The 72,089-nt window shown below is 47.1% G+C and overlaps 2 protein-coding genes across 4 annotated transcripts; one reads left to right on the top strand and one right to left on the bottom strand.

Moving 5' to 3' along the window:
- Positions 1-13,210: 13,210 nt before the first annotated feature.
- shq1 (SHQ1, H/ACA ribonucleoprotein assembly factor) lies at positions 13,211-42,351 on the bottom strand. 3 transcript variants are annotated; one of them, XM_049022608.1, is made up of 12 exons: positions 42,215-42,351; positions 38,766-38,915; positions 38,363-38,432; positions 34,686-34,808; positions 34,387-34,547; positions 33,593-33,705; positions 33,344-33,447; positions 30,416-30,570; positions 29,161-29,214; positions 27,000-27,123; positions 20,761-20,881; positions 13,211-14,215 (listed from the first exon to the last, which is right to left on the bottom strand). In XM_049022608.1, the coding sequence occupies exons 2-12, from the start codon at positions 38,901-38,903 to the stop codon at positions 13,723-13,725; spliced, it is 1,656 nt and encodes a 551-aa protein (XP_048878565.1). In that variant the 5' UTR covers positions 38,904-38,915; positions 42,215-42,351; the 3' UTR covers positions 13,211-13,722. The 3 variants fall into 3 exon arrangements, with proteins under 3 accessions (XP_048878565.1, XP_048878564.1, XP_048878566.1); XM_049022607.1 differs by lacking the exon at positions 42,215-42,351 and adding an exon at positions 39,912-41,854; XM_049022609.1 differs by lacking the exons at positions 38,363-38,432; positions 38,766-38,915 and having other exon boundaries at positions 42,215-42,275.
- Positions 42,352-43,366: 1,015 nt separating this feature from the next.
- On the top strand, positions 43,367-53,896 carry gxylt2 (glucoside xylosyltransferase 2). Its single transcript, XM_049023823.1, has 7 exons — positions 43,367-43,788; positions 46,914-47,100; positions 48,992-49,123; positions 49,850-50,101; positions 50,221-50,344; positions 51,741-51,913; positions 52,072-53,896. The coding sequence occupies exons 1-7, from the start codon at positions 43,517-43,519 to the stop codon at positions 52,249-52,251; spliced, it is 1,320 nt and encodes a 439-aa protein (XP_048879780.1). The 5' UTR covers positions 43,367-43,516; the 3' UTR covers positions 52,252-53,896.
- Positions 53,897-72,089: the final 18,193 nt, after the last annotated feature.

Consider the following 72,089-nt stretch of genomic DNA (forward strand, 5'->3'; position numbering starts at 1 on the left):
ACAGTCAGAATCTCGCTGCTGTCCAGTCCAACATGAATCCAATGCAGCGGTTCTGGCATGTGCTGCGGTGTGTGTTTTACTCAGCTGGATGCTGGACCAGTTTCTGCCAGGTAATATTATCGCCATGACGACATCTATGCAGTTAATAAATATCCATGTACAAACCAGCCTGCAGGTGAGCAAAGACAGCTGGAATAAGGGTGCCATGAGTAAGCATATTGTTTCTCTTTCTCTCTTTAAAGGCAATGACACTCCTCACTTATATTTAATAGATCTTTGCTATCCCCATGGTATCTGAAATCCCCTTTAATTCTTTATCACTTGCTTTTTTCGCAGCTTGATGCTGGTGGCAGCGGTCAATCCCACTAATGATTTGTTACTTCTGTCACTTTCCCAACACTTAGCCAGATAAACACTCCAGTTATAGGCAGAAGAAAACAAAAAATCCAGAAAACCAACCTCACATTCAGGTGGAGCAGATGAGTAACTCAAATCTGTCAAGAAGTTTCCTGATGAGCTCCAGGGATCAATAAAATGTTGCCCCACCAGTGAAGACTAAACAGTGGACCACCTGGAGGACCTCCGAGGCTCTCTGTGAAAGGATGCTCCTCACACACTTCTGTCACGGAGAGATTATGGCCACGTTTTCCTTCCTTGGAGGCTGGCTCTCCTTTTCACGCAGCCTAGCCCTCCACCTCACAGATAAGCTCCTCCTGGTTGTTTGCTGATTACTTGTCTACTGAAGTGTGAGTGTTTGACTAGGGCAGATGTCTGCTTTGACAGTTAACATGGACCAGCAAGTTGCCTGGGGCAGTGGGTGGGGCTAATGCCTCGCTTGGATCAGCATCACAGCAGAAGGACACATGCTCAGTGTCGCTGCCCCCAAAGTGGGTGACGACTATTAAGCTAATTTGAACTCTATCTGTAACCATATACACCCATTATGTAGCATAATGCCACCTTCAAATATGATTTATCTCACATGTGCTATTTTTACATGCATAAATACCCTTTAATAAGCAGTCATCCGTTTTAAATTTCATGCTCACACATACAGAGTTACTTTATTAGCATCTCAATGGCGGTCTTCACTAGATCAATGGGATGTAGTTGGTGGGTGTAGGGGGTTGAACTGAGGTCAAGCCCCCAGGAGACTGTTGCTAAGAGAGAGTAAGTAGCCTGGGAGAGATCGACGGACACCACTTCCTGTCCCAGCAGGGAGGTACCTTACCTGTCCTTTCCTGTTTGGCCAGGCTGTTCACGATCCTCACACTCAGTGTGTGTGTGCACACGGCTTACACGTTGATGAGAGCATAGTAGTAAGCAGAGGAGAAGGTAGGAGATCAAACCTGTGAGTTTTAGTGCGTCCTTAGTGTGTTCTTAGCATGTTTTACTCGTCATGTGGGACAGCTTGCTAGGGCCACAGACTGGAGGGGAACCTGTGTGCTATATGATCAGGAGGCAGACTTCGCTGAAAATGACAAACCGCGAGCTACGGGGCCGCCACATGCTGAGGGGGCGGGGGGGATACTCTTGTTGCCTGGCGACTGACATAGCAGTACGTTCAGGTCTGAAATCATCATCCTGCACTCCGCCGAATACTTCGCCGCCACTTATGAAATATGATGCCATCTCGGATAATGTCACCTGTTGTCAGATAAAGTCTGCTTACCGTAATTCTCATTTTATGTGGCTCTCTTGCTCTTTACTGAGGCTCTGTAGATGCCTTGTCTCCAGCTGCATGTAACCCGGTGGGTTTCTGAGCCACTAATGAGCATAGATCATCGCTCAAGCTCACAGACGCGGCAGCGGACGAGCTGGAAACCCCAGTGACGCACTGGCGGGCACCCCTCTAAGTCCACTGTCCTTCTTTAGTATTAAAACAACTGGATGGGAGCATACGGCGTTCTCCAATGTTCATATATAGTAAATTCCCCAAGTGCAAACAATCTACTGGAATATAAATCAGTGCTTCTGGGAAGAAGCTTCAGCCAAGTATGGATAATGTTTATGGTGAGTTGAGACGGTCGTAGACCCTCGAATGTTGCCGCAGTGCAGTCAAAATAACTCATAACTGCGCCCATAGCCTCGCTGTAATTTACTTTCCCATCAGTCCTTTAACCTGATTTTTGCATTCAGCTGGAGTGAGAAGCATAATGTGGATAACTGTAATTATGGATCTCCTCATTACGCCGGTTCCTGCCAGGTAGGACTGTGGCTCAGCAGCGGACTGTAGGGACCTCTGTTATTGACGGAGGTGAGCGCTCCTTGGAGTCTGCTCCTCCCAGGGGAGACGGCCCCATCCCATGCCCACACCTTGCCTGAACCGGACATATGTCACTCGACTCAACTGAGCAACCAGAAACGATGTCCTCGGCGGAAGATGGAGCGAATGTCCTCGGCACAGTCCTCGCACTGGATTACGGTCACCCTCAGGCTCCATTACACAGCGATTTAGGTGGTCCGGGGAACGTGTAACGAGCATGACAGGCGAAGTGCCACAACGGATGGCGGAGCGAGACAGAGATAAGGTCCTGAGGGTGAGAAAAACCAGTGTGCTGACTTCTTACAGATTCGGAAATACTGAAAAGTACAGGAAACATGCTTAGGAGGCACAATCCATGTGGACACATTCATCTACAGGCTGACCTTCTATCAGTCTATTGGAGCCAGACCAGATGGGGGAGGAGTCTAGTACCAGAAGACGGTGCTTCTATGCCCTTCTGACCCAGGGGGACATGTGAGATACGCAGATAGGATTTCATTAGCGAACAGGAGACAGGAGATGTCTTGTGGAAGAAGCAGGGCAGAGGCCGCTGGCCCTTTAAGGCTTTGTCACAGCGTCACATGCTCTTTAACTGTGAGGAAACAAAGGTACTGCGATGCCTTTGAAAATCTGCATCGGCATTATTGTTGCTGCCTACAGACGCACGCTGACGAGCGATCACCCAGGAAACCCTGGCGGCGGGTGGCGGTCGGGGATGCTGACGACTGAGCGTGACAGGAGAATGCGGTGATGGGGAGTGGAAAACGCCAGCCAGTCAGTCAGAATGCCTCAGCTGATAATGACCAAGACTCCTGGGAGATGTGGCCCCAGGAGAGTCAGCCGCACTGGACACTGCGCATATCGGGAAGGTCGGGGTTCAAAGCCTGTTGCTGGCAGGGTAATACTCCCACCACTGGGCCATTGAGCAGGGTCCTTAACCCAAACTGCTGCAGGGATACTGGCTGAAGTTGGTCTCTCATCCTCAATTTTAAGTCACTTTAGGTAAAAGCAGATGCTAAATAAATAGTAAATGTAGCTATATTCTTGAATCTGTGCTGGCAGTGAAGTTCATTTCAAAGTACAGCACTCAGGGTTATGCCTACGTGCATTGAATATATAACACAAATAATCATGAAATTGTTTAATGTAGATAAACTTTTAAGTATTGTTGTTTAGGTCTTGTATTGCACAGATGTCCTTGTGCTCCCCAGGATTCCAAGATCTCTGACGGCTGGTGATCCAGTTACACCCTGGGTGCCAGCAAACTGTCCATTGCCAGTCCCCTGTACTCCCCCAGTCCCATGTCTCCCATCCTCCGTCAGTTTCCTGTCCTCCGACAGTCTCCCGTTCTCTGCCAGTTCCCTGTACTCCCCCAGTCTTCCTCTCCACTGCCAGTCCCCTGTCCTCTGTCAGTCCCCCGTCCTCCACCGGTTTCCGTCCGGCCCCCATCTTCCGTCAGTCCCCCATCCACTGCCAGTCCCCCATCAGTCTCTTGTCCTCTGTCAGTCTCCTGTCCTCTGTCAGTCTCCTGTCCTCTGTCAGTCCCCTGTCCTCTGTCAGTCCCCCGTCCTCCACCGGTTTCCGTCCGGCCCCCATCTTCCGTCAGTCCCCCATCCACTGCCAGTCCCCCATCAGTCTCTTGTCCTCTGTCAGTCTCCTGTCCTCTGTCAGTCTCCTGTCCTCTGTCAGTCCCCCATCCTCTGCCTGTCTCCCATCTTCAGCCAGTCCCCTGTCCAATGTGTCTCCCATCCTCCATCAGTCCTCGATCCTCTGCCAGTCCCCTGTCAGTCTCCTGTCCTCCATTAGTCCCCCATCCATTGCCAGTCCCCTGTCCACTGTCAGTCTCCCGTCCTCCATCAGTCCCCCATCCTCTGCCAGTCCCCTGTCCACTGTCAGTCTCCCATCCTCCATTAGTCCCCCATCCATTGCCAGTCCCCTGTCTACTGTCAGTCTCCCGTCCTCCATCAGTCCCCCATCCATTGCCAGTCCCCTGTCTACTGTCAGTCTCCTGTCCTCCATCAGTCCCCCATCCATTGCCAGTCCCCTGTCCACTGTCAATCTCCTGTCCTCTGTCAGTTCCCCATCCACTGCCAGTCCCCTGTCCACTGTCAATCTCCTGTCCTCTGTCCATTCCCCATCCACTGCCAGTCCCCTATGTAATGCCTCCCTCAGGCTCAGCTACAGGAGACCTGCCTGTAAACAAACACACTTCAGCAAACCCCATATCCAAGGCCCACCGTGAACAAACAAACGTTCCCCCCACCCCACATGCTCGTCATTGCAGAGGCAGGCCTGTCAATCACCCTGGCTGTACGTAATTCCCTCCAGTCTTATTTATAGACCTGTCAGAGACAAAAGATGACTGGCTAGGGGATAGCAGAGCATGCTAAGCACACCTTCAACACATGATGCTTGTGGAGAGGTGATAAGTATAAGGGGTAAGAGTGCTAAACACGCGTCGGCCTGTCCGGCTTCCGCACCGTGTTGTGCTTAATAACATCCATTGGGACCTAGATGACAAGGCCAGCCTATAATAAAGCACCAGATATTGATGGGATACACACAGGTAACCGACCGCTAGCTTTGTGGGATGCTTGGGATGAGTCCAGTGAAACAAATCCAGAGGTAGCAACACGAAGTAGCAGGGAATCACTTACACACCATTACCCTGGTAACATGATTCAAGGGTACACATGTTACTCAGTGGACCTGCGTTCCACAGATAGCCTGTACTGCTTCCATATAAATCCATTGAATAGGAAATTCTCAGTTGGAACTTAGCTGTCCTTGGAAGGCTTCCCTTTCCAAAAAGCGAACGTGACTTACTCTCAAAGGGGGTAAAACACAGTCAAAAACTGTCACCTCATGACAATTAAGACACTGACGAGAGAGGAGCCCAGCGCCTGCACTGCTCTCCTCCTGCTCCTGTTATAAATAGACTGGAGTCGAGCAGACGGGCACTAACTCTGCTGGTGTAACCTATGCTATTCTCAGTGTTCGCCACGCAAACAGCTATGCCCTTCCCAGGTCGCGGGCCGGATTGGGGACACGCAGGTAGATGTGGCTAACAGTGCGAGTCTCTTAGCAGAAAAATACGCGCTCAGGGCATCAAATCGGGTGCAACCATCCTTACAGAAGCATAAAAAAGAAAAGTACGAGTTTCCCCTCATGTTGGTGTGTTCAAACAGGAAGTTTGGACCTCTCCAGTCTGTTTGCTGTCAGCAAATGCCATGTAATGCCTTCCCACTGTAATTGGCTGGATCTCAGCATCATGTGAATGCCAGCTTCCTGCTCTCATTGGCTGGATCTTGGGGTCATGTATGTGCTAGTTTTCCATTTTCATTGGTTGAAACTTGAGGTCATGTGAATGCCAGCTTCATGATGGTGCTTTGGCTGCATTTTCAGCGTGCCACACCGACACCCGCTGATGCTTTACCCACCTCCCTCTTGCTGATACCTGGCATCTGGGCAGCTCAGTCATTCCACTATCCCGCTCCAGTCATCCGGAAAATTCCGGAAAAAGGTTCCTGTTGGAGGGATGTCCTGATGTAACCTGCGCACAGGTATGCAGATGCAACCTGCTCTGTCAAGTTAACCATATGCTTCACACAGCAGGGATATTGTGTTTATCAGATTATCCCAGTCTGAGTTTAGCTAGCACAGGAAAACGTGTGTGTGTGTCTGTGTGCATGTGTGTGAAAGAGGTGGGGGGCAGGGCTGGCGCGGTTTGGGGCCCTTCACTCCGTCCCGAGACAAATAAATCCGTGGGTTACCTTAACACTAACCAGATGTGCGGAGCTGCCCAAGCTGAAGCGGAGCCTGCAGAGGAGGGCCAGAGAAGCTCAGTGTGTGCCTCATTGATTTCATGTCAGACGAGGCTGGGTGTTTGGTAAGAGTTTCACACACTGCAATGGGATGCATTAGTGCGGAATGTGGTTCTTTAACCCCAGTGCAAATCCCTCTAATGCTGAGATTAGCCCAATTACACCCAGGCTGCATGGGGGCTTTAGCGCTCAAAGAGATCTTCTAGCGGGTGTGAGTGTCTGCAGCACAATCATTGGTCACTAAGTGGCCGTAACGGCAAACGGGGCAGAGGGAGCAGGCACACAGTCCCTGTTAGCTACCACGGAGCCTCCTGTGCACAGTGAGCAATAAGCTGGCAGGAGCAAGGAGGACAGAGGGCACAAAATCGCCACCGTACCCAGAGAATAAAGCCAAGGCTTAGTGGCATGGAGATGCAGTCGCTGTGTGAGGAACAGACATTACTTAGCGAGTTATGACAGCCCATCCATCAGTATGTGTTGCTGCTGCTGCTGTTGGTCTTTTCATTAAAATACTGCTTTTCTTTTAAATTAATAAAACAATTTTATGAAGAGTCTGCCAGAGATTACAAGTATCTTTTGCAGCGAGACTATGGTGTGAGAAGACAGTGACTGATTTTGCCGTCAGAAATGCTTTTGTGTGATTTCATGCTGTCTTTGGAATCTCTTTGTGCCATTTTCTACCCATTCAGCAATCATCCAGCTGTTTCTGTGGTGCAGAGTCACAGGAGACCCAGAGCACATGGAGTGGCCACTGACTCTGGGAAGCCAGTCCATCACAGGGCAAACGCAAACCTACAGCACACGCTACCGCCAAATCAGGGACGCCAAGATGCCTAGCAGTATGGACTCCTGGAGGAAACCTGTGCACCATGGGGAAAACATTGTCTTGTGATCAACCAATCACTTTAGCACAAATTTCCTGGTCTGGTTACATGCTAAACTCCAACGATGCCCCACGTGAACTTAGAAGCACAGTAAATCGATGTGGGGTGTTGGACCAAACTGAGAGCTTAAGCGCTTAAACACGTCACATTCTTCAGGCCTGATTGATGTAAACAGACCTTTTATTTACCAGGGTTTGTGTGTAAATTCAAAGCAGCACCACATGGGTCCATAAACATATTACATTGTTGATAGGTGTCATATCATTGTGCCTGGGGACTCTGCCAAGAAATGTAATATACTAGGGTAGATAATCAGTGATTCATATAAATTCAGTACCTCTAAATCCAAAGCCAGCTGCTCTTGGTAGCAACCTAGTTTGATACAAAACCAAGGGAATGATCCTTGAAAACCCTTTAAATATACAATAGAGGGAAAATGGAGCCCCGATTCGTTCAGAGGGTTAAACACAAGCTGACACTGAGGAGACTCTCAGCTCTCAATAAGAAAATCTTCACCTGCTTGAGGGACCGTTTCTGTGTTTGTTTTTTTTTCCCTCCCCAGCAGCTAAAAGGATTTTTCTCTGCGGGGTCCTGAAAAGCTGAGCCGTGCGCTGCAATCCTGTGGAAAAGAGCTTTGGGAGGGGATGGTGGAGACACTGGCTCATTTAATAATCAACAGGCATTATCATCGTCTACCTAAAGGTCAAGTTTGCCAGGAGGCCCCAGTGGGGTCACTGAGAGGTCGCTTTGGATCCTGTGACATTGAAAAGGGAAAAACGACAGGGCAACACGGAGCAGGAATATTCCGGAAGACAAACTGTGAGCCACTTTCACAAAGAATTAGCGAGTGTTGTCAATAAAGTGTGCTGTCACAATCATATCATATGCTATGGAACAATGGCCATCCAGTATCTCTCTACTTGCCCGGAAGCTTGATCGCTGAGGTTTGGGTGTAAACCTCAAATCATGGAGATCTCTTGGGAGATCCAAGCCACACGTGCTGAAATGGACAGGTGCCTTCATGAGGATCAGGAACCTGCATGGAATTAGTCATCATCAGCTGCTTCAATAGCAGAAGCCAAGAGATTGATGTCTGTAATCATCTTTTCAAACAGCTGGGAGGGTAATTGTGGGCTGTGCTGTGGTACATTCAGACGCTGCACGTTTGCTGTCGCTCCGCGTACAGCCGCCTGTGGAAAGACACAAGCTGAAGTGCCGGATTCCAGGCCTCTTTTGCGTCTGCCTGGTCACGCGGCGACTTTGCGATGATTCACGTCCTGGATTTCTCATTCCAGCCTGGCAGGAAAGAGGAGGGTCGAGGTGACTGGAGAACGTCTCGAGGCATCCTGCGGCGCGTGGGGAAGTGTGAGCCTGTCGCCGCATACTCAGAATTTGGTGGGAAAAGGCAGCAGGCGATGTGGCTGCGGCCAGCGTGTTAGTCACCGTGCGACGGAGATGTACTGTCAGGCTGCAGCAGAATAGACGTGTATGGGATGTCAACACCAGTGACAATGTTCGTGACATTGGATTCGGGTGGCAGCTAAACGCAGGTGACTCACGCGGTTCTTTCAGCCAGGATCTCGCCCATGCTGAGAAGAGTTGCCTGTCCTAAACAGCCCCCACGGCTCTCGCGTCAAATCGTTCTCGTAATTGAGCGAAATCAAACCCATCCGATGGCTTCGCTCTCCTCCCAGTGCCGAGCACGCAGCAGTAATCCTGGGCAGCGTGCGCCCAGGAGAGCGTGCCGACGGGCGGCTCTGCGCGAGGCAGATGGAGAGCGAGCCCAGCACAATGGTCGCTTTCTTCATCTGAAGAGTCAGTCAAATTATGTTAACCGGAGCCTTCATTTAAAACACATGTATGCAGTGTGCAGCGGGCTGTGCGGAGAAAACAACATTCCAGCCCGTGGAGGGAAACTGCAGACCCAAAGTCATTCTCGGCACGATTTACTTGCTGGATTAACCCTTCGCTAGGGCGCTGTCCGTCAGTCTGCTGTCATAATCACAGAGCAAAAGCACAGCTGGCCATTCCTGTCAAGCGATGCTTGGACATGTTCCAGGAGTTATCCCAGGAGACGAAAGGCAAAGGGCAACCTTGGTGTGAAGCTGTTCCCCTGCAGGGGGTGGTCATACACACACACACACACACACACACACACACACACACACACACACACACACATTGCATCACCAATCACCTGAGAGGCACAACACGTGGGGCACCTGCAAACTCCATATGATTGAATCCCTGACAAGCATCACCACTGCCCCACAAACCATGACACCCGTCATTTTGCCGGCAGAGCGCACCAGCATCTGGAGATTGGATAAGAGAACTGATGTAAAAAAAAAAAAAGGGAGAAAGAGAAGAGGGAAGAGCTCCCCCGCCCAGTAGTGGAAGCAGAGAATTTGCGAGATGACCGTAACCACCCCACCCCCCCCCAGCGCTGTGCAGCACAGTGACCAGCAGGGCGGCACCAGGCAGCCAATCTATTTGCACATACATTTGAGGAACTGGTCCCCAGAGAGACTGATTCAACCCTTCTGGAGGGCTATTAATCTTCTCAGAGTCTGGAATGCCTTTCAGGGACGATGGTCGAGACTGAGCTTTTTTCTTTTTTTTGGTTTTTCCTTACTAGTACTGGAACACAGTTCCTTCCCTGGCTCTGGACCCCCAGTGAAAGCAGTGAGGATACACTGCAAAAAAGACACATGTCACCACATAAGGCAGCTGCCCAGATTCTGCAGACAGAGTTTCATTTGTATAAATGTAATCATAACCAATGAATGATGGCTTTTTTATTAACGAAATAGCTTCAATAAAACAGTGTGGCTTAGCTTACATGATGAAGCGCGTGACGCCTGGTCTCAGAACTGGAAACGAAGCTGCTGTCATTGGTGAGGGGCCTCAGTGACAGACCATAGTATGGTACCCAGATAACAATTTTTAATTCTAGGAACATTTACCAAACATTACAATTACGGTATAGAAAGATTCCAAGTGGCCAGTTTTCCTGATGTTTCCAGAATGTCATCCCACTACTACAACTGCTACTACAACTAGACTAATAATATATAAACTAATAAAGGGCATGGCAGGACAGAGCAGCTGACAACACAGTCACTTCACACCTCAAAGGCCTAGGGTTCGAGGCCGCATACACATATACACTATATGGCCAAAAGTATGCAAACACCCTTATTAATTAGTGCCTAATTAAGCCACGCCCATCACTGACGGGGATGTGTAGCCGAGTACAGAGACACACGCCTCCCCCAAGAAGGATTATCAGCAGGACGGGTGGCCGTTGTGCAGGAGAAGGTTGGTGACTTTTCGTTACATTTCTGCCCTGCAGGAGTGAAGTGAAAGCGGAGGTGTGAATATCTGGGAGAGCTTTTGGCCACACAGGCTGACAGAAAGGAACCTGATCACTTAGCAGCCAACGTGAATGGGAGCAGATCCCACCAGCAAGGTTCCGGCATCTTCTGTGAAGCCCTCCCAGAGAAGCAGAGGCTATTACAGCAACAATGGGCCACCCAACTTCATATTAATACCCTTCAATCCAGAGTGAGATGCTGGACAAGCCAATGTCTGGCTAGTTTTGGCCATATAGGGCAGCACTATTATAAAATAACATTTAATCACAAAACAATATTTGTCAACATTAATTACATTAAAAGGGTGTTCTGGTAATAATGTTCCAACTTTGAGAATATTCTTACATAAAGCTGGCAAAAGTTCCCTTCAAGCTGGGTATGTATCAATAGTACTGAGGACACAAACACCTGCCAATGAGAACCTGAAACATCACAGACACCAGCCAATGAGAACCTGGAACATCATAGACACTAGCCAATCAGAAAGTGGAACATTAGACACTTGCGACTGATTGGACACAGACTCAGGCTCAGAAACCTGCCAATCAGAAGCCCATAGGGCACAGGCACTTGTGAATCAGTGGGGAAATTCCTCTGGTGCAGAAGCTCCATTCAAAGAATGGGCCATGTCCCCTCTGTAGGACATTACAGTCTGCAGATCACAACCACAGACACAGTGACTCCTCTCCTTCCATTTCCCAGGGTCCACATCCCTCCCCACTTTAAGATAAACTCTGTAAAGGACAATCAGACACCAGAGTCCAGTTAGAACTCTTATCCAGATGCATGAAACATATTTCAAAAGATACTGTGACTGTGCACTGGGAACTACAGTAGTGTCATAAACGATTATCCAGCCCGAATCCACTTCAGCCCTCATGCGATTCCAGACACCGGAAATCCATAGCAAATCCGAAACACTTCCGTAACAGACGGGCTCTTTCTGGCAGATTTCCTGACAGCAAAACATAACGGCTGCTTTCGGAGGAGAAATGAGAAGCGGATGCGGTGCGGCTTAATCAGTGCATACGCCCAGAAACAAAGGAGACCGGGGGCCACAAACCCAGTGTGGCTGTCTGTGGCCACACTGGGTCTCACGCCAGTCCAGAACCTACTGGGTTAGCTTGGTGAATCTGCATTGTGGGGGCAGGCTGCTCATCGTGGAGGAGGAAGCCGACTTTACAGTCTGTCATCAAGGGTATGCATCAGATTTTTGTTCAAAGGCTGACGTCCAGAGCAATTTCCAGTTCTTTAGCATTTTAACGTACACTGATCATTTCAACTCTGTCACGGGGGGGGGAGGGGGGGGGGGTGGGTGGATTATGACAAGTTATGTGTGTGTGAAATTTGGTGGTTCTACATTGTATTTTCTGCTTCGAATCACATTAAGTCTTTTAATGTTCATAAGGTGCATTACTGTCCGGAATAAATTCTGGTTCGGTCTGCATTCGGACCAAAGTCCAGGCTTTGAACCTCTGCTATATGCCAGTGTTCCTAACTTCCAGATGGTCCACATTTTGCTCCCTCCCAGCTCCCTGCCAGACAATCTGCATTTTTGCTCTTACTGGGAAATGGTAGGGAGCAGAATCGTGGACAGTATGGCGGTCCCTGAGGACCAGTCTGAGAAACACTGCTTTACAGAACTGGGAGCGTGAGGCATCCAAACGGGCTCGCCTGACCCTGAGATGTAACGGACACCTCTGATGCTACGCAGCTCCTTCCTGGGAGACACACAGCTTCGTCTCTCAGGTTTCAGAAAACAGAAACGGACAGTGCAGCAATACCAGCATTACACTCTCAGCTAAAACACGCCGGCATACAGAAAGTGGGCAATTAGCACATAGCTGCAATGGAGGTCCCTAGTTACTGGGAACAGACACACAAAAAGGCAGTCTTACTGCATGCTATAAATAAACCATCCAAGCGGCAGTATATTATAAGGACTGCCAGTAGCATGGCGAGTTCTAGTTGAATGGTGGCTAATGGCAGCCCCACGGCACACCGATAACCAGAGACTAACTGAAGGTCATCTCTGGGGGACTTGGTGCAGGGCGGTGACACTGTTCCTGTTCACGCCATCCCCCAGCCAGAAACTGTGGTGCCAGGCCAGGCTGGTACCCACCCACCCCAGGCACCTAGACCCCTTACACAGATTTTACTCGCTGCTTTCTGATTAGAAAGGACCCGCAGAAAGAAAATGTAGTGGACACTCTTCGAGGGACAAGCCTCTACAGGGGGCATCGAGTGGCCCAACAAGCTAAGTCTCTGTCCCTGTCATTGTTTGTTCAAGCCCCAAACACCCTAGAGAAGTGGGCCCTTGAACAAGGCCCTTAACTCCCATCTTCCGGGGCACTGTACGCCAGCTGACCCTGCGCTGTGACCCCCCCCCAGCTTGCTCTCACCTGTATGTATCTATATGTCTCATGGAGAGCAAGATAGGGTCGGCGATGCAACGCATTCCAATGTACCTGTACTCATACTAGCGCAAGTGGCAAATAAGAGACTTCATATCAGTTTATTATAGCGAGCCTTGAGGGTAGAACGGAGCGTTGGCTTCGGATGCTTCCGGATCATCTGCCTGCCTTCGGTCATCTGACTGTGAGGAAATGTGAAAATAAAAATGTGGGATCTAGAGCGATGACCACAAACCGACACGCTGACATGAAAGCGGCACGACGATCATTCGGCTGAGGTATGAAACCAGCCACCAGTGGTTTTCGGGGGGGGGGGGGGGGGGGGGGCAGTCACGTGATCCACCAGATAAACGCTTTCAGCATGATCACACAGGCGGTGAGGCTACTTATTAAACTGTTTTCTGTTAAGTTTCAGTTCTTCTCAGGGTAAAAGATGCTTAATCGCAACAGGAATCCGGTTTTAATTTTGATCCAATCAACAGAACAATATAAAAATGCACATGAGATGTACAAAAGTTCAGGAAAAATATTCAGCTGAAACGCGCAACCAACATGGAACAAGAATAAGCACAACTGGAGAAACAATGATCAGGCTTTCAGCTGATATTAATTTCCGACAGCTATCATAAGATGCAGAAATAGATGGAGATTCCAAAACACTGATTACAACAAAAAAACACTTTAGTGGAAATTAATTTGAATTCCTGTGAAACATGAATATTCCAAGAAGGCTAGTCAAACATGCTGAGGCTCGGTTCAAGTCTCAGGCTTCTCAGTTTAAATATTTTCCTTCGATAAAACTCAAAGACTATGGCAAAGACTCCATTTGCTACTCTATGGAAACGGGAGGTAGCAGGATTTACAGCAAAAGTAGAGCGGGTGACAAGCTTCGTGAGGGTCACAGTCACTCCATATCGGTGGCACCTGTATGACAGGCGTTTACAGGCCGCTGGGCCCCTACCCGATGCTGTCATCCTCTAAGGCAGTGGACACAATCAGCAGCGGATTTTTGCGCGGACCCACTTCCAGCAGGGTCCTCTGAGGGGTGCCCACGTCGTCTGCCGCGCTCCCCTCACAGTCACCGGGCTCCGAGACCCTTAATCCCACCTCCACGGTTTCAACCAGCTCCTGGATGAGTTTCTGGCTGGGGGCCACGGGTCCCTCCTCTTTCAGGCAGAGATGGTTGCTCTTTGGTGACAGGGAGGTGCTGTCACTGCTGAGCTGTCCCTCAACGTGTGACCGGGAAGAACTTCCCTCTATTCCCAGGCCCTCTTTCTCATCTTCCTCCTCCTCCTCTGTCTCATCGTCTTCCTCCCCGTCATCGCCCTCCTCCTCCTGACTTTCTCCCTCCATCGCCACCTTCTCCAGAAGATCAAGCTCCAGCTCCATGTCCTCCTTCGTCAGTGACGCCTTGAGCAGTGGCTCTGCCAGGGCCACAACCTTCTTGGACCTGCCGGGAGATGAAGGAACATGTGAGCGCGGCTGGACAGCCAGACCCTTAGCAGATGTTGGATTCGGCTGTCACATTCAGGCCTTCTGATCTTGTACTTGCTATTTTCCAGAAAACAGCCATCACTAAAGAGTTCATCGTGCAATTGTGTGCTCCGTGATGGTTACACTGAAAGCTATGAGGACGGGCCCCCATGATGGCAGACATCAGGCATCCTGTGTCAGGTCAGAGGGAGCTCCTTGTCCTCATCTTCTCAAACTCATGCGTGTCCCCAGTGACCCAAGCCTCGAGCAAGCTGACAGGGTACACCAGCCCGAACACACAGAATGAGCCTTTTCTGAGTAGGCTGGGGAGTTGTGGACCTGTCATGTCAGTGTAGGCGCCAGCGGCCACGTTCAGAGCTCATTACCTACTTTAGACACCAAAGGAGGAGCCTGAAGGAGAACTCATTTCAATCTGTGACAAGGCATGCCGCTGTGGCAGCCTCCATACTAATCACATGCCAAATCTCATGGACAGGCGAAAATGGCACATTATTAACTCTTCGGCGAGACAGCGAACCGTCCCGAAGAGTGAAATGACCCCAGCTGAACACTTAAGAGTCTACTGAATGCCACGCGGTGCATTATAGCTTCTTGGAGGAGGGGGCTTTTACGTGTGCCCTCGCTGCAGGCTGTCTTTAGGCCTGGTAGGAGAAGGCCACAGCTGATCGCTGCACATAATTAGCGGGCGAGCTCTGGCCGGTATTTTTATTGGGCCTTGGGGAGTTCGAGTCACTCGCTCAGCTGGATGGTCTCCTCAGTCTGTCTGCAGAGGAACACAAATTCTGGATGCGGTTTGATCTCGGTATATCCCCCTAGGGGTTACACCTTCCCAATGGGCCAATTCACGAGCCCCTCCATTCCTGACGCACTGTCGCAGAGAGGGCGAATAGAGTGTGGTGGAATCACCCTACATAACCCCCCCCCCTCCCCCACCTCAAAAAGGAGGACGGGACGCCACCAGCAGATTGCTTGGTTCTCAACAGAGATGCAAATTCACAGACATCAGCGAAGCCCTCCGCTGTTTTCGGCAGACCCCACATGGCTCTTGGCATTCCCACACTCCAAACAAAGCGAAACGTGGGGGCGGGAGATAAATCTGTGAGACGGGCGTGATCACTATGTGCCTTTGGGGGGGGGGGGGTCTTTGTGCCCCACATCCTCACGGGAGGGCTCTCCTTGCTGAGAGGAAGTCTCAAATCACTTTCCCACCAGGATATTAAGGCCCTGAGTACAGCACAAAAGCTGCTCATTACCCAGGTTCCTTAAGTGGCCACTCCTAGGGGCCACCCCCCCCCCCCCCCACACACCCAATCTTGTTTTGCCACCTTCCCACACAATGACAGTAAGAAAAGCCATGTACTGTTTCCTTAGCTATACTCGCTAACCAGTGGTACCAGAGGCGAACAGCACAGATTGCCTCCAGGGAATCCGCCATTTCCCCCCCGGGGCTGGGGACCAGCATTCCAAAGACTCCCAGAATTCACCTCTCATGTCTGGAAGGGGTCCTTGAGCGCATGCATTCCTCAGCTCCCTCCACAGTAGGAGAGTCACTTATTTTTGATTGGATTGGGGAGGGATTAGAACATGATGTAAGCCAATCAGGCCTTAGAGCTGTGCCCCGCCTTTTTAAAAAAATTTTTAAATGGGAGGGACTTGAGAAAGTCAAAGAATCCCTGGTAACAGAAGCATGCGTGCATGTGGGCTGCATGACCCTGTCTTCCAAAGCCACTGGACACTCAGCCGATAAACTCTGCCTCACTGTTTTACACCCTCCAGCCTCCACCCAGGGGCTCACAATTAAACAAACCAGCACAGGTTGGGATGTAAACAATTACAGCCAATTGTTCAATTGGTGCTTAAGGGTTTCACTTGGTCACGACACCATATTTCCATGTGCAGGACCAACTCTGGCTAGCGGCAGGTCGTCTGGCCCCAAAGGGAAGGCCGGCAATGTGGAAATCATTTCAGATGGTGCGCTCTGCCCACGAGCTCCTGGAACGACTAGCTGGCCGGCGGACAGCCAGCATTTGGCAGTGTCCGCTTTCTAGAGGCGTGGATGGAGGCAATGAGGTCACTCGCCTCCTGCAGGGTGGAGGAGGTGGTGCGGGGGACATGGCAACCATCACAGGCCTTGCTCAGCGAGGGGACCCACACAACCCCGGCAAGATAGGACTGCTGTTCTGGGGGAGGATAAGAACGTGGAGTCTTTCACAGCAATCAAAAGGATGTGGTGAGGACAGCTGTCAGATACCGATAAATACCACCTGTACACGGGCGGATGCTTCCTAGTGCCAGTCGGTCTCCCTGACGCTCCTGCTTGGCAGACGCCAATGAGAGTGTAGCAGGGAAAGCCCACCACATGTTACAGCACATCACACCATCACGGGTACCTTCAGCAATGCTTCCGCCGCATCTCCCAGCAGCACAGTTACTCCCAAGTCTGATCTTTCTGTCTTGACGTAAATTGATCTCCTGTTTACACTTATAGAAAAGTGCATGGAAGCAGTGCCTCTACAAGCCATGTCTTAGGAGCAGCTTATGCATGAGCCCTGGCCCTAGGTGAGGGGATGACGCATATAGTGCACCCCCCCCCCAAGCCAGGGCCCCCTGCCCAATGCCAATGATGAGAAATTTCTAAATAGCAGGCACTGGAAATTCTGCTGTCAGCGTGACATGCTGACTGGATACCAAAGGGCTTCTGCGGAAGTTCAGCGGATTGCATTAGCGTAGCGGGAGAGTACCCTAGCCTGGCACCGACCCAGGGAGTACCCCGGCCCTGTGCGGCCTGGGGTAGGGGGGTACTGGAATAAGTAATTATATTCAGGAATACAGCCTTACAGTCATACAGATGAGAATCACTGTGACGTATCTGACTAAGGGGACAACCAAGACTATTCTATATATTATTTTTTGAAAAGTCTTGCTTGTGACAGAAATGTCATGGAACGATGATGATGATGAAGAAAAATGAATTTCTGTACATACTGTTCATTATATAATCAACTTCAAGGTTCATTGAAAGGCTCAGAAAGTGTCCGGCACAGCAGATTCAGTGGCTAAAATCATCCCACACGCTTGTCAACTGCTCTGCGGAAAACTCCACATGGTCTCCATGGACATCTCAAGCTGCACTTGAAGGACACTCCCTAGCATCAAGCTTCATCAGACGGGTCAGCTTGGGACCCTGGGGGCATGTGAATGGCCGCACTGTGGCGTGTGCAGAAGCATCTGGGTGGACCTTGCACCCCCCCCCCCCCCCAAAAGGTGACGATAGGTCATCCTTATTACTGCCAATGCTTTTCACCTTTTAACTGCGTGCTCCATGTGAAATATCGCTAGGGGAACAGTGTGAGTGGCGGGGCGTGTGTTGGCGCCTCCCAATGGCCACTGGGAGAAGAGCGGACCTCATTAGCGGCAGGCATCCAGGCGCCATCTGTGACAGCTGCTGTGAAATGCTGCAGTTTTTCTATGAGGCTACTGGCTAATATTGGAAAGGGTAGGATGCACTCCCCACGCCCTAGAATCATTGCTTACGGTAGGTGATGTGTTTCAGTCCCACCCTCCAATTATCTTTAAATATCATGTCATTTTAATAAATTATTTCTATTGCTCATGCTGGAAGGGTAGTTATACTTAACTAACCAGCTCCTGCCAGCTGTAGTTAATTTCACCTCTCTGACAAGCGGGTGTTTATTTTCGCACATGGCTTCTCAGGTTTAACTGTTTATGGGACAGGCTGCAGGATGCTTTACCGCAGCTCACTCGCTTAGCAGGGAAACCCTGAGCTTTAAAAGCAGGTGGCTGATGGAGGTTCTAAAGGCCCATGTAATGGAGTCGGTACGCACCTGACGAAGTTACCGTGCTCTCTAATTGGTGTGGTTCGCGAGGTGGCAGTAATTTTTGCAGGGTGGTGGAGATGAGAAGCAGCTTGATTTGACGTCGCTGGAATGCTGCAGTCAGCCAGGAAGGAGGGGCGGAGAGTTTTGGGTGCTTTGTGAGGGGTTGGCCTGCCTAACGCAGTTAAAAACAGATAAAGGTGAACAGCTCAAGGCACGGAGCTGGTGGGTTCCTGTCCACGCTGCATGTGAGCAAATAAATGCGGCTGGGCAGTGGGGAGACCCGCATTTTCGGCACCACCTGTCAGCGCGGCAGAGCGGGCAAGCAGACAGAGACACGGTGCGTGACAGACGGACGTGGGCCGGCTCACTGCTCCCGCCGCCGCCGCTGCTCCCGCGGGACGCTGCCCGCCCCTGCTCCCCCGCTCGCTCTATCCTCTCCACACTGCCAGACACGCATTTCCTGCGGCATCCCCAGGGATTAAATCACGACGTGCTCTTAACGTTGGCGTAAATCTGAGAGGGCTGTCTCAGCGGACAACAGGACGCCTTATCGGAGGTAAACGGCAGGGAGGGGGCTGGGGGAGGGGAGGGGAGGGGGCATAAATCACGGGCTGTACGAGCCCGTTAAGCGCCCAGCACCCTTCCAGCTTGCAGCAAGTCACGCAGGATGAAATATATGCACTGGCCAGGCCGTCAAAAGGCATCTACCGGTAAGCCGGAGACAGAAACACGAAGCCAAACCTGCGGGGTAACTAAAGATGACGACATCACGCTCATTTGCCTACAGGGGGGATGGTGGAACAGAACCAAGTGGCCTCAATGAAGTTAACCAGGGAGACATGGCTTGCATTTTTTGGGAGAAAATTACATCAGTCAGAAGCGAGCAGGTTTGCTCTCTTAACGATGTAACAGCAGAGGGGCTGTCAGAGAGGCTGAGATGGGTACGCTATTGCAGGACAATATTCAATTAACCAGAATTTACATATTAGTACCAGACGTACAGAATACAGAGCAGGTCCTTTTCAGTATAACAGTACATGACATGTACTGACATGGTGGCAGCACTGTGCCGTCACAGGATCTGAACCCCGCACTGCTGGCTGTGCAGTTTGCATGTCCTCCTCGTGTCTTATGGGTTTCCACCGGCACTTCAGCAAAATTTCCCTGGCAAACCAGCATCCGTAAATGGCCCATAATACAACTGTGTGTATATATCACCCTGTACAGACGGTAGTTGTTTGCAGGATGAATGGATTATCAAACACTGGGTCAGTTAACAAAAGCATCAGAGCAAACAAGTTAACAAGGTTAGTAAAGTTAACTTCACCTACTACTTAAGAAAACCGATACTGAACAACTAGTGTTGCAGCTTTCTGCATTTGTGCTGATTTACTGTGGTCACGCCCTACTGTGGAAGTCAGTGCAAACTGGAAAGGGATCTCTCTCTCTCTCTCTCACACACAAAGTGAGCACACATGCACAGACACACGTGTCCCTGCACACATGTGCACACACACACACACACACACACACACGCGCACACAAACGAACACAAACATGCACACATAAAAACACAAACACGCACACAAACACACACACACACACACACACACACACACACACACACACACACACACACACACACACACACACACACACACACACACACACACACACACACACACACACACACACACGCGCGCGCGCGCGCGCACACGCACGCACGCAAAGAGACTCCAGCAGAGAGCGGACTCTGACAATCAGGGAGGTCAGATGGGAGCTCAGTCATCCTCAAAGGCCCTTCTGCCACCCCACCTCCCGGCCTGCACCCGTTTCTGATTTAGCCCACTTGCCACGGCAGCGGGAATCGGATCTGTGAGCTGCGGCCCGTGTTGAGCCAGACCTCTGAACGCTACAGCACACTGCAATTTCCCACAGTAACGTCATTGCGCCATCTATACTGCGATAACAATACATCGCGGAGATACAGAATGCAATACGGCATGGCATTAACTGAGATGCAACACTGCCTGCTACTCTGAGCCCCTGTAGTATCACGTCCGGTATGCATACACTGCAATATGACACCAAGCTGCACCTCGGCAGCGCTGCTGACACCCCCAAACTACAGCCCATGTCGCAGATTTTCACTAATGCATTATTAATTGGGTGCCAGGCCACTTTGTTTCCAGAACATTCTGGAATCTGCTGGCTTGTAAAAATCATCACGGGCCTTTCATCGTGTCCACGGTGGCACGCACTTCTCAGCCGGATCTCTTATGGGGGAACATGCTGCTGGGCAGAACCCCAGGCGATGAGAAACTGTGCTGCATTTCTGAATTATGCATACAAGGGGGCCTTTTTAAACATGTGAGTTGTTAAGAAGTGGAGGCAGGGGAGAGGCAGAGGTGAGGCAGAGGTGAGGCAGGGCTGCGAGGGCCATTAAGGTGAAGCTTACCATTGGCTCATGGCTCAGGACCCAGCTAGAGCTGCAGTCAGTGACAGAGAGACCCCCCCCATGCTAACATATTATGTCTTCACCGAGGAACCACATCTCCTAAACCCTGTCAGGCAAAGATCATATGATCCCTAATAATTCTCTTTTTACTAGGCATCCAGCAGGGGGCAGCATCTCTGAGGGGAATATGGTCTCACAACTTACTTGACCTTCTGGATCCACACACAGTAGTCCGTGATGTAGAGGTCATTGAGAATGTAGGCGGGGTCATTTTCCCTGAAGATCTTGTGGACGTCCAACAGGCACTTAAGCACATAGGCCTTCCCTGGACAAAGAAGGAAGCAGGGAAGGAAAACAGTCACTCTGGTGGGTAACTGCAATCAGGCATTAAGGATGAACTGATCAGCAGCTCAACCCTTCTAACGGTGAGGTTTATGCTGCTTTGGAGAGTAATCTTAAAGCTGGTGATGCATTTACAACCAGAAACCCAAGTGCCATGTACACAAGAGTGTGAATAACGACTTTGGGGAAGTGATGACAAGGTGAGGCAGAGTGAGAACCAACCAAAATCTACAGCCTTCCAAGGCTGGAGACGCTGGAATCAAACCAGGCGAAAGCGAAAGACAAACCCACACCGATTGGCTACAAGAAAAATGAGACGGCCTTCTTGGGCAGGAATAAAAGAAAACCATAGTGGTCTAGACACAAAGTACATTTGGATCGCTTTAGGTCTTTCTTTTAATCTTTATCTTGAAGCCAATATTTAAGCCAAAACACAATACTATCCTTCTTCAGGAGGACAGTGTGATGAACTCGCTGCTGACTCTCGGGAACAGGCTGAGGCTCGATTTGTCAACTGAATATTCATGACACCGGATTTTAAAAGTGCTTCGAACTTACAGAACACATCAAACAAACAGATGAATGCCAACAAGGCAAGACTGGCCAGTAGGCATCGACTTTGATCTGTGCTTATTCATGTCTCCTTATCGCGCGGAAAATCCTGCGAAATTCGAGTTTCTCCCAGCAGTGCCGTTTTCAAATGTGTGGGCGAAAGCCGCCAAACTGCGGCGATGAGGACAGTTTTATCACGCTAAGTGCCACCCAGGGACCACTGTGCCATGAAAAGAGAAGCATGTACATGAGCAATAAATATCATAATCAGGCTTCAAAACAAAAAGAATAAATCTGGGAGGTCTAGACGATCATTCACAGTAGACTTAAAGCATGATTATCAATAGATAAGCTGAAGGGAAATGGGGCTACTGATGTAAAAGTAACCTGCTGAAACATTCTTAGGGAAAGGACCAGAGGGGAGATTTCAGGTCCAGAGTACAAATCCAGACCAAGATTTTGTTTCAACCAACTAGTTAAGTATAAAGAGTCACAGTCACAGAGTACTCAACTGGTTGGCTGAAACAAAATCTTGGTCTGGATTTGTACTCTGGACCTGAAATCTCCACTTCTGGAAAGGACTCAAGCCTGGTTTGGTCACTGACCACAAAAAGCAAATATTGCTGTAATGAACTGTTTATCAAACCAGCCCTTTCATTAACAACCTGTGGTTTACCACAGTCTCACCTGTCATGCTGATGATGTTACAGGGCCACTGAGATAAACCAATAAGCTCATTCATCCATCCATCCATCCATCCATCCATCCATTTTCCAACCCGCTTATCCTACTGGGTCGTGGGGGGTCTGGAGCCTATCCCAGAAGCAATGGGCAGGAGGTAGGGAACAACCCAGGATGGGGGGCCAGCCCATCGCAGGGCACATTCACACACCATTCACTCACACATGCACACCTATGGGCAATTTAGCAACTCCAATTAGCCTCAGTATGTCTTTGGATAGGGGAGGGAAACCGGAGTACCCGGAGGAAACCCCACGATGACATGGGGAGAACATGCAAACTCTGCACACATGTAACCCAGGCGGAGACTCGAACCCGGGTCCCAGAGGTGTGAGGCAACAGTGCTAACCACTGCACCACCATGCCGCCACCCAATAAGTTCATGCCAACTCTAAATCCCAACACCATCTTAGATCTAGGGGACCACTAAGATGAGTATCATAATCCAGGGGGTCCGACACGGCCCAGTGAACCAGCTCCCGCAGTCAGACACTCTCATAATCAACATGTTCAGAAAACACACAGAAAATTCAAGAGCTCATGGATGACATTTGAAATGAAATGAAACCATTTTTAACCACTCTCATTTTTTTAAAGCTGACAAGTGTGATCTCAGAGTCGATCCTGCAGTGCTGGTGTGTCGAAACAGTGTCACACAAGGTGCTGAGCGCGATGCCATCCAGGAGTGTGTCATTTAAGCCAAAATAATCAGGAGAGGTGTGCGACTGTGGCAGCTCACTGTGTCACATCCTTCTGCGGAAGTCGTGGAGTGAGCTAAAAAAAAATGCAAGCTTGCAGTTTAGGTCGAACCCTCGGCGAGTGTCAATAAATTTTTTATTATTTTTTTTTATTTTTATTAAATTGACGCGCAAAATTCCCATTGAGACTTGGATTTACAAGAATGGGCAACGGGACAGGGAATTTCAGCACACCGCTGAGGCTGTGTCCAGGACACTGTGGTTTACGACACCCTGGCCACGCTTACGTCTCCACACCAAAACCACGGCGGCAAGCTGAGGCCCTCAGCACAGTGGAACAGTGCCTACGGACTTCGCTGGCGTCTGTCCCGCCAGAGACATTCCAGGCCACACAGACTGGATGGGGTGCCTGTGCTGGAGGAAAGCCCTGAGCAAACATTTGGTTCCCATTGGAAGCGGAGCTTTTACAGCCCACGGAAACTGGAAACCCCAGGAGCCCCCAGCCTGGTCCCACTCCCATCATCACCTTTACCCTTCCTCCCCCGAGCGGTGCAAGCTTTCGGGGGAGTCCCAAGTTGCCGGTGACCATACTGTGATAAGCACGGCCTCTTCGCCGCGTATCCGGGGCTGTGATGAGGTCAGCGCTACCTGCAGAGATCGATCGAGGGGAAGAGCAGCGAACCCTAGAGGGCATGCTGACGCATACGCCGATGTTGAGGCTGCACAACAGGTCACATGATGCTACGATAAATTAAATCAGGAGCGATGAAAAAATTGTGTGAACTATTAAGGCATAAATGACGCTGCGTCATCCAAAGAGTAGTTGGTGATTAAGAGTCGATAGTGAGTAGAAAGTAGCCAGGGGCTTCAAACAGGGAGAATGCACCCAGATTTAAGGAGGCCAAGTCTGCACCAGATTTAAGAACGAACGGCTGTGAAGCGCATGCTATGCATTCAGAGATTTTATGACTAATAGACTGATCTACTCTCGGATATCTTGACCAGGTAAGTGAAAGGAGTTGAATCCCAACAAGGTGAACAACAAACGATCATAATCTGAATGCCAAAAATTTACCCCCTGATAACATTTCCGCCAAGGTTTTTACGAAAGGCAAGGCTTTCAGGGACACAAAGCACACTAATGCATCATTAAGCACGGTCTGTCATTTCTGCACCACTGCTTTCACGCTCTTAAGACAAAGAGCGAGCACTCCAGCAACATAAACCCTGGAAATGCAACCTGATCCATTTACGTTCAAGAAATTCTCAGGAATAACCAGCTGTTAGTGACACCACTGAGCAAAACAAAAGAGACTCGCATCTGTTCACGCTGTGATCTCATTGAGGGTTTCCCCATTCGCACTAGTCAGCAAATCTTCAAGTGTTCGATATCGACATCAACCGCGGGCACACGTATGCAAACTGCCAGTGATCCACCGCGTGGCAGAGGAAACGTTACTTGCCAACTCGCAGAGAAATGAGGTCGCGTTTGGCGTTTGTTCACCCCGCAGTAAACGCAGCACAGGCACAGAGATGTCGCTGACATCCGCTCCGGCTCCTGCCCGTGTTTATCCTACTGTGCTCTTTTTGAATTACGTTTGGAATTAAGCATTCTGACATCGCTTCATTTTTGGGAAAATTTCAAGAATTTTCCTAGTTATATATTTTTTTTTTGGATTCCAGAAGAGTCTTTTCTCTATAGAAAGAATAAATATTGCACGGTTACTAGGTAACCGTTCCTTTTGTTATAAGTCAATTAAAAGCTTCCTAACCTTGCAAACTAAGAACTAATACTTTGCAGGTACATCGAATCTGGTAAAAACCTTAGCAGCACATATGTACCATTTAGATCCATATTATATAGTAACACAAATCAAACCTACATGAAAAATCAATAAGGTCCTGAGAAGAAGGTTAAACCAGCCCTGCACAGCCGAGAAACTTCTACCTGACCCTGGATGACCTCAGATGCTCCTCATGGAATGAAGACCACTGGGGTCAGAGGCATAAAGCATAGACACCAGCTGGTTCCTAGAGAGCCTCCTGGTATAATCGTCTCAGGCTTAGTGCCTAATAAGACACAGAGATGCTAATCTAGGCCTTAAGAGGCTTTTCATTTACTGCCATTCAAACATGTTACATTGCTGCCAGGAGGATAATCTTACAGCACACATCCTGAGCATATTTACACTGCGAAGCCTCCAACTGCGAGGTTTTGACATTAAGATAACATACCGCTCACATATATCAAAGTAAACAGTCCTTCTCGCAATCCTGCCTTCCTGTTCTGAATGCTACTGGAAAGCCCTCAGTTCACTGTCATGCTGCACGTGGTGCAGACCTCTCTCTGATCTGCGGGGGGTGGATGGGAAACCTGCAACAGACTGTGCATTCAGATGTGACCGCGGCATTTGGAAGAGCAACTTTTGCACAAACTCCACCGTTTGGTTTTTATTGACGATTGAGGCTAATTAAAAATGTCAGTACCTGTGCAGTGCCAGTACTTGTCGCCTAGAGTATGTAGAACATGTACTGGATTGAGCCAGTTGTGATGGTCTGTCATGACACTGAAATGCACCTGAGATTCCTGCCTAAGTTCAGACTGCATTTATAACGGAGGGAGGGGGGCAGTCTGCCTTCTAGCTGGTCCTAGCTTTGTCCGGCTAGGTATCAGAGTCTGTTTTTCCCCAGAAGTTTTACAACCTCTGGCTGCCTGCGCTGAGAGCCCCCTTGATTGTGTGAATCCCCCCCCCCCCCCCCAGCCACCGGGGTCCCAAATCACACACCCTGCAGCTCCAAAGGCTTCCCGTCACGCTCCTTTGCTGTTTCTGATAATGAGCATGTCGCTAATTAAATAACAGGCAAGAGCACATTAACACCTCAGGAAAGGGAAACAGGAAACATGCGAATATTTCCAGTTCTGGCCCTTCCGCAGTTTGACAAGTGCTGCCGATCAACTGGAACATGCCGGTGAGACCTACGTCTTTCAGCCCTTCCTGGTACAGGTTAAATAAAAGGTAACCTAACAGGGAGCGAGTGCCTGCAGACAGAATACGTCTTGGCACAACATTTTCCTTATTCCAGGCAAGCAAAGAATGAAATGGATTTAAGCATTTTAGTTCTTTGAAGAGCCATTCGAAGAGCACATTTCCAACCAACCCCATTCCCTCACTCTGCTCTCGCTGGGGGAACGAAAAAGCTGGCGGGGTGATGCAGGTGGACCTTCCCGGCAATCATCACGGATTTATTTTACTTACGTCTCCTAGAAGGTTACGTCACTCACACTGACATGTGCGGAGTGCAAGCACCAGGTGCAATTCCATGACCACAGCAAGATGGCGGTACTGAGCAGCAGGTTTATATTTAAAAAAATAAAACAAAAAACAGAAAAATGGCAGTTACGTGCCTGCAATATAAAATATGCTCGCATTCAAAATGCACGGAGATGGTTATATCACTGAGGAGCAGGAGGGAGAGGGCCGCCGCATTTAATAAGGTGATAAATGGCCATGGCAAGAACCGCAAAAACATACAAACAAACACAAAAATGAGGCATTTCAGGTTCTGTGAGCCAGAACAGCCTCAAGCTACTAGTATGACTTTCACAAATTTTCCAGCAGAGCATTAATACCTGGCAAGTGAGTGCGATACATCAAGCTCATACTTTTTCCATTTATTTGACTTTTGATTTATTATTTCTGGGGAAACCAAACCAAGTTAAACAAGCGAACCGGGACTTGGCGAGTTAACCCCAAGACTTACGAAGCGTCTTAACACTGACGCATCCTCTTTTCTTGGGTCCCATGTTCTATAGCTTACACATGGAGACTTGAGGCCCGGCAGACCTCACACTCTCTTCCGCATCAGCTGACGGCACGACCTCCAAAAGAGAGAGAGCGCTACTCTCTACGAGAGGTGACAGGATCCAATGGAGAAGACACAGAGAGAATGACAGGACGTCAAACAGCTCAGAAAGATATCCACCTGGGTTTCCCTACCTACAGAATTCCACAAAATCACACTGCGACAGGCCTCAACCCATGACCCCCCCCCCCCCCCCCACTACCCTCGGAAATACAAAAGCAACAGTGGTGAAGACGGCCCACCAACCTGACTGGAATATTGAGGCGGCATCATGGATGACTGTGGTGATGAGGTCAAAGTGTCTGAACAGCGGGTAACACAGGCATCTTCGTCCGAAAGACACCAAGACTTCCTGCAGAGTGCTGTAGGTCTGAAAAACATTTAAGGACAGTATATACACACAAACACACCCAGAAACACACTGGCTACAGGACACAGAACCCACACTGAACTGACCCCTCAAACCTATTTAACTGCACAACGATGAAGGTGAAAACGGCCTGCAGTGGGACTCGAGTTCTGAGGAGAACGGAGCCAAACTGCAGGCTCGCTGCTGAAGCTGACCTTCTCAGCCAGCTGGTCCCCCTCTGCCAAAGCACATGCCGGCAAAGCGGCCGCCTAATTGCAGTCATTTATAAGCGAATTACTTCTAACGATTTCCTTTTTATGGAGGGAAAATTCTGATGGAAACCTTAAACACCCCTGGAACCATGTATTTAATAGTCTGTGGTCGTTAAATCACCACATTTGTTCTAGGGCGATTCCCACCTTCAAGCGCCTCAATACCCCCCCCCCCCATTCCACCAACATCAGGAGACAAAGGGATATCCTGGGAAAGTTTGAGAACTTTCTGGTTAAATTCCACCAGCTTAGTAATTGGCAATGAGGCCTCTATGGTCTTTTAGTGTGTACAGTATCCTAAACTCTGACAGGATGGTGACTCCCCCGCTGTAGAGAGGGGCTTATTATGGTCTGTGCCAGTAGCACCATCATTACAGTTCGGCCGCTGCCTCTTATATTGGTAGGAGCGACTACAATGATAGGGGCGGGGGGCAGTGCGTTACGAGTGCAATACATCTAATAAGACATCGCAAGACGCTCTGCGAGGAGGAGATGGGCTGGGAACGCTCTCCCGTTTCTAGGTGTAAGGTGAGACGCCCAGAGCTCCCCACAGCCCCTCTGGGGTCAAAGCTGAACTGAACCCAACCCCCACCTCCCCATCTGCCAGCCAGGTGAAGACCCACACCTGTGCCGCCTTTGAGGAAGCTTGTCTTATTACTATTCAACTGCTGGGGACGGCTTTGTGATTCTTACTGTGCTGGCCTACAGGGGAAGCTAGGCCATTAGACAGCATCAAACCACAATGGGAGTTCAGTGGATGAGAGAATGACATGCAAGAATTCAATGGCTGAAGAATGTGTGGAAATGTGGCAGCAATAAAACAGGTGATTTGGTTTCATATGTCCCAAAAAAAAAAAAAAGAGCCCAGTAGTGTCTCTAAGGTTAGGAGCGACTGCAGAGAGGACGGTGCAATTAGGGCACGCTGAGCTGGTGGTAGGGGGCGGTCCCTGACAGGGTTGGGGGGGAATTAGGACTGAACACTAGGCATCCTTGAGAGAGCAGAACTACCGCTCTACATGTTCATAAAAAAAATAAATAACACATCCGAAACGTTCAAACCCCAGGGGGCTCATTTACTGCTTCACAGCAGTAATGATATCTTGTCTCCCATGCCCGTGCGTCGCATAGTCTGTAGCTTTTACACGCTAAGAGCCTCCAACTGCGCTCTGAATGGTAAGAGACTTCAGACAGCAGCGAAACACGCTTGGCTGGGATGGGGGGAGAATCTCAGGCCAAAGGGCACACTAGTGAATGGCTGTAGCTCAAAGGGAAAGCGATCACTTGAGATCAACACTGGAGATCAATACATCTAACACCGGAGATCAACACCTGAGATCAACACCGAAGAGCCGGAGTGAATGGTAAGATACTTGAGACAGCAGCTAGCGACTGGCTGTAGCTCAAAGGGAAAGCGATCACTTGAGAGCAACACCGGAGAGCAACACCGGAGAGCAACACCAGAGGAGCTGTGACCGACATCAGATTCAACATTGCCTGTCCTTGTATTTAAGATGCCCTCAAAGCAAATGGCACCCTCTGCCTTGCACAGAAGATGGATTAACTCAGGGTACTAAAGAGCATTTAGGCTAAACAACTGCTTGAAGCCTTGGATGCAGAGAGTAGGGCTCTTGCACTAAACGGAGTCACCGTATTACAGGAACATTCAGCCCAGTCATACTGTTGTACCTGCAGTCAATGCATCAAGGCCACCTCTCAACAAAACACTCCTTTCCCCCAGACCTCCGCCCCCACCAGGTGGGGGAGGGGGGGGGCTCATGTTACATACCTCAAGCCAGCAGAGGGTCCCGCTGACCTTCCTGATGTTCCAAGCTGATTCCACCTGTGAAAACACACAATCACTGGGGTCGATAATGTTGGCGTTCTTTTTAAAGTATGACAAAGTGCAGCCCATTTAACAAAACTTGAAGGGTCACATGAAATCGATTCAGACAGAGAGCAAAGAGTAGTGTCCTGAATACCACAGGCAGAGGTGGGTAATTTAGATCCAGAGTGTAAAAGTCAAGACCAAGATTTTGTTTCAATCAAACAGCTGGGTCACAGTCACAGAGTACTCAGCTGGTTGGTTGAAACAATATCTTGGTTTTGGATTTCTACTCTCTGACTACCAACTTCTGACTACAACACCTGTGGTTGGGGGGAGGGAGGTCAGAGTCACAGAACTATCATGGAAACACAACAGAATTACGACAGACCGTCTTTAGTGCTTGTAATTACATCTGCGATGCCCTCATCAAAAGCCAATCACATAATGTTTTTAAATATGATGGAATTTCTTTCAAGTAATGGGTATGAGACCGGCAATCTCAGGCTGCTTTGATCACCAGTGAGTGGAGTGGAGATCCCCGCAGAGTCTGGCCCTCATAACCACTCTGTGATGTCAGCAGTCACACTCACTCACACAGCAGCTGCAGTACTGTGACATGAGCAACTCTGGTCCTGCATGTCTACTAGAGCCCCTTTCCCCTGCCCCAAGGTTCCTGGATCCCGGTCTGATGTTGAAATATCGATATCACATGAGTGAGGACAAGGAAACGCTGATTTGGTTAATCCACTGACATATAAAAGGCAGAGTAAATAACATGAAATCAGAAATGTCATATCAAAAGGAGCAGGTTAGGCCTCTGTTCCCATGACTGGAAGGTCACTGGTTCAAATCCCACGACCTGCAGAATGATGCTGTTGTTGGGCCCGTAAATAAGGCCCTTAACCCCAATAGCTCCAAGAGTGCTGGACACAAGATGACCCTGCCCTGAGACACCCCCTACCTCCACCCCCAAATTTATTCCCACCTGTCTGTCTACCTCATGGAGATCAAGATATGCGAAAAGACTCTCCCCACGTGCAGGAATAAACCAGTACTATTACATCCTCTGGAAGTCAAAAAGCTCAGCTCATCTCTTTAGCTTCAGGTAACCAAGAGCCAATAATTAATTAATATATAAACAGCAACATACTGTATGCAGGTTTCATAATGGACACGAAGGGAAGTGTGCAGATGGGATTCATTCTAGAAGACTCACGCAGTGCTCTCCCTCAGTGATGCGCGTGTCATACGCATATGCCAGGATGATGTCCACCAGGCCCAGCCAAACATGCTGCAGCGTCTTCTTGTCCAGCAGGTATGAGCGGTTGGTGAACCTCCTCAGTTGGTCCTGCTCCTCATCCGTGAAGATCCCTGGAGTGAGAGGCGCGCCACGTCAGGTTACGGCAATGAGGTCTTCGACAAGCCGACGCTAATCGCTGCCGCCAAGGCCGGGGAGATTCTGCGCTAATTAATTTCACGATTTAATTATGAATCCGATAAGTGAGCGGTGTTTAATTGGGATCACGGCGCTCTGTGGGGTGGGGGGGGGGGGACGCAGCGCAAGGGTTTCATGAGCTATTAGAGAGAGCAGCTAAAACACTGCTGCAAGTCCAAGGCATCTGGACGGAAACTCAATCCATCAGAGTGACAAATTACGTGAGCGACAGGATGTCTCTGATCTTCAGAAGCAGCCACAATGCTAAAGTCGAGAACAATCGAAAGGACAGACAGATGCAGCCGCATTTATTTGTGGGTGGGCGTGGGGAGGGGAGAGGAAGCACCCCCACACTTAAATCCATGGCCTACACCTTATTATGTGAATTTCATCCAATTAAAAAGCTCTGGTCTGGAGTGACTCAATCAGCGTTTTTTTGGCAGAATAACCAACAAGAAACCGCTGCGAATCAAATAACGGGCACAGATGTGCAGCAAGAGCAGAGAAGCAAACAAGTTGGCAATTATTTCATTCCCAGTGGTGGGCTGACGCTGGTTATCTGGTCCCGGGCAGAAGGGTTACCAGCCCCTGGGGTGACAGTATGCTCCAGGGGAGGGACCGGACAGGTCGGAGCAAGACAGACACACCTGACTGGGCTGAAGGAAGGGCGCCCCCTGAGGGCAGCACCCAGTAACATCCCTGTGTGCGCATGTGACCTATTTACAACAGGAATGGTGATGGGAGCTGGGTCACTGTTACGCTGTTACACCTGACAGTGTCAGAGGCTCCAGGACCAGCAGGAGGGAGGCTGAGCACAACGATCCTCCTCAGCTCTTGCTGTCCCTCCTTGCCAGGGGGAGGCAACTCTTCACCACTGATGTTGGATGGACACCCCCGATGTACATGACCACGTGCTGGGGGAGATGCCCCCCCCCCCCAATGTGCATGAACAGGTGCTGGGGGAGACACACCACTAGCAACCTTGTGCGTCTCGGGAGACGGCCCCGACGTGCACGGCTCTGCGCCCCCGAGGTTCATGGTGGAAAACGCAGCAGGCAGTAGCTTGAGAAAGACCCTCTTTTGTGGGCGGCGGGGGGTTGCCTGTTTAACAGCATGTGCTGTGAATGAGGGAGGCTGGGGGGGGCAGCAGCAAAGCTTCAGGGGGGATTTCTGAGTGAGCAGTGATACCTTAATAAATCAGATTTGCATTGATTGTAACACGAAAAGCGACAGAATCTTGAACCTATCAGACAAAGGGATTCCTTTCACTGCCAGGGCCTTGTGGGCTCGCGGGCTGGGAGGTGGGGGTAGGAAGCTGTATCATTTACTGAGCAGGGGCTGGCCCCTACCTTCCTCCCCCCTTCATGTACACTTCTGACCTTTGACCTCTCCAGCAAGGCCCCTAAGGATTAATGATCATCTTTTCCTTTGCTCACAACTGAGCAGGATATCTCTCTCTCTCTCTCTCTCTCTACTTGAAGATGAACGTTGCCTCTTATACGAGAGGAAAAACTACACTTTGATTCCCCGGCACTCGACCTGCACGTGTGTTCCCTCCTCCCGCCGGCTACCGGTCATCTGCTCAGAATCCCGTCCCTGATGAAAGCCTCCCACCGTCTGATTGCGAGCCTGACGCCCGACCTCCGTCTCGCGCAGGAGCTCCACGTCACACAGAGATCCTCCCTTCGGACATCAAACACCCACGCGGTCATGGGTCACACCCGTGATGTTTCATCTGCGGCCGAGCAGCTACACGAAAAAATTAGCAGCCCTTTTGATCCAAAATGGCAGCCCGCAGATGGTGTCCCGTGACGCCATGCTGTGGCTCCGGGGCATCCGGAGGGACATGGGGTCGACCTTCTCTGTCACTGTGATGCAGGACACCAGCAGTACCGCCAAGAGGGAGTGAAGCCTGGGAGAAAGGCAGGCGCCGTGCAGAAGTTTCAGCTGTTAACTTGAGAAGCACGACCATCTGTCAGCTCAGCCACTGGGACGGCAAGTTCATGCCATCCACCCTGAGGGGATCTTTTTTGTCTGGGGGGGGGGGGTTGGGGGTGAAATAATAATCAAGGAACCCCCTTATGTGGTTGATCTTAGCCCAGAGTACCAGTGGGATTATCACATGACCACAGGGCTTCTCTAGGACAAGGCCGGGTAAACCCTCATTGGGGAGATGAAAAACAAACAGAAAAACCGCACCGTTAACAACATTGATTTCAGATACTATCATTAGATGAAGACACAGAAAGATAGAGGGAGGCCTGGAATAAGCAGCGAGAGAGGAAATTCAGCGACCTAATGGTGGAAAAACAAGTTTTAATATCATAACATAAACGTGAAGACTGGGGCGATATTTTAATAAGCTCACCCTAGCTGAACTCTTGAAAATAAACCAGAACAATGTTTTTAGCAATAACCTGCCACCTGCTGGTCCAAAGCTGCCACTACATGACATGAAAAAGAAATTACTTCATGTAACACAATTTGCAGCAATAAATGTTTGTGCCACAAATGCTGCTGGTTTAAGGGTCCACGCCTCTGGAATAAACAGAAAATTTGGAAGACAGAAGACCTGCACTATGATCGTTATTATTAATAACTATTACAATAACAACATGTCTTAGGATTAGGAATGAAAGCATCATCTTTGCAGTAGCAAGAAGAGATTTACCACAGTAGCCAGCGGGGACGGACATGAGGTACACTCACCTGCTTGGCTGTGCTCCGCCTGCGCTCCACCTTGGCCACACTTGCTCCACCATGGGCAAAACTTAACCAGCTTCCCGATTTCCTCATTTTCAAATAGGTCGACGCTGAGGACAGGCAGTGCGAGGATGACAAAAGGAACAAGAGTGACGTTTAGCCACAGGTCTTCTAGCCAGCCTGCGATACTGACACGGGCGAGCAGGCAGCGATGCGTCTCCCAGAGCCGGGTAACTGACTGCCGGTCGGACTCACAGGTAATGGTCCGGGCAGAAAAAGGTGTCTTCAGCAGCGAGCCGATTCTCCCGCCTCTCCGTGGCCGTGCTGGCATCCGGGTTCTTCACGTCGACGATGTCGCCGAGCTCCTCCTAGATGGGTGGGAGGGGGGACAGTGGCCTAAGGAAGCTGCAAATGTTCGGGGGTGGGGCACGTCAGCCTGGAACCATCTCCTCCCCACCAGCTGAGCGGTGAGACCCAAAAACAAGATGGTCATAGCAAATTAAAAAAAAAAATGCAAGGTCAGTCCAAACCACCTCGATATTAGGAAGCACATAACATGCACCATGCATGTGAAGCTAAACTGTGTTTGTGCAACGCTGAAAACTGAAGATCTGCAATGTCCTCGTTGTTAACCCTAACCCTCTAACTCCTGAGAGACACGATAAGTAACATGAAGGAATTTAGCGCAAGACAATAATGACTTCTGCAAAAATGCAGAGCGTGTGTCCTTATAATAAAGTTAGATTCCACTGCAATAAACCTGTCTACAGTGTTTACCTCGTCTTAACATCTGCAGCCAATGCAGACACACTTCACACTTTAAACAATCTATTTGCTTAGCGAAAGCCAAGCTGAAAAGCAAATCGACACAGCTTACAAATTTACGCATTAGTCATTCGCACAGCTGGATAATCAGCGACGCGTGTCAGGTTAAACAGCGTACTGAAGGAGTCTATCGGCCACTCAGCTCCCAGGATTTGTGTAAATCTCACCTCAATTGCCTAAGGGGGTTTAAGAACAAGCGCTGAGCCTGGAGCTCCAGGGATTACCTGCAGCCTGGTAAACACTCCGGACCTTTGGTTTCCAAATCCGTATTTCTGGAGGGATCCGAGTTCCTCTTCCGAGCTCTCCACATACACCTCCTGCTCCATCTGCCAGTCAAAGTCTTCATCCTCTTCTTCTTCACCGCCTGCAGCACCTTCACAGGTATCTGAAAAGCATTTCTGCCCATAAAAAATGGATTCTTTGCCCAAATATGTCCTGAAACCTTGCAACAACACAGGACCTCAAGGTGGGCTCATACATTGCTGAATAGACATAAATGCCCACAGCAAGAAATTTTAGGTACCCATCTCTTCCACGAGGGGCTTGGCTGATCTGGAGCCTTTGGGAGCCAGAAGACTAGTCAACATGTCCAGGCCCTCGAAGTGCTCTCCTGGTGACTCCTTGGGGACACGAAGGGTGAAGAGGCCTGAGGAGTAGATGGCATGGAAAATGAAGAGCCAACAGGAGCAGCGGACCGATGGAGCACCACCGGGAGCAGTGGACAGACGGAGCACCGGACCAATGTAGGAGCAGTGGACCAATGGAGGAGCAGCGGACCCATGGAGCGCCGGTGGGAGCAGCGGATCGAAGAAGCACCAGCAGGAGCAGCAGACCCACAGAGGAGCAGTTGACCCACAGAGTGCCGGCAGGAGCAGCAGATACACAGAGGAGTAGTGGACCTACAGAGCGCTGGCAGGAGCAGCAGATTCACAGAGGAGTAGTGGACCTACAGAGCGCTGGCAGGAGCAGCAGATACACAGAGGAGTAGTGGACCTATGGAGGGACCTACAGAGCGCTGGCAGGAGCAGTGGACCTACGGAATGTCGAATGGGGCGGCGGACTTTGAGATTTATGACATCACCATATCACCAACATTCTGAGGGAAGAGTCATTGTTGCAGGGTCCACAAATCCAAACTATGATGCCATTTGATACACCAACACACTGGATGGTTGCTACACTCCAATTAAGGCAGCCTACCAGTTTTTATAATGCCTTTCAACTAGAAAACAAAGATCCCCAGCTGAACACACTGACTTCTCTCTCTCAGAGAGGGAGGATAAATTTTGTGCTGGCTAAGCAGTTAGCCAGTCTCAGGACACATTCTGAAAGCCCATAGCTTCTACTTAAATCTTGGCCAAAAGAAAAACAGAGAGGACAGTTCAAATGACCACCACTTGGTGGCACATACCCTCACTGTCATGGAAGATGGGTAATGGAACATATGAAAGTGATCTCGGGCAGCTTGAATCTGCTTTAACCTTCATACTAATGCCAGTTACATATACTCCGCTCCACTGCAACAAACCAGCGTGTCACATGCAGACAAACAGAAAACACTCCAAAACCATCAAGTCTGTCCATGGTATCAGCTTTTGCAGAGATTATCACCAGCAACAGTGAATCTGCCTACAGAACAGTGATGCTAGGAAAACCTCTACTGCCAGAACGTCAGCAAGGATAAGGAATCGGTCATGGAAGTCGAAGGCTGAACATATTACAACTAACAACATTGGGAGAAGCTCTGAAAGGAGCCAACGGCTAAGTTGTTGATGATGAACCATGATGAATGGACACATCAGACATGATGAAGAGGCTCCACTAACATCTGAGGAAGGTCAAGATGTCGCCAGCAGCCCTTGTCAACTCCTATGGAAGCACGATGGCATCCCTCCTCACTGGATGCTTCACACTGTTGTGGTCACCGACCTGAGCTGGGGATGCTAAAAATGTCATGGAAACGCGAACCTCCGCTTCAGGACACGTTCACCACACATAACCTCAAACACAAAAGCCAAATCACAATTCAGGAAGCAACACGTTAACTGGTCGGACTAATTTAAAATGCATGGCGGTGCTCAATGCAAGAATGTACTCCGGATTTCGTTATAATAATAGCAGTGAACTCCCTTTTATAATTATACTGAAGGTGAGGAATTAACTACAATTGAAAATTTGCAAATAATGGGTGAATAAAACAGCAGAAAATGGCTGCGTGTCTGAATTTAATTGTAAGAGAAACATACATACATATTAGCTCTGGCAGAACTGCTAACCGTCCACCTTATGTGTCACGTAATGCAAGGCGAATGCCCCTCCAGTCTATTGTTAATGGGTCCCCATCATGACGGTGGTTAGTTAAAGTAGAGTAGAGCTGAATTCACTGCCTGTGGCGCAGGAGTTCTGGAGGTAAGTTGGCAGTTAGAGTCTCTGTAAAGACTGTACTGCTACATTTATTATATATATACATATATTTTATAAACATAAAAATGTGTTCTCATCCCATTTCTGAGTCTTTCCCTTCATTATGATATATTCACCTGCACACTTTTATCTGAGACAGTGATAAACTAGCCACATTTTAAGCATCTTGCAAATGTTAGGTTCTAGGCTAGATGCTTATCGCTGAAATGAGTCAGGGCATTTATTCAGCTGAAGGGGAGACCTGTGGAGGTTAAGAGGGACCCGAGGACACATCTTCCCCCAGGAAACTGGCATGCACATCAGTCCAGTCCAGCCCAGTCCAGTCTTGGGGTATCGCTGCTCCTCTTCCCGCTCTCTTGCGAAATCATATCCCGGTGAATGGATTTCGTGATGTGAATCTGACTCCATAGCAGCTTACTGGAAAATGCTTTAAAAGTGAGGACTACTCAAAAGCGATTACGATCCTTCTAGCCTGCAACGACTCCAGAAGACAACAGGCTCACTCCCTCATGCATTTTAATAACCTCATGAAATTTTCATGGGCCTGCTGGGGTGTTTACCTTAAAAAAGCGTTTTGCCACTGACTGCCATGAGTGTAAGAGGGTTGGCCGGCCCCACAGGCTGCGTCTAAATGATTTCTAATTACATGCGTAAACGGGGACAGCCATTACTTGAGGTACAGCTAAATTATTTAAATCTGGCATGTCAGAGTATGTTGTATTAGCAAGGCGAGAGGGAGCTGCTCGACGCAATTTAGCAGCGTCTCCATAATCCGAGCATAATGGATGTCATTAATAAGCAACAGTGCGCAACTGAGATTTCATAAACAAGGAAAGCATGCTCCCTTCCTTTTTCAGGCTAATTACAGATATTCGTCGCATTTGTATACAATCATATCATCAGAATTCCGAAAACGTCGAGAACAAAATGTTTTTCCTCCGCAGTGGAAATGCAGACACATTCACGAGAAACAAGCTGCTCTACTGAGAAAGGAGATTTATTCTGACACTCACCAATTAATAGCACTAAATGGGAGACGCATCCGTGTGTAATTTAGTCTGACAAGGTTTTTAGTGAGTGTGAAATATACACCAGGGACCCGGGACCGCAAACGTCGGCTCGTCACCTAACCTGGACACGCAGCCAATCAGCGTAGAGGAACGGGAAGCCATCGCTGCGGTGTCGGGCGACAGGCCGCACCACGCATTTAGGGATTATTTGCGTTTACCAGGTACCCCTAGAAGATCCAAAAGCCCGACCGTCTGCTGGCGGAGCTGCACGTCTTTGGGGAAGCGCATGATTTATTATAATATTACAGAATTTTTTCCTCAAAAACAAAAAACTCCAAGAGACACAGTATAGATTGGAGCATTTGCTCTTTTCTCTCCTGGACCTTTTGTTCTCCTACCATTTAGCAAACGGTACCAAAGCATCAGATCCTTTAACGGTGGAAAAAGGAATGGCTTCTACCTGCAGGCTGTGCAAGAGCCACACACACACAGCCAGAAAAAGAGAGACACACACACAGACTCTGCCCATTTATCTCCAAACGACCATCTGCATTCATTCCGATCTGTCCATTTGCTGGATACCTTGTTGCACTATTATCACACATTCTGATGGACATTTTACACCATGCTGCACTCTCTCCCCTCAAACATTGCTCTGCATTGCTGGTTCAGGCCAAGTGTGGCAAGGCGATCGCAGGGAAAAGCCCATGTTTTCAAACTGCACGCGGTTAAACAGCAACGCCGAAACTGAACTGACATTCCTCACCTTTATCAATATCAAATGAGGCCTTTTCTCTTCCATCCTCTACGATTCTTCCGGGAAGCGTCAATCTGCAGTGAGACGGGTGAGTTAGTCAGGAGTTCTCATCTGCTTTGAGGCTCCAAGGGATGGCGCTGAAGCCTAACCCCCATGCCAATGCATCGCACGCCATTTCCAGCTCATGGCTAGCAGCTCACCCTGCACACACAAGGACGAGCTCTCACCCGATAAGGTGTAAACACTTATCACACCGGTGGCCTGTTTACAGCGGACAAAACAAACCACAGAGGAAGCCACACACAAACGGCGATAACTTTACAGTTTTATTGCTTATACAGGCTTTGCATCTAGGTGCGGCCCCTTGGGAGCATTACACAGGTCTATGAACAGGGCAGGCCACTTGCCTTAGGAAGTAGGGCTTGGCGTAGAATTTGAAATCCTCTCCGTCGATATAGAGGTCAAACTCAGCTGCCCTGGTGTAGGGAACCCGGATACTCAGGAGCAGGAAATCAGAGTCCTGGCTCAGCTCGAAAGTCGGGGTAATCATGATGTCAGTGATCTGAAAGACAATCATAGAAGGGTCCAGGTCCGCAAGAGTCAACTTAACTTCAAATTAACAGCAAATAGTAAACATCAGTAAGACAGTCAATATATTAATAAAACTTTAAAGGTTCACTGAACTGAATTCAGGAGCCCAGAGATTTGCTACAAAACAATACTGCTGTCAAAATTCATTACATTAGTAACTGAATAATCTATTGAATGATTTGATGAGCAAATGTTTGCACGCCACACCAACTATGGGCAAAAGGCAGGGAATAACCCAGGATGAAACTTATGCTTATTAAATTCGGTTAGCAGTGCACGCCACACCATCTATGGGCATAAGGCAGGGAATAACCCAGGACGAGACTTATGCTTATTAAATTCGGTTAGCAGTGCACGCCACACGCTACTGTTTTGCTAAACCATGGTAAAAATACACACTTAAGTGGCAGTGAAGAAAGGAACAGCTCAGCACCCATTACATCTTTTAAAAGAGGATATATTGTGGATAAACAAGATAAAAGGACGACGGTGGTGTGGCGATATTTTGCAGTTTAAAGTCCTAGATGCGAATTACATACGCATCCCATTAATACGCATCTCATTAATATTTTAGATGAACTACTAATCTGCTTACCAAATTGTAGGGGTAAGTAAATGTCCATATAGTACCGAAAAGACGGAAGCTGGGTGAATGTTTACGCCGGTCAGCTAAAGCCCTGGTGATCATTAGGTGTGCATCTTATAATCACGATGTGATATTGATGGTCTCAACTCAGGCTGCGCAATAAGTAGAGAAAAAAAACATTTTTTTTTACGGTCATACAAAATAAAAATAAAAACTTTGCAAGTATAATACTGGTTTCTTTTCAAAATTTCTACACTAGTTAGTACAGTTATGAGGCACATAAAGACGTTTCGGTCGACAGCAGACCACATATACAACAGTGGTCCCATAACGTTGTAATACAGCTGAGAAATTCCTATTGGCCAGTGACACATTACTCACGTGGTTGTGGTGATGCGAGTGTGAACCAACCCACTGTGCTGGCAGTCGTGTAGAACTATAGCTCACACCATTATGGACAGTCCGTAATACTCAATAACGATAATAAACATTACTGGTTTTTGTATTTACTACACTGCACTTTTCCTCGTCATTTAGGCTTATACCATAATAGGCATGCAGTAGGCTATACCATCTAGGGCTGTGCAAGTACACTCTGATGTTCACACAATCACGAAATCGCCCAATGAGGTATTTCTCCCAGCATATCCCAGTGGTTAAGCGACGCATGACTGCTGCAGCTTTTACATGAGCTCGGCATGAGCTCTCAAGCCAATCACAAACATTCCTGTCCTTGCTGTTGGACTTGCGCATAGACAGTATGGCGCCTTTGTAAAAAAATTTCTACAAAAATGAATGAGGAAAGGGGGCGGTATGGTGGTGCAGTGGTTAGCACTGGTGCCTCACACCTCTGGGACCCGGGTTCGAGTCTCGGCCTGGGTCACATGTGTGCGGAGTTTGCATGTTCTCCCCAAGTTGTCGTGGGGTTTCCTCCGGGTACTCCGGTTTCCCCCCACAGTCCAAAAACATGCCGAGGCTAATTGGAGTTACTAAATTGCCCATAGGTGTGTGTGAGTGAATGGTGTGTGAGTGTGCCCTGCGATGGGCTGGCCCCCCATCCTGGGTTGTTTCCTGCCTCGTGCCCATTGCTTCCAGGATAGGCTCCGGACCCCCCGCAACCCAGTAGGATAAGCGGTTTGGAAAATGGATGGATGGATGGATGGATGGATGAATGAGAAAAGCAAACAATCATGGGTTACGAAAAAAAAAAACTATCACTGCATGGGAATATTTTGGATTCTATACAGAAAATACTGAGCAAACAAGTGATTTGTCTGCATTACACTGTATCTGTTGGCACAACGGCAACACCGCCAACTTAGAGAGACTCCATTTATAGATAAAGTTCTTAGTTCGAAGTCAAAGTGATGACAGAGACAAGCTAGGCTACTCCGAGAGGCTAAATGGCACGTATCTATGGGTAACATCGCGGTGTTAGGCGACTCCGTCAAACCCAAATGCATGTGCATTGCAGTCATGCTTCCACACAACTGATGAGTTCACTCCTTATTGGACAGACTGAAAACACTGGTCATTTATCAGCTTCTCTACAGTAAGAAGATGTCCATTTAAATCACTGGGCCTCATAACAAAGCACATACAGCTATTGTAATTCCTCAGCCAGAAAGCCTGCGCACAACATCCTTCTTACTTGTCAAACTACTTGAAATCTGTCAAAGCTCAACCCAGCACTGCATGTGACGTGAGCTACATTTGATTTCCTCATTCGAACGGAACACCCGCGGGAATAAACAACTGGACGTTAAATGGTACCAGCTGCTTTAAGCGATGGCTCTTTGCATCACAGTGCTTCACTGCTGCAGTGACACAGCCTCAGCCAAAGCAAAACCAGCTGGAATCGGGGACAGAGGCAGAGGTGTAGCAGATCCACTGCTACCACATAGACCAAGATGGAAAAAATAACCAGTGCGCCACATATATTTTTGTATGATACTATTTTTTTAACAAAGGGATCACCGAACATTCTTGTCCGAATAGTACTAGATTAGACAGTTATAAATCACCTATCCAAAGTAACTACTTCTTCAAACTTCCGGAAATTCATAACTTAAAATTACCCGTACAATTTAGTAACTTTGCTCACATTCCTAACATTGATAACATTCCTTCATCCCAGCTGATTTTCAGCTCGCTTCCCGATTCATAGCCTTTGCTATCTGACACTTTATAATATCAGTAAAGATACAGTGACATCCACCACGAGATAAGCAGGTTATTTACAGTTTACACCCAGTGCTGTACACGGCTACCTTTCAAACTGCGAACACAGACAAGCAAACATGAAAAGCCAAAGCGTGTAAAACAGAAATACGGAAGAGTCGCGCTTTATTAAGAAAACGAAACCGAAATTGAAAATACCGTTATCGAGTGTCACGCTGGGCTCCGTGTTATTCAAACAACCTACTCAGTCTAAGCCCATCAAACTTATTTAACAAAAAACCAAACCGCACATCCAGCTCAGCTTCTAGGGCCAGATAATAATTATTGTAACGAGACATCAAAGCAGTTAATCGCAAAGCCTGGTTCTGCTACTCCGCTAACAAGCCAGACAGTACATGTGTATGAAACACTAACTATAAAAGCAGCGAGACTGCAACCGGAAAGCCATGTGAAGTCTGGTCACCATATTAACAGTATTAAAAGATCGTTGTAACGTCGCTTACGGTTCACACAGCCACAAGGCAACGCTCCGGCAGCCTCCTCCGTCATCCACGCCGCACATGCTTTACAGGAACCGCCATTTTCCTACCGTATTAACCGCTGTATGCGGTACTACCGACCTTTGCTTTACCCTTATATAACCGTCATTTCGACCTGTAAGTCGGGATCAGTAAAGCAGACTGCAGATGAAATTTATCTTTTTAGCTAACTCTGGGATAGCTACTAACTACCAACTGTCCCTGTTAAATTAAGCAATAAAATAAAATTAATAAATGAAAGCTTGAAAAAAATATGCATATTAATACCTGGGAACCACACTAGATCAAATCCTATTTTATTTAAGTCATAACATAAAAACAAATCATTTTAGTCATTATGATACAGATATTTCATGTTTCTCTACAAAGAATCATAGTAACACTGATTCATCCAGCTTCACATAGAATAAAAAACAAACGAACGAGAAATAAAGACGTCGAGGTACCACGTGTTCATAACAACTCGACACGTGAACGTATCCAGCAGACGCCTTCATCCAAAGCGACATACGGCAGGCCAGTCAGTCGCTGGAGCAACAGGGCTTAAGGGCCTCCCACAGGGGCCCAACGGCGAAATCACTCTGCTGGCTGCGGGACATTTTTACGGTGAACGGTAAATTAATAATATCAATAAAGAGAATTTAATAAACACAAGACTTAATTATTTTCATTTTTGTGGAAAACAGAATACACACATAAAACAGACCTGTTGTTACAATGTGCCATGTAACCAGCCACGGGGGGTGCTGCCCTCCCAGCTCAGGGCCCCCGAACATTGCCTGGCCGCCTGTCCTATCACTTCGCCTCTGGTTCTACAAACCTACTATAGAAAATATAAGATTAATAGTCTGAGGATTGTATGGCACAAGGCAAATGTATAATTAATCAGTTATATTTTACATATGACATTCCACCAACACAGGTGAGATGACTACAATAACAACAACAATAATCATCATCATTTTCATCATCCTTATTAGAGCAATGGGCCTATGAGCATATTATTTTCATTATGTCGGCCGATTTAGCTTTTCCACGGCAACATGTGAGTGCCACCCTCTTAGGAGTATTACGGTAGTCACTTTAAGACCCTCCTCCTCTGAGTAATTTTACGTGGATGTTCACCGTCCTCGCTCTATATCACCCTTTGCACAATGCAACTGGAGAGAAGTAATCATGAAATGTCAAGTATGGCTTTAATTTCCTACCCACAGTCATGAGGGAGGAATCCGATGTTGTTCCACGTACCCAGGAGACTTTTTCACGATGAGAACTTATTGCAAGATCTTGGTGATCGTCTTATGCTTTGGAGTTTTACTACTTTTGTACTTTTTGGTGGGGAATGGTGCGGATGAGCCTCATTTGAAAGAAGTTAGGAAGGATAACTACTTCCCAGCTTTCCCCGGACTTGGAAACCAGGTTTCTGTGAGGTTGACAAAAAAAGCTGATGAAGTGCTTCCAGTCTCAGAAAAGCAGCTGCGCCCGATCCGAAAGGACGGCAGAGCCGCGAACAGAGCCAGTGAAAATGGGGGGCTTAGGTAAGATTTTTTTACTCCACTTCTTGGCATCAACTGGCTGGCTGGTTTGTGCTGAAGTGATTTAATCTGTGCCAGTTCCCGTTTCATTCCGGACGCCTCCGGACTTATGATCATGCAGAATTGCATTCAGGGGTATAAACAAACGATCGCACCATAGTAAGGATTTTTTTATTTCTGAACAGACACGTAGCAGAGATATATCTGATAACTGCTGCATTAAATATTATGTAGCTCAGCTCGTTTTCAGGGTAGATGTGGAACACGCTGCATCCCTCATTTAAAGTTGCAACGTGTCTTTCCGTGACCATTAATGGTCATTATTACCTCGCTGCCGTCCATCGAAAATCAATACCTTTTCCCGCAAGGACATTTTGAGAACAAAATTGAGCAATATGCAGTTTGAAGATGATAATAACAGTATTGTCATTCATGCAAGGTTTTTCTTACCTGCATTAGATACAATTTTCATGAATGACTGGCCGCCTTTTAAATACGTACTTTGTATTCTAGTACGTTTAAAGACAAAACTATACCAAAGTAATATATATTCATTCGAAATTCTATATGAAAATAATTAACATTCTATAAATATAACGTCATAATAACATATTAGATGACGCATTCTGTCAGATGCATCAGAATTGAATTGGGTTGGCAATAAACTCACATATAGAATTGGAACATAGTTATTGTGATACAGTTATTATTTTATGTATGGACTGGTCTGATCCATAACGTATCCATAACTTTGTGCAAATTGCGATGCTGGGCTGTCATCCTGAGCGCGCCGGGCTCCATGTGGCCCCTCCACCGTCTCCCCAAAGTTCTGTTTTCGTGACGAGTTTAAATGCGGTGACCTTGAGCACAGGTAAGCGTCATCTCCCGGGACTCATATGATTTGCATTAATTTAGTGAAGTAGGATTGATTAGGTCTATTAATTAAGTCGGTATACTCCCACATGGCAATCCAAGTTTGCCGAGTTGATTATTTAGTCAATATCTAATAATATCTACTTTCATAATTTCCCTTCAAGTACCAGTGAGCAACAATCTCCTTGAACAAGGTTATGAGATATTGAACTAATAATAATATGCAAACAGTAGCAATGTGAATTTCTGGAAAACAAATGGTATTATGATCGATTCGCTTCCCTTTCAGGAATTCTCTGGAATTGGAGTTTATGTCTCTGAAATATAACACTATGGCACCCCCTCCCCCCCCCCCAGTTGTGATGCCACACCCACATGTGTGTGCTCTCTCCAGATAAACCCAGAACTGGAACAGCAGGCTGCCTGTAGAGAAAGATGACAGAAGCGGCTTGGCTCAGCACGCAGGGGGTCTTAAGATGAACAAAACATACTGTCTTGCAGCTGGAAGCCCCTGCCTTCCAGGCGTGTCGCTTCAGACACACAAGCTCAGTTTCCCCCAGCCCTTCTTCATGCTCGTCTTCCATTTTGCCTCTCATTGAGACTAACAGACTGCGGCCTCTACCCATAACTCGATTCCTCTCCATGACTCCCTTGGCCTGGAAGCATTAAAACTTACAGCATTCTTCTCCCCGATGTCAAACGAAGCACTGCACGGCAAACGAAGCACTGCACGGCAAACGAAGCACTGCACGACATTCAGCAGTGTCTCTTAATGACTGTCTGTGTAGCAGAAGGTGCTAAACGTCTAGGATTTCACGCTGCAGAACCACAGAGATTAATCTGTTGATGTCTTGATTGATCGATCCGTTGTTGCTGCAATGTTTCATGCGTCGTGATCTGATCATCTGATACTGCTGTTTGTGCAAAGACCACAAAAAATGATGGATTAAACGCAGAGACATGGCACCATGCTTTTATGTGACAGACTTAATGGAAGTAATAATTCTATTCAGAGTGAACCATTTGTATACAGAGTAACATTAAGCTATCAATTGTTTTGTTTGACCCCCCCCCCCCCCCAAATAGCTTTTATGCTTCTTTACCCTCCAAGTGTTTCATCACATCTGGTATCCTTCTCATCTGGAGCATGTGCCCCGCAGCAAATGAAACATTCCTCCGGCAGGGTGACTCTGTTACACACCTCGTCCTGGGTGACTTATGTTCTCACAGTTTGCAGTAGTTTGAAATCTCGCTGCTCATCTCTCAAGGAGGTTAGGAAGTGTGCTACAGTTCACTTTAGATGGTGTGTGTGTGTGTGTGTGTGTGTGTGTGTGAGGGGGGGTTAAGTTGTTTTCACTGACTAGCTTTTACTGCTGAGGGAGTGAAGATATCAGCGGAGGGAGGGGAAAACACTCCAACAGAGCAGGGGTGGGAAATCTTTGGTTCAGTCGGCTGTGGAAGATCATTTTTCGCTGCAGGGCCCAAGGAGAAAGTCTCTGGGAGCATTTCCCTCTGCCAGAGGGGAAGCCTCACCTTTCTCTGATGATCTAGGACTTTGAGGAACCCCCATCAGCAGCCCTCCAGTAGCAGAATTGTGCCATACAACTAAAAAATAAAAAAATGTTTGTTCTTTGGAATAAACTGGATGTGAAGTTTTAATGGCAAAGCCTTGTGATGATGTTCCTGGTAGCCGCGAGTCATTTTGTTCCCTTTAATTTCAGTATTTTAACACTGTGTCTTGGTCACCAGTGATTCACACAGGTCAGTCTACGAATGAAATACCTGGTTGTCTGTAAAATGCTAATTCAGGGAAGAAAAACGACTTTAGTGCTCAATGACACAGTAAAGTCAGAATGTTCTTCTCCGTCTACTATCCTCTGTCTGCTGCTTTTAAATCCCATTGGCTCTTGTCTCTCCACAATAAGATTGTAGATTAGATATGGAAGCTGTTTTGCTTCCTGTATGAGGGAACCAAGCCTTCTGGGCACGGAAGAGGATGGGAGAATGAGAGGGGTACTGTGACATTACATCGCTCTTCAGAGCCTGATTGTTGACATTAATCTTCTGTCAGCAGGAGCAGGGGGAGGGGGGGGTGTGTGGATTTTGGAGCCTCCCAGGCATGTCATTCTGTATCGCTCATTATTGCTGCAGGTGGGGGGTTGGTGGGCTTCGGTGATGCATTGCAATTTGCGCTTTGGCCATGCTGACCTGTTTCTGCAGCGCAGGTTGATGTATGCACTGTTGGTCTGTCGCAGGCAGGCTCCTCGGCCCGTGCGCAGGGGGAATGCGGCAGAAGAGTGGATGCATTTGGCCGTGGTGGCCTGCGGGGATCGCCTGGACGAGACACTCACCATGCTGAAGTCGGCCCTGCTATTCAGCGTCCGCAGGATCAAGTTCCACATCTTCGCCGAGGACGCATTGGCCTCGCTTTTTGAAAAAGGGGTAGGCTCTCCCCGAGTGACACTCTTAAAGGCTTTCAGGAAGGTCTGGCGGCTCTGTGGTGCTTGTTATCTCAGCTGTGGTCCAGACCACTGGAAGGCAAGGGATTTTGAGGGTTAGGATTCGTTTTCTCGTGATAGCAGTTTTACAAAAGGTCATCGTGTTTTGCTCATTTCCTTTAACTTCAAGAAAGTGTCTTCACACACACACACACAGACCTCTAATCATATCTCTGTGGGGACCGCTCATTCACTTCTATAGGAAAAATGCTAATGCTAACTGACAACCTTAACCCCTACCCAGCCCAAGCCATAACCACAAGTAACCAAACAAATGCATTGTGCATTTTAAATTTTTTATTGCAGTTATGGATTTTTAGAAAATTGAGGTTTGATTTCATTAGAACAAGCCCTGAAGTATGTCTGTAGATGAGATGATGATCACACCTTCTCCAGACACCCTTGAAACGGAGAAACGCTTACAAATGTTTGTGCTTCTTCACTGACCAATCGCAATGACTAGGCAGTCTGAAAGTTTCACACGTTTAAATCCTTGTGTTCATCATTTCAAAATGACGTTCTGAGTCTCAATGAATAAAATGTGAGTGTTTGTCTAGTCGCAAAAAAACGCAATGGCCCCACACCGCAAATCAGGGGAAAATTATATAGGTGGAACTCAACTGGCAGTAACTGGAAGCAGGATGTTGCTAACGTCATGTGACCCCCACCCCCCCGCCCCCCAGTAAAGCTGGAGGTGCTACAGACGGCTGCTCTATTTATGGAAAGATCTGCGAGATGCATTAGCACACACCTACATCATTATTATCATTTTTATGATTCCCATGCAACTCTTCTTTTTTTTTTTTTTTAGTTTTCTGTCAACCCTGGTCTGTCCTTCACTGACAGGCCTGCGGGGTTCTGACGAGGTCCGACGCCGCTAATTAGAGCCTTACCAGAAAGCCTGGAGGAATGTAAAATACCGAGTCTGTCCCCTAATGGTGTCCCCCACGTGCCACCGCATGCGGAGGTACTAGCCTGGCTAATTATTCGCGAAGTCCTGTGAGATTGGTGCTAGCTGTAGCTTGCGGACAAAAGCATATGCTAGCTGGCTGCCGGAACCAAGGATCTGTCCGTCGGGGGTGGGATAAGGCCAGCAGCGACTCGGCCTCGCGGTGGAGGAAGCGGAGGCCGTCTGGCTGCTTCGATCCCTTGGTCTACGGCAGCACCGTGCTGGCCCACTTGCAGCTACACTCCACTCGTCGCCAAATTGCCTAATGATGCATTCGGCTCCCTTAAAGGCTCAGCGGTAACAGACCTGAAAATTGCAAGGCCTGGCGGTGTGGGTGCAGACTCTGAGGGGGTGTGTCTGTGATAACGCCTCGCTTGCGGGCCCCGCCCTCCCCCGCGGTGTCACTCCGCACGAACCCGGCTGTCAGTTGGAGAGTGGCGTGAAAAAACCAGGAAACCTCTCCACTCTTTTCCTGCTGTAATGGCTGGTGGCACATTCGTGTTTAACTATCTCTGCAATCAGTGTGTTTATTGGCACGTTGCCCCTGTCATTAATAGATGGTTCGCTGCCTACATTGAAGACCCCTTCAATGGAAGTCACTGAACATTTCAACAAAAATTTAATTGTTATTTTTAATTACCTGCCTCTTATGAAACCGAGTTTGGCCTCGCGGCAGCAAATGTTCAGCGGGTAACAGTAACATATCATGTAGGTGTTGAAAACGGCATGTGCGAATGTCAAGCTTGCGCACAGGTTTGTGGTGTTGTCAGTGAAGGTGTCTGGTGGCACAGATGGCAGGTTGCAGCCACATACCCAGCGGGTGGCGCCCCTAACCGCTGTCGCCTGCTCTGTGGTGGCACCTAACCACCTGCGGTTTCTCTTTCAGCTGAGCCAGTGGCCGCGGCCCATCTCTGCCAAGTTTCAGTACAGCGTCTACCCCATCACCTTCTCCGTGGGCAACGCTGAGGAGTGGAAGAAACTATTCAAGCCATGTGCTGCACAGAGGCTCTTCTTACCCGTAAGGCCCTGTGTGCTTCAGGGCACAGCGCCCTCTGTCAGCTGGGAGGACCTGCTTTATGCTGCTGACCATGGCTGTTTTCATGTGTGAAGACAGTTAATCATTTACGAGTACAGGTGCTCCTCTACGGCCGATCGTAACTTGAAATGTTCGTGAGTCGTCATTCAACACCATTTTAAGGGTATATGCAAGTACAAAGAATTAGGATGCGTAAGTTCGTAAGTAGAGGAGCGTCTGTATAATTCCTGCCAGCTGTGATAAATAATATATAAGAGGTGGACATTTCAGGTCCAGAAAGTACAAATCCAGACCAGGATTTTTTCAACCAACCAGCTGAGTCCTCTCTGACTGTGTCTCTTGATGCTCAACTGGTTGGTTGATTGTAAATCATGGTCTGAAATTGTCACCTCTGATGTATAATATATGTGTATATATATATATATAAAAAAGGACATTAAGTGCTTGCTTTGTGCTTTGGAGGTATGATCTATGGAGGATTATCTGTGATCCAGAATTATACAGCCTTGAATGCGATTACACTCGTGTTCATTTTGGCCAAAATAAGGAAAATATTCTGTTTTTTTTGTTAGTACTTTGAATCATCATGTTCGGTTGTTATAACAGCAGCTCAGAGCACATCCTGTGTGTCCCGTGCCTCGTCATTCACGCTTGCAGTCCACAGCGGGGGCGTGGCAGACAGTCACTGCGCTGTTGTTTTGGCCGCAGATCATCCTGAAGGATGTGGACTCGCTGCTCTATGTGGACACGGACGTCCTCTTCCTGAGGCCCATGGACGACATCTGGGGCTTCCTGAAGGAGTTCAACGGCACGCAGCTGGCTGCCATGGCCCCCGAACACGAGGTCCCCAAGATCGGCTGGTACAGCCGCTTCGCCCGGCATCCTTTCTATGGCGTCACTGGCCTGAACTCGGGTGTCATGCTGATGAACCTCACACGCATACGCGGCACGCTGTTCAGGGTGCGTAACAGGAAGCCATGGCCTGTCAGTCAGCCTTCAGCCCCCCCCAGGACCGTTATATATGAAGGATAAGCCTGGCTGGTTATGCCTGACTTGGACCGGACTTCTCTGTCCTACAGAACAGCATGATGTCTGGAGGTCTGTCCTGGGAGGACCTGCTTCACCCCCTGTACCAGAAGTACAAGAATCACATCACGTGGGGTGACCAGGACCTCCTGAACATCATCTTTCATTACAATCCAGGTAGACCTGAGCCCACCAGCAGTTCTGTCCTTCTGCTAATTTGTTTTACAGCTTTTCACAGGGAAAATGCACCTTAAACACACCACTACCTTTTCAGCATTTAAAACTAAACCACAATTTCCCACACCAAGGCACATCAAACTCCTTTAACTTCCAAGCAAGACGTACTTTGCCGTATGCAGCCCTTCTGTTTGCGCTAATGTGCCGTTAGTGTTAATAACAGCAGCCAATCTAACCTTAAACCCTGAACCAAAAAGCCGTAATGTTCCTAATAGAGTGGCTGCGCTGTACTGAAGCTGAACATTTTCAAATGCAGTATGTATTTTATAAAATGTTGGATTTCATGTTTGTATAAACTGTATAATGTTATTTTTTATACAAATAAATCCAAACGCTTAATTATATTTTTATTTAAAATGCACTGTTTTCGCCCTGTCATGTGGCTTGTCATTCCATTTGCGATGTTGCTCCAACAGTTATAAAACAAACATGAAAAAACAGTTTTTATACCTTTACAAAATATTAAAACTGCTGCTTTCCATTTGTAAAACTGATTGAAGTGATCAATTCTTTCGGTATTTATGTTAAAACAAGACATATTTTTGGGGATTTTTTGGGATTACTTACATCAGTGAGCACAAAACCATATGACATAATCATGAGTGTATTATGGGTTTTACGGCTCTTTTGGGGTGACAGTGACTCTGCACCTGTGAGGATTACTGACTGTCCCATCATTTTAGCATGTTGCTAACATGATGCCCGAAAGGTGCGATACGGCAAAGTACGTCCTGCTGGCGGCTGAAGGAGGTTCTAGCGATAAATCATATAGTTACCGACAGACTTCGTCAAATGACCATCCATCCATTGTCTGTACTGCCAATGTGGTCTGGGGTGATAGTCTGCTTCCCCCAGTGTGTTCAGTTCCCTTGGACTGTGCCAAAATAGATCAGAAAAACAGGAATGCATGGAAAAAAAAGGCCTGAAGTGTGTTGGTTAAATTAAATCACAATCCCATTTTTCATTCTGTCCTACCTCTCCTGGAGTTTTGTATTTTTTTTTCTCGTTGTGGAAAACAGTCTAATTATTTCAGTGATTTTTAAATTAGGGGGTAAATTCCAATTAACATGACTGACCTGTCGGGCATTCTTAGCAAATAACTGACTAATCAGAGTAACAGTCCTGTACCTGTAGACCAGAAAATTCATTACTCATGCATAATTTACACGGGTAATTGACAGTCCTTTGTGGATTGTTTTTTTTTTTTCTGTATTGCTGTTGGTTAATTGAAATGTGGCTCTCTCAGCAGTGTAATGTTAACATTAGCTGTTGTTCATGCTGTCAGAGACCTCACGTGTGATATCGGCCTGAAGCTGACCCCTCTGGCTTTTCCCAGAGTGCCTCTACATGTTCCCCTGCCAGTGGAACTACCGGCCGGACCATTGCATGTACGGCAGCAACTGCAAAGGGGCTGAAGGAGAGGGGGTGTCTATTCTCCATGGCAACCGGGGCGTGTACCACGACGACAAGCAGCCTGCCTTCAGGGCTGTATATGACGCCATACACAACGTAAGCTTTCACGCCCTACAGACGAAATGCCGCTATTGTCAGAAACGGAAGCAGTAATAGGGCTCGCTAAAGCCAGGGCTGCAATATGAGAAAGCGTTTCTGATTAAGGAGAGTTTCCTTCAGAAATTTTGTGTGACATTCTGTTGTTTTTGTTTCAGTATCCGTTTGAGGACAATTTGTTCCAGTCGCTGTTATACCCACTGCAGATGAAGTTCCTGGACACGGTGAACACACTCTGCGGCCGCATACCCCAAGTGTTCCTCAAACAGGTGGAGAAGACGATGAGGGCTGTGTACGAGCGGAGAGTCATCCGTCACATGAGACCGCAGCACCCCTGATGTCCTGGGATAAAAGGAGTCTTTTGAGGACATTCGAGGTTAACGACGGCGAAAAGAAGGAACTTCAACTGCAACTATCCAAAAAGGAAACATGGAGAGAGAGAGAGAGATGCCTGACTGCTGACAAGCTGCTCCTCCTTCTGCTGTTCTCCAGGATGGGCAGTGAGATCTCAGCCCTTCAGTGTTGATGATACCACACAGTGGGCTGTGGGCGGGGCTTAATGTCTGTTTTCAGATACCCTTCCTGAGAATGTCAAAGAAGTTCTTCCTTGGTTTCGTAGCAGCAGAGGAAACTGGAAAGGATGCCAGTGATTATAGTTTTTTTTTTTACATTTTAAATCAAGGCAGTTATTTAAAAAAGAAATGTTAAAAAAGTATGAAGGTGTTGATTGTTTCAGAACCGGTATGCTCACCTTCCTGGAGGACGTGTGATCTGTAGGATTTTAGCTGCGGTGTGACTCTCTGCGTTAGCTGCAGTGCTGCCTTATACTCTTTCAGCGCTGACCTTCTTATGGATTTGGCTTCTGTTATTTCAGGCATCCTCTGAACATTTATTCCTTCTGAAATTTGAGCGAAAATATTGACGTTGCGTGACCAAGCGTGTATTTCGGGCTAAATATCCTGATCCTGAATCTTATCAATCCTTCGTTGATGGTTCAAGCTCCAATTCACAGGCCAAATTAGTGAAGGAGGTATTAAACACATGCTTCTAATTTATTAGGAGCAGTATGAAGAACAGGAAGAACAGGAACAGTGATATTCGCCCACGTCGCACCTCATAAATACTGGAAGGATTTTAAGGGATTTCCCACTGAAGGTGTCGCTGGTGTGTTATGGTGTGTGTACTGAGGAAGGGCTTTCCTGTCAGAATGCGGCTTAAGGGGACCTACAGCCAGAGTCTCCAGTAACACCGAGGCCTCTTAAGAGATTTCAGCTGAGGTTCCTCTCCGCCTCGCTGAGGCTAAGATTAATGTTGCAACGTTAATGTCCGCTTGGTGGAACAACTACACTTATGTTCAAGGTCGGTCGAGCCCATCAGACGAGAGACTTTTCCTGAGTGCTGGGATAACGGTCTCGCGTCCTTTGTGCCACAGACCGTCCTCGCGACAGCAAACGTGAGGTTTTCATCAGCCGACGGGGTGGCTAAATGCCAAGAGCCGTATTAAAATAAACTTATGAATGTCCTGCTTCATTTTTGCCGAGGTTGTGTGAGCACATGTGTGAGGCAGCCTCAGCAGTAACAGTCTGTGAGAAACCCGCTGTGTTATTTGTGTGTGAAATCTTTTGTACAGTCGGATAACATTGTGAGAGGGTAACTCACACCTCGTACATTACGTCCTTTACTATATCACTTTCACGGTGGAAGAAATTGTCACGAGATGCAGCTAAAAAAAATAACCATAATTTCATTGCAGTTTCCATAAATCATTTCTCTGAGGAGCTAGAGAATTGCTGAAACTCCCTCGTCTATAATCGCAGTCTTTAGGTCACTTGTGGACACGGAGATGCCTGCGGTTCCAAAAAGCCGAGAGACGCAGGTCGGCAGCCCAGGGGCTCAGTGCTGGAAAATGTGTCTCAAAATTGGCTTTATTGAAGTATGTGATGTTTACTTTCTTATTTTAAATAAAGAAAAGCACTTACGGTTTACAGCTCCCAAGGAGAGCATTGTGTATAAAAAAATTCTTCTTTTATAATTGTTTTTGTTTTTTTCTGCATGACAAATTTCTAATAAATATGCATGGAAGCTCAACTGAGTATGAAAGTTTTGGTGTTTGCCACACTACACATTTTTAAAGAATCTTCATCCGCCAGGAGACTCTCTTTCACATAGTTTTTAACAAAGCAGACCTTGTTTTTTTTTTATTATTATTTATGAAAGTGAACCAGCGACGGGGGTTTTCTACTCGTGTATTTTGTCGAACACAAACATTGATCCAGTATCTTCTTTCTTTCCTTTTTTGTTAAATGACTGCGAGCTCGATCTCTTCCCCGTCGTCCCCTGTCTCCTCGCTAGCAGCCCATAAGCATTTAATTCTCCGCACTCCTGAGGCCTCTCATTAGTGCCCCTGCAGCTCACGCGGTTCCCGTATCGTCGACGGCTGACCAAACCGCCGCCTTTCTGCTGGCTTCGACGCTCGCAGGCCTCGCACCGTCCGCATTTCCCTGAAGACCCATCAGCTATGGCAGGCCGCCTCGCCGAAGGCTCCCCTTCGCTGTTGCCTAGGAACGCCTCGCACGTCTACCGTGCTTCTTCTCGGCCCTCGATGTGGGGCACGATCTTCTAAGATTCCCCCTCAACCTGTTTCTTCCAGAAGTCACTTAATCAGCACCAATTTTTTGTAAAAGTGTGTGTGTGTGTATGTGTATATATATATAAAAGGGGGATGGAGAAAACAATAGAATCGGCACATGCCAAGGACGGTCAGGCCATTTAACAGGATCAGGCTTTCACGATGATCTTATTTTCCAGGGCAATGATGCCCTCAACGCACTACTACACAAATGCAAGCGTGGCATAATACCGGGGGCTGTAAAAGCATAGGGGGAGGAAGCACCGCAGTCATGGATGTCGCTGATGTAATGTGTGGCCACTTCTGGTTCAGTTCCTGTGTCAGGTTGCCAGGACAGGAGAGATGAATGAGTGGGTAATGAAAGGGGTCGTCCCATGGTGTGAAAACCAGAGGCTGGTGTGCATCCGTATGTGTGCATGTATGTATATATGTATGTATGTATGTATGTATTATTATGTGTCTGTCTGTCCCTCACTGTATGTCCGTGTGTGTGCGTGTGTACTGTGCGTACGTCTATGTGTATGTGTACTGTGCGTACGTCTATGTGTCTCTGTCCCTCACTGTATGTCTGTGTGTGTGTGTGTATGTGTGTGTGTGTGTGTGTACTGTGCTTACATCTATGTGTCTGCCTGTCCCTCACTGTATATCTCTGTGTCCTGTGCAAGTGTTCCTGTTTGTGCATGTGTATATGTGTCTGCCTGTCTCTCTGTGCATGTCTGTATCGCTTTGTGCCTCTCTGCCTGTCTGTGATTCTCTGTCTCCCTGTGCCTGTCTATCTGTGACTCCCCCTGGCCTCAGTCACCCTTTATACCTGTGTGTTAAACACTACCAGCACGCTGACCTAACAGCCAAACCTCAGCCAACAAATCCACCTGCTGCTCCTGAAACACTTTAAAGCAGCATGCTGAAACATAATTAGCTGGTTATTTGCATGAAAATTTCTGAAGTAGGTATAGTATGACCCAAATGTTAAATTTGTAAGCAAATTTCTGTGGAAAATGTTTGTTTTAGAAAGAACCTCTCTTTTCACACTGGAGTCTAGTGGTCGGCCACCAACTGTCTGACTGCCAAGCAAACCAGCGCAAAATAGGCTAACAGAGAATGACACAAACATTACATCTTCCAAGTCTTTGATATTGTCCCGCTAGATTTTTACCGCAGGCACCCAACGCATTGATTAGCATGGTGTTGATGGTTCATTGTTTTAAATGCCCCCTTATCACTTTCGGCTCCCAGACACACATCAGCCTCGGGTTCCCGGAGAAATTAGCCTGTTCCTGCTTATATGTCAAATCCGAGCACTTTCTACAAAATACCCCCTCCGGTATCGCTTCAAAACTGAAAGTTTAATCAGAAAATTAATGCATCAATCACTAGGAGGCGTACAGGTGAATATAATTACCAGAAGAGTGGAATCGTAGACCCACACTTGTTCAATTTTCGATTCTAAAATAGTGTGTTCCTCTGTAAATATCTGGTGACAGTGCCATATTACATTGAGCTGTAGGCTGTATCTTTAATTACACGAATCTCGTGGAGAACTTTGCGCTAGTACCTGTTCCTCTTTTGACATATTAATTCAGTGAGCGCCACCTTCCAAACCGCGGTGGTGTTCAAACCAGCTGTGTTGCTCCATCTTTAAAAACAGGACAGTTTTGACGTTTGTACCTTGTCAGAGTGCGATTGTGTGTCACATTTTTGTCAGAAGGTTTTCAATTTATTGTAGTAAGTTAATAATTCTGTATCATTTTCTAGACAGAGAGAAATGAATGTATGCATTATTGTTCCCTAGGCGGAAATTCATTAAATCAACAGTTTGTATTGGGAAGGATAACATACCTTTGGGGGGTCTTTCTCAGAAGCCTGGAACTAAATGTTATTTTTACTGTTGATTATTTGTATTACTTTTTTTGGATTTGCGGGGCCAAAATGATTTAATGTTGTGGGAATTAAAAACCAGAAAAATCTAGAAAAAGTGACGTGTCACTGGCAGGCTCCAGCTTGGGGGAGGAGCAGAACAGTCACGGTGCGGCGCCCCCTTCAGACGTCACGAAGAATACGATCCTGAAGATAAGCAAATGGATCCAAGAGCTTGAAGCAGCGGACATGTGAGCCATTTACTCTCATAATTGTAAGAAGGGGTCCTCAAGTGCTGACATTTGACCATTTCAATAATGCACTTTAAATTGAAGTTACAAAACTGACGTGTATCAACACAATATCGCCATCTACTGACGTGAAAAGGTATTTAACTGCATAATAAGGCTTTACGTTCGTATTGTATTTAAAATGAGAATTTGGTATTAATACACGTTATAGTTTTACTTATTTCCTTCGCAAACTCTGACATTACATTTCTCATGTGCTTTTCCTTTTAGCATCCAGCGCTTGTGTGAGTTGCTCAGACGGCGGTGGAGAAGGTGCGAGACCACTAAGGGACCGTCTGAGTGCTCCTGAAGAAAGCAGCAGATCAGTCTCACATGCTGCCCCTCAGCACCTACTGGAGCCAAATTTCAGGAAGCTTCTTCCCCCATAAGAGGAGCAGTGTGCTGTTATCGTATTTAGGTTTCCTCAATTTCAGATTTTTTGTGCTTAAATATGCTGTCGCTGGTCCCCCGATTTCAGCCTCTGTGTCTGCTTGTGGCCACATCTCTGCATTTGTGGTCTCAAGAGTAATACGGGTAATAGCGCTCACCAAGAGTAATGCTAGTAATACCGCTCACCAAGAGTAATGCTAGTGATACCGCTCACCAAGAATAATGCTAGTTCTACCCAGGGACGGATTATGGGTTGTGTGGGCCCCTGGGCAAAACGTTCGCTCTATCACCTGTTATAACTTTATTATATTTATTACGAATTTATTGTATTATAGTATGAATGGTAACATTAACGTATTCAAGCAAGTGTCTAACTGGCGCACAGCTTGTATTTGAACACAGCTTGTATTTACACTGTTGCTTATGAATGTGCTGAATGGGTGCAGCTCATAATGTCAGGTAATCTTTACGTTCAAGTGCATAATGGCGAGTCCTCAGGTTTACACTGCAACCAACTTGACACTCGAGGTTGATGGGCAGTGATTTGAGCCACTCTCTGCTGCCCCCTAGGGGTGCATGGCCTCCTCCTTCCCCCACATAATGGGTGCTGTCCTACTGGGTGCTTAATGGCACTGTGACATCTTGGATGCCTTTGGCGTGACATCTGGTGACCGTGATGACAAATGCTGGTAGCCTGGTGTTTGTGATAATGAGTTGCGTGTGTGCGCGTTTCACACATCACCAAAGATCCACACATGACTTCACGTCGGTGTACTTGAGGACAGTGAAGAGCACTAGTGGTTAATTTTATTTTAAATTAGTCAATGTTCTCCATGGAAATAAAATGTGCAAATCTGGGTTGTGAGCTCACCAGCAGGCAGAGTTAAACTCTAGTCTGTGACAAGCGTCTCAGAGGAAATAACTTTTTCACCAGGGAATAGGGGCGGACTTTAAATCAAACACCAGCTAATTGGATCTGCCCCCTAGAATCACAGTACAGTAATTAGTCTGAACATAGTGGCTAAATATTTCAGGTGGACTTTTCGCCTGCCTGCTTCTCCAGACGTGCCGGGGAGTATTAAGATTATTGGTTTAGACTTTGTCCCTCTTAAGAGTTAAAACCTTTGATCCTTTTTGACCCATTTTGCAGTTGCTACTTGCGAGATTTATGCTTTTCTTCTTCTTTAAGCCTGTTTTATTCTGTTTCTCACATGCCACAAATTTCATCTCTGAGAAGAAGTGAGTCAAACTCTTTCCTGTGGCATAGCATGGGTATTGAAAGGGTTCGGCCCATGTGGTACTGAATGCTCCGCGAGGCTGGCAGGAATGGCCTAGTTCCCTCACAAACATGCTCCTACAGTAGTCTCTGACCCCAGGGGAATTTATTACAAGTGGATAAACAGAACAAAATGGCAATTTCCAGCCACTTGTTAGGGCCTCACTGTAAGGAGTAATACTATTATCTTGCAGACTCAATGGTGACATAAGGTCATTTCTCTTTTCGATTTGCTGGTTCTGTGTGCGGTCTGTTTTCAGAGAGTGAGTGGTCTAGATGATAAGGAAATGAGGAGACTGCTGTATTTTTTTTTATTTTGCTCACTTGCATGACGTCATTGTTAAGCTGCTAGCATTTTGTTTTGAGCCACAGCTGGAATTAAAATCAAAAGTCTGCCTGTGGCTGATTGCAAACCGCTAACCTGTCCCTGAACTTGTTTCCTGTTTATGGAGAGGCCTGGTCATAATTTTTCCTTTTTGTCTTTCCTAGGTTATATGAGTGTTTTGGCAGAAATGGGGCTCAGGGCGGAGTGGCTTGTTTGCAGCACTTGCACATCGAGATGACTTGGAAGCCGGGCTGCCACATGACATCAAAGGCAGGACCATGTCACATCAAAGGCAGGACCATGTCACATCAAAGGCAGGACCATGTCACATCAACCATGTCACATCATAGCCAGGACCATGTCACATCAACCATGTCACGTCAAAGCCAGGACCATGTCACGTCAAAGGCAGGACCATGTCACGTCAAAGGCAGGACCATGTCACATCAAAGCCAGGACCATGTCACATCAAAGCCAGGACCATGTCACATCATCCATGTCACATCAAAGGCAGGACCATGTCACATCAAAGGCAGGACCATGTCACATCAAAGCCAGGACCGTGTCACATCATCCATGTCACATCAAAGGCAGGACCATGTCACATCAAAGGCAGGACCATGTCACATCAACCATGTCACGTCAAAGCCAGGACCATGTCACATCAACCATGTCACGTCAAAGCCAGGGCCGTGTCACATCATCCATGTCACATCATAGCCAGGACCGTATCACATCATCCATGTCACATCATAGCCAGGACCGTATCACATCATCCATGTCACGTCAAAGCCAGGGCCGTGTCACAGCAACCATGTCATGTTAAAGCCAGGACCATGTCACGTCAACCATGTCACATCATAGCCAGGACCGTATCACATCATCTATGTCACGTCAAAGCCAGGGCCGTGTCACAGCAACCATGTCATGTTAAAACCAGGACCATGTCACGTCAGCCATGTCACGTCAAACCCAGGACACAGGCAGACATAGCCCCCCCCCCCTTTCAATGTGAGACATGGCAATGATCTGAACTGGCAGTTTCTGTCCGGCCTGCTGGATACTCTTCAGGATCTGTGGTGTGTCTGTGCCTTGCTGCATGACCAATCAAGTTAATTATTCCCAACCTAACTCTCGATGTAATTACAGAAAGCGCTTCAAATAGAAGCCATGCCTAATTTCCTCATTATTCTTACGGTTTATGTACTATACTTCCCGAAGTGAGGCTTTGCATCCCAAGTTATAGGGATTTGCTGTAGTTTTGATAGAAATTGCTCACAAACTTCAGACACTGGTATCTCATTATCACCTCTAATGTTGGTAGCATGTAGCGCAGGCTGAAAGGTAAGTGAACCACTGCAAGTATAATTTTGCAGCTGAACCAATGAACATGAATCCCCTTTTGCCGTGTTGGGGGTGGCGGGGGTCTTTCGAACTGACTTTGTAATAGAGGCCATTTCTGTATATACTTTGTGTTTGATTTGCTTCATAGCAAATCACTGAAATAAAACACTGTCTGGGCGACTCCCCAGTTCACTGTCAGACTGATCGCTTTTAAAACATGTCTGATTATGTCCCTCATAAATTTCTATCAACTTAATTTCCTTCAGCATCCAGGGGATGCCAGTCAAGTGAATTATCTAAACCATTCCTGCAATTTAAATACACCCACTGTCTCGACAGAATTACAGATAGATGAGCTGCTGTTGGAAAATACAGTATTTCAAGTTATCATGTTGACTTGTCCATAGTGTCTGAATATTTGTGTCCCGTGTTGGACAGAATTTTGGGGTCTTCCTCAGCCCTGTGCTCCCCCCTAAACCCTGCACCCCCGTCCGTGACATCAAACCAGGATAGTTTGCCACAAGATGCATGGAAGAATTGCATGTAGCTGCCCTGACAAGCATGAGTTCAGTGCTTTACATTACAAAGAGCTTAGAGTGTTTGTGCTGCAGAAAGAGATATGTGAGATGGATGGATGGATGGATGGATGGATGGATGGATTGATGGATGGATGGATGGATGGATGAGTAAGGGGAATTTAAATGTATGGGCTCTGCAAGCAACTGCTCTGATCCATTTATGTGGAAAGTGGTGTTTTTGTCGTGTCTCTGTATTTCTTTAAGGTCCAGAAAGACTCCGCAGTTTGTCTTTTTCATCATAAAAGCACTAAGTATGGTTTTTGCAAAGAGAGGCCTGGAAGTGATGCTTTGTAGTGAACAGACTTTTAAAAATTATTTTTAGAAAGAACTTCTTTGATGTGATTTTTTTTAACTTCTCTCTGGTGAGCAAATGCTTAGGATCCTCATTTAGGAAATATGGTTTCATTTGCACTCTGTTCATTGTCAAGAGTCTAGCGCTGTGGCAGTGTCACACTCACACCGCAACCTTTGGATTATCCAACAGGGGGCGGTGTTTCATTTTCCTATAGTATCAGGAGGGTTTTCCGATTCAAAGACCCGTGACTGAAACACAAACATAGCCTGAACTGACCTTATAAAAAAGGTTGGTACGTATGTAGATATGGACCACATGTTTGAAATGATGCCTTGGAGTGAGTTTGAGTATCTTAAACCAAACCACTTCACCATTCACCAGAGATTCAGGATAGTGTCAGATGTCATCATCTGAAAGTCGTACCGATTTAAATTCCTCACCACAGACACACGCTTCTTCACCTCATATATCACTAAACTCTACAGAAAAGCAGGCTTCTTTGTTATACTGAAATTTTATCATAGGCACTCAGGAGTCTGAGGATTTTTTTGCTATATATATATATATATATATATATATATATTGAAATGAGTGTGTGTTGTATTTTTTTTACCACTCGTTTAAAAGGGAGAATCAGTTTTCATGATCACTCACCACAAGTCTGTGAAATGTTCATAATTTATTATTTAGTCTGGCCAGCAAATCGATCGTAACCTTATTCTGCTAATAAGTGCAGGTAAGTTTCTCCTATTAGACAGAAGTATGTCAGCTATTGATCAAATTTTCTGATGCAGAATTACAGCGATACAAGCAGTAAAGGTATTCATCAAAGCATTTAATGTAATCAAGCTGCAGAAATAATCCCATCTGCTCAATTTTTGCTTCAGCACATCTATTTCTTTTTCCAGCATTTCTGTGTCACTTCCAGGTTAGCACCTGTGCTTGTATTCAACCAATCAGCAAAGTTTATTGCTATATGCTTGACCCAATAGTTCTTGGTCTAGCAAAACTACCTAGTCAAGAGTGGGGACTAAAACAGCTTTCAGGAACTACCTCCAATGAACTATATTAAGGTCGAGTTCCTGCAGTGATAAACAGCGGTGGAGAAAGGGTCTCACAGCAGGGGGGCTCCCACCTCCTCTGCTACTGGAGGAAATGTGACAAATCTGAAAGAGGTTAAAAATTATTCTGGTTTCTGAAAAAGGTCCAAGAGGGAAAGCAGGGGAGGGAAAACGCATGCAAATCTACTACAATCACAGTGTAGATCTACTACAATCAAGTGGGCAACACATACAAACACCACACAGGACACGATGAAGGAAAACAGCAAAAGGTATGAGCTGGCACATATTCACACAAAGAAAACAAGGGCCAAACAAGGCACAGTTGTGAGCCATAACAATAAAAGCAGACTAAAGACTAGGGGCAATAAGGCACAGGTGCGGGTCATTAACAACTCAAACACTAGGGCTAGGACTAACAAGATTCAGGTGTGTAATAATCACAAAAGGTCTCAAACACTAAGAAAGGGGTGACCAGCAACACCTACTGACCAGGCAGGGAAATGGCAGGGCAGAGACTGATCCTGACAGGTATTGGGAACCAAAACTCACTAACTCCTCATGTAATCCAACAAAGAACTTTTGTTAAATTTCCAAAATGGAGCTCCTCTGAAATTGTCTTGAAAGTGTATCCCTTGGATTGAATTTTGGAAAATTGCTCTTCAGTTATGGGCCCAGGATGCCAGTCCATCAGAGGGCACACACATTTAATAAGGGCAATTTATTGTGGCCAAATATTATGGACATACTTTTGATTCATTGGAGAAAACTAGATTACTCAGAGGACATAACAACTGAGCTGAGGGTTTATCTGGGCCCATAACCACTATTGAACTTAACCATAAGTAACCAACCAAAATACAAGACTCTTGGCACTTTTGCTTTTTTGATCGCATTCACAGATTTTTATAAAACTGAGGTTAACCAAATGGGGACCTGAAGAAGTGTCCCCAAAAGTAAGGAAGTAAGGACTGCCTTATCTGGGGGGCCCTTTGTGATGTCACAACAGAATGAAATTCCTGAATGGAATGGTGGATGACATCATTGACTGGTCAGTGATGTCACAGAATGAAGAATTTCTATATAAAGAGCGATCTCACCTTCACATTTCAATCTCAGTGACTATTTCAAGGAGAAAAAGAGGCTCAACTTTTTCAGTTGCATTAGTTCTGTGACAGAGAAGGAAGTGGCAGAGAGAAATCAGTACGGGTTTAAGTTGCACAAAAGTAGAAAATGTTCAAGACCCAAAAAATAAGTGTGCTTTTCTCAGTTTCTGGAGGAAGCTGAGAGAGACTAGGCCACAATAGAATGACACGATTAGCCTGGCTCAAGTGAGCCATGACTTGGCCAATGATTGTCCAGCAAACAAGAAGATAATGTGCAGGTGAGCAGCCGACAGCGCAAGCTCAGAATCGGAAAGTAAAGATAATGGAAATCAGCAAAGGTGCAGGAGTTTTACTCCTCCTATTGACATTTACTTTAGCTGAAACATACAGGTCAGACTTTCACATATGCAGCCTTAACAAAATATACAGAATCACTAAAGTCATTGTACATATGACACAGAACCCACTTTTCTAGCGATGTTGTAATTAGGGGATTTAAATTTGATCATGCATGATGATAAAGAGGATTTCATTCCAAATGCGCAGAGATGTGTGCTGATGTCACACAGGCCTATTTTATCTGAAGGTAAGATTCCCACTAAGTTACACACTGATGAAATGAAACAATGCTTCATTTGCCATTTGCATGAGTTCCTGGGAAGGCTTCTTATCACATAACCCAGCTTCTCACCTTTGAGATCTGGATACAGTTCATAGTGAAGCTTGGGGCCTGAGGACAGGCTCATCCAGTTATCTGGGAAAGACTAGTATGCAAGGTAAGGTATACCTGGACCACACACACACACACACACACACACACACACGACTAGTATTAATGCAAGGTAAGGTATACCTGGACCACACACACACACACACACACACACACACACACACACACACACACACACACACACACAATGGGCAATCTAAAAACAACCAGCTCCTAGCTTTTTGACTGTGGGAGGAAATCCTGATTACCGCTTACTGTTTGATTTTGCGTCCCTGAATATGTGCTTTCAGATGACGGTGTCTTCTTGTAATGGTTCACTCTGCTTTCCAATGAAGTGAAAAATAAATCCAGGTTGAGCAAGAGTGCAACTCGACTCATAAAGGCAGAGGTGACACCTTTGCTTTAACTCTGGGTTAGTGAGAAGCAAACTGTCTTTACAGCCACTGACTACACAGATTCATGATGATGGATGCAGGGCTTAGTCATCAGTGACCAGTACTGCTGCAGTACATTCTGCTAAAATGCTATAAGTGAGACCCCCCCCCATTTTGCAATTACACTGGCAAAGCTTTTAGGGGCTTTTCCTGCTCTCTGCTTTTTTTTTTCTTCTGCTGCAACAAACAGAGTGACTGGGGTGTGGGGGGGGGGTGTAATAATGGCCTAATTTGTGCATTTTCGAGACCCGGCACCTGCGGCATCATCACTGGAGTGAAGTCGCCGCGTTGCCTGTTGATTTAATCACATGCAATCAACTGCTGGGTCGCCTTGCTTGCATTTTAGGGGAGGAATCATGTTATTGGCCCAGCTGGGTGGAGGTGCTCTGCTCTCACATGTGGAGAGCACTGTGGGTCTCATCTCACTTGCCGTGGGGCGTTTGGCTTGACGTTACCTTACTGAATTAGATAAATGAAGCATGCCCAACGCACTGTATGGCAGCATGGACCTCTCATGATGGTAGTAGAGGTCTGCCCAGCTGGTGGAGGCTGGTGGAGGTTGGTGGAGGGGGCTTAATGATGAATTATTCTGGCCCAACAGCTCCCTGGATCACCTGAACTGCCTGTCACCCACAGCAATATTGGAAATCGCTTAAAGAATATGACCCCCCCACCCCACTGTGGCAGAATCAGGTGACTCTCCTGGTCGGACACGGTGGGTCTAGAGACTCTGAAACAGCCATATTCCTGGGATTCTCACACACTCCAGGACCTGGAGTTTACAGTCCGTGGTGTGACTAAAAGCATCATCCAGGGGCGTTTCCTCTGCCCTGGGGGGGCTGGGGGGGGCACTTAGTAGGGGGACTTAATGAAGTAGCCACTGGTCATAGATATTTAGGGTTATATTTAGCTCAGAGCGGTAATTGCACTGGTCTGAGAAGAACAATTAAGATAATGGAAATAAACTGCATCCCCCCAGCCCTAGATCCATCCACTGACAGCTACAAGCGGCTCCTCAAAGCATGCGATTGTGACTATTGATTGGACTCTTTGTGAGCAATGCAAGGGTAAGGTGGTGGGACCCGGCAGGCCGCTATTTCTTGGGCTTGGGCTCCACGGCCCAAAGATTAAACCGCAGGATATAATGAAGAGCAGGGATGACCTGCATCCAGCATCCAAGGGAAGGGTACCTCACCCGACTGTTCTTACATCAGCACTTTAAGAAATTACCAGTAAAAGCTTCAGGTAATTGCAAATATATTATGGTGTACAGGGAATTCAAGAACGACAGATAAACCCTTTGTTCGCTGATCGATTGTGACTAATCTGACATGTTTGAGAATGTAATGCTGAACATTTTCCTCTCATGGTGCTGCTCTGTCCAGTCTTACATCATCATGTTGGAGCTGTTGTAAGCTCTAATGGTCGATAAAATACCTCCATTGAGACTCTCTGGGGCAATTTTACAAAGATTCATAATCCGGGACACAGTTCATGTGAGCAGAGGGAAAGTGCAGTGTAGGTAGTTCATTATTGCTAATATTTGTTTTTAATTTATATCCATTCAGAACGAATGTCCTCCTGCTTTGTACTCCCACAATACGCCGTGACTCAGAATCCGCAATGCCGAGTAGAGGCAATCTTTATATATAATACTCATTTTCCAGTTTTCTAGTTATTGTAGCTTTCACTGTACTGTGTAGGATTTCACTGAGCATCAGCTTTTGTTTTCAGACAGATTCTTCTTTTGTAATGTGTCCGGGGTGAGAGACACAAGCCAATCGTGGGGAGAAGCGATAACTGGATAAGGGAGACTTGGAATCAGAGAGTAACATTTGAATTCGGGCTATACTGGCTTTCACAGTGGGAGGCTGTCTCTCCTTCACAGTGGGAGGTTGTCTCTCCTTCACACTGTCACCAGCTGGGGAAATAGTTACTATAAATCTTACTGGGCCCCATGTACTGCAAACTCATTAAGAAAGAAATTTTAGATATTACAAATCAAGTGCTTATAAAACTCAAAAAAAGATTAGTATGAATAGAGTTGGCCTTTAAACACAGGACATTTCCTCGGGTTTAATGTAATCTTTAAGGTTATTTATGGTAAGAGTTTTTAAATCGATTGCTGGTGGGTGAAAGCGGGCAGCAATGCCTGGCTCTGCAGCCCCAGTCTGCATTTCCCTGGTGGACGGGAGCTGTTGGCCCCCCTTTCGTGCCCCAACTGACGGCCTCACTCTGTGAAGACCCCTTGCATTAAATACCGGCAGTCTGTGTTAATGCAGTTATTTCTGGGGTCTGTGAAGGTCTGTGAAATCAGGCCGTGCGAATTAACAACACCGTCATTCAGCTGCGTTTCGGAAGCAGGCTCTCGTTCAGGCTTGTGTTCCCTTTATATCCACCGGATGGGCATAGATCAGGTATTAAAGAGCCAGTATGGGTTATCTGACGCCATTGAAAGCCCAAAACCCTCTGAACTCTTCATGGATCTCACAAATGACAGGATCCAAAGGTCTACCGGATGCTTCTGGGATGCAGTGGCGACACAAACATAAATACATTCCTCTGTTGGTCCTCAAGGCTTCTCGGCTGGACTCTCCTTCTTTTTTCCCATCAGGGTAACAGAAGGCGTTTGAGCAGTGTTTCCCAACCCGGTTCTCGGGGACCCGCAGACGGTCCATGTTTTTGCTCTCTCTCAGGTCCCTGCTGGAGAGTCCATATTTTCGCTCCCTACTGGTGGCTGGGAAGGAGCAAAATGTGAACTCTCTGTGGGTCCCTGAGGACTGGATAGAGAAACACTGCATGAGAGGTTTTGGAAGTACAGGTGCCTTATTCCTTTGCCCTTACGGGTAATTTATGTTAACTTTAAATTTATTTTGCAAATGCTTTTGCCCAAAGTGATGTGGAAAATGAGGCAAATAGCAAATTGCAAACACATATGCCTAGTTAACTTTTAAATAGCACAAGTGCAGCTATGCTAAGCATTGATTGAATGCTCAGGTACTAGTGTAACAGCTCGGAGCATGTGTGGGAGCTTCACAACCGAAAAGACGGAGGAGAGATTCCATGCTGCCTCACAGATCTCCATCATCTGCACATCAGCATGAAGCAGAACTCACGGTTGAGGAAGTTCTTATAGTCCAAAGGTTGCTGCGTCAGGTTTTCGGACAGTTTCTGTTTTTATACTTGTAAGAAAAATATTTCACTTTGATTAATTTGCCCCAGCTCTGCACGTGTGGAGTTTGAATGTCCTTTCCGTGTCATTGTGGGGTTTCCTCCAGGTTTTCCAGTCCCCCCCACGCCCCCCCAGTCCAAAAGCATGCTGAGGTTAATTGGAGTTCCCAGTTTGCCCATGGGTGTGAATGATGCGTGTATGTGGTGTGTGAGTGAGTGGTGTGTGAGTGTGTGGTGTGTGAGTGAGTGGTGTGTGAGTGTGCCCTGCGATGGGTTGGCACCCCAACCTTGGGTTATTCCTGGCCTTGTGGCTTTAGCTTCTGGGATAGACTCCGGACCCCCCTGATTATACCTGCACTATACTACATCGCGATTATTTGGCAGCTGAGCAATAATCACCCGTGCATCACATGACGGACATAAACATTTGCACGGACGTTTACTCACGGCCACAATTTGATAAGCAGATCAATAGTTTGCCTAAAATATTCATGACATGTTATGGTACCCAAAAGTTAGTAATCTGTATGCATTTGTGTATCTTTATGTTTAATTAACATGTCGGACTTTAAACTGCAAAGTACTGTCACACCACCAATGTCTTTTTACCTTGTGTATGTTCCTTCATCTAAACCCCTGGTGATTATTACTTATGCAACACATAACCGCAATTATTATTGTGATGCAGTACTGTGCAGCCTGACCTCTGACCCTGCAGAGGGCAAGTGGTAAAGGAGACAGATGAATGAATGAATAATCTGCTAATTTAATGTATAAATTGGTTAACTAGCTACTTTGGGGGAAAACTGGATGCTGATGTCATCAGCACCATCATCATTATTACCCAAATAAGTTATTCCTTACGCTGATGAAAGTCACGCCCGCAATATTTAAAACAGTCAAGCTTCTGCCAGGACTTTTATTTTACAGACTGTGTGTTGCCAGGGGACCTTTCACTGTGCACTCAGCTGAGAAGGCTAACATGCTGCAGCACTGATGAGCATTTCCAGCTATCACATGCAATCAACAGAAGAGCAGCTCTCCTGAATCCTGCTTATTTAAAGAGGACGCTGTAGAGCTCACAGCTCCATTAAAAGCCCACATCTTCATTCATTTGGAACTCTGAGTGCTCAACGCAAACCCTTTGAAACACTCCCTTCTTCCTTTTCATGACACGCAAAGGCCGCTGTTGTTTCAGATGGCCATCATGTGTTACTGCTTGGAGAAATATATAAATATATAACATGGCCAATGAGAGATCTCCTCTATATTATACAGGTCTTTTGGATTAAAAAAAAAAAGGTTATTCTCATACTTATTTTGAGAGGGTCTGTAAAAATATGTTTTATCTTCTCTGCACAAACATATTCAGATGCTAATGTGCAAAGAAACTTTTTCCAAAGGATGCAGACAAAAATTGTCACAATGCATCAGATTAACAACATGCAGGCAGTATTTTTGAGGGAAATGCAAACACAACATGCTCAGAGTGTAACAGAAACAGTCCCTGCATGCAAAAATATAAGGTGAAGGGCTACTGTGGAAAACTCCCATTCTGGAGGCATGTGGAAGAGAAAGGACTCCGCACACAGGTCAAGGCTACCAACAATGACGTCTCGGCCAGGTGACCGTTGAACTTAACACATCAATGTAAAGTTTAAAGGTTAACCACAAGAAAGCCAGCTTTGCATCCTTAATTCAGTTCAGTTCAATGCAATTTATTTTTATATACCGCCTTTCACAACAGAGTCATTCCAAAGTGCTTTACATGGATGTGTTGCGATACGTAAAACATCATTAGAGAGATTAATAGAGAACAGGAAAAAGGAAGGAAAGAAATTAAAGAAAGAAAGCCAGATGGCAACGGAGGAGAGGAACCAAAAACCAAGTAAGGAGAAAAAAAACAATTAACCACAAACTAAATCGTACATATTGATCTCATGTTAATACATCAATGAATCACGAGGCATCATTTATCTCAATTAGTGACTAAATTTGTTCACAATTTGTTCTATAGTAGTAAATGAGTTACTACTAAGTATCTGTTCCCCGTCAAATGCAGTGTAACCCATATGCAGGGTGCAAACGCTGTCAGCGTTCCTGAAAGGAAGGACTCCAGCCTTCCTCATAGGACAAATTACTTTAAGCTGTGTTGTAGATGCTTGTAACCACTATGAAGCAAATGTGACTAAAAACACACAAATAATCAAATAAATCAATGATTTGAAGAATGCAGTCCACACGGACATCTACGTGTCATTGTGGGGTTTCCTCCAGGTTCTCCGGTCCCCCTCCCCAGTCCAAAAGCATGCTGAGGTTAATTGGAGTTGCCAGTTTGCCCATGGGTGTGAATGATGCGTGTACTGTATGTGGTGTGTGAGTGAGTGGTGTGTGAGTGTGCCCATCTACGGCTTCTTTGTCATTTGTGAGCTTACAGGTGATAGATGATCACTGAGGTGCATATAGAAAGGGGGTCATACCAGTTCACGTAGTGCTACAGATACGCCAGGACCGGGAGCCCAAGCTGACAGGTTTTACTCACTGACGTGACATGGAACAGGAGTCCGAGCTTACAGGTTTTACTCACTGATGTGACATGGAATGGGAGCCCGAGCTGACAGATTTTACTCACAGACGTGACATGGAACGGGAGCCCGAGCTGACAGATTTTACTCACAGATGTGACATGGAATGGGAGCCTGAGCTGACAGGTTTTACTCACTGACGTGACATGGAACGGGAGTCCGAGCTGACAGGTTTTACTCACAGACGTGACATGGAACGGGAGCCCCAGCGGAGAGGTTTTACTCACAGACGTGACATGGAATGGGAGCCTGAGCTGACAGGTTTTACTCACAGACGTGACATGGAACGGGAGCCCCAGCGGAGAGGTTTTACTCACAGACGTAACATGGAACGGGAGCCCGAGCTGACAGGTTTTAATGCTTTTCAGACCAACATGTCCTGGAACAATAACAATCAGAAAAACTGCTTCTTTTGCTATACCTATAGACTCTTACAATAGCATTTGTAACAGTTTCAGAAGCAGCCAGAATCACAACAACAGCATCTGTTTAATACCAATCAGTGACATACATGGTTTTACTGGGATTTGCACCTTGATTTTCTGAAAACAGGGTGTTACCTCTAGTGTAATTGTGCATTAAGAGAACAAAATGCTTTGGAAACAAGAGACGTGCTTAGAAAAAAAGCACTTTGAATTTAAATATTGCCGGTTAATGGCGAAATGTGTAAAAGATGATCACAGAAAGCGTAGGAGGCAGTAATAGCTCTCCTGGTGAAACGTACAGCATATGGGTGGCTAAGGCATGAGGTTAAGGCACTGGGATGAGTCACTGGGGTTAACGTGCTAAAGGTTTGTCTGCAAATAAAGATGTAACGTGATAAATCAACTTAAAAGCGTGGACTGGCACTTTATGTGTCCAGGAGACGTTCATGTCTACGACAAATGTAAATGAGACATACATCATTGCAATTCTTTGAGATCATAGCTCTTTCCAATAATACTAAAAGTAATAATACAAGTCACAAAAATAACCAGTAAAGGCTCTAACCTATGAATGCAGCGGTCAGGGTTAAAAAGATGTCTACACTAGAAAAACTTCCATTCTAAGGCACACGACAGCTGCTGCTGTATCTGACATTTGGACACAAGAGTCAAGCTACTGTAAACTAATGAGGACTTAATGATGGTTTGCTTTTCATCTCGGAGTGACCATCACACCCCATGTTGACTGTCCCATGCAGGTCTGCTGAGAGCTCCGTTACCCCAGCTGTCTGTACTGCATGGCTTTCCCTCCTCTATGATTGTTGGCCTACTTGCACTCCCATCTCTCATTGGTCAGCTGGAGATGGACAGTCACACAGGGCAGCCTGGCCAGCTGTTCCCTGCCGCCGTGTCATCCATGAGGCGAGCTTTCCCAAGTGTGAGGTTAACACAGGAGACGCTGATGAGGCAAACTGGAACAATTCAGCTGAGGAGAGCTGACAGGAAGATCTAAATCCATGAAGCAATTACCTAAATGTATCTCGGCACCTCCTACAGGAAAGCTCCCGGAACCTACTACAGGAAAGCTCCCGGCACCTCCTACAGGAAAGCTCTCGGCACCTCCTACAGGAAAGCTCTCAGTACCTCCTACAGGAAAGCTCCTGGCACCTCCTACAGGAAAGCTCTCGGCACCTCCTACAGGAAAGCTCTCAGTACCTCCTACAGGAAAGCTCCTGGCACCTCCTACAGGAAAGCTCCCGGCACCTCCTACAGGAAAGCTCTCAGTACCTCCTACAGGAAAGCTCCTGGCACCTCCTACAGGAAAGCTCTCGGCACCTCCTACAGGAAATCTCTCAGTACCTCCTACAGAAAAGCTCTCAGTACCTCCTACAGGAAAGCTCACGGCACTTCGTACAGGAAAGCTCACAGCACCTCATACAGGAAAGCTCCCGGTACCTCCTACAGGAAAGCTCTCGGTACCTCCTACAGGAAAGCTCTCAGTACCTCCTACAGGAAAGCTCCCGGTACCTCCTACAGGAAAGCTCTCGGTACCTCCTACAGGAAAGCTCTCAGTACCTCCTACAGGAAAGCTCCCAGCACCTCCTACAGGAAAGCTTTCGGTACCTCCCACAGGAAACCTCCCGGCACCTCCTTCAGGGAAGCTCTCGGTACCTCCTACAG

This window comes from Brienomyrus brachyistius, chromosome 8 (genome assembly GCF_023856365.1).
Source record: "Brienomyrus brachyistius isolate T26 chromosome 8, BBRACH_0.4, whole genome shotgun sequence".
Taxonomy (NCBI): Eukaryota; Metazoa; Chordata; class Actinopteri; order Osteoglossiformes; family Mormyridae; genus Brienomyrus; species Brienomyrus brachyistius.

Excerpts from the sequence above, each read along its gene's own strand:
- shq1 (XM_049022608.1), bottom strand. The coding sequence starts at position 38,903 with ATGATTACCCCGACTTTCGAGCTGAGCCAGGACTCTGATTTCCTGCTC. Across the intron at positions 27,124-29,160 it reads GGACCCTCTGCTGGCTTGAG|ACCTACAGCACTCTGCAGGA; the intron begins GTATGTAACATG and ends AATGTTTTTCAG. Across the intron at positions 14,216-20,760 it reads GTGTGGATCCAGAAGGTCAA|GTCCAAGAAGGTTGTGGCCC; the intron begins GTAAGTTGTGAG and ends ATCTCCCGGCAG.
- gxylt2 (XM_049023823.1), top strand. The coding sequence starts at position 43,517 with ATGAGAACTTATTGCAAGATCTTGGTGATCGTCTTATGCTTTGGAGTT. Across the intron at positions 47,101-48,991 it reads CCTCGCTTTTTGAAAAAGGG|CTGAGCCAGTGGCCGCGGCC; the intron begins GTAGGCTCTCCC and ends TTTCTCTTTCAG. Across the intron at positions 49,124-49,849 it reads CACAGAGGCTCTTCTTACCC|ATCATCCTGAAGGATGTGGA; the intron begins GTAAGGCCCTGT and ends TTTTGGCCGCAG.